Genomic DNA, 60,948 nt, shown 5'->3' with positions numbered 1-60,948 from the left:
CAATAAAACTATTAACTCAATTTGATTCATCTAAGAAAAACTCAATCTAATTCCAAGACCTTGTTTTCAATCAGCCTGTGACACCCCACTTGCAAGACATATCAAACAGCTGATTCTTTGTCGAACCGACGAGAAAGAAGGTCAAATAACAAAAGGAATCATGTGATCCATTAGCTCCATGGAGTAGACTATGAGGACTACGCTGGAAAAAAAAAAGAGTCTGGGATCAATAATCCATATGTTGTCGTCTCTATTGTAAGAGCTCTGCCACTATAGACGCAAAAACCTCATAAAATGTGATACCCGAACTACTCAAGATGGCAATGGATAGTCAAAATGTGGATATCCATGGATATCCAGCCCATGGATTGTGGATATGGATCGGGTTTTCGATCCATGGATATCCACGCATGATACCCGCCAACTCGTGGAGTAGGCACGGATATCATATTTGATCCATGGATATTCATGGATACCCGGTATTTATTAAAATAAATAAATTACTGACATGTGAATCCACTGCTCGATAGATGTACTCTTCCGTTACTGCAATAAAGTACTCCCTCCATCCACGCGTGGATACCCGCCAATTCGTGGAGTGGGCACGGACATCATATTTTTGTTGAACACAAAGTAATATATATTATCTACTAATCCAATGAGCTTTCGCATAGTAATGCATATAATTTTTTGTCGTGTAAAGTCCGCCACACCTTATAATTTATCCTGGGTCCGCCACAAATTTGAGTCACTTAATATTGGACGGAGAGAGGATGTTGCATGGATATGGATAATACATGGATACCCGAATACTCGGTGGATATGGATATGGATATTGTTTTGCATCCACGGATATTTTCGTGGATGGATAGTTGGTCCGGCGATGGATATGGATATGGATTTGGTCAACCCGTCCAGACCCCGACCGTTGCCATCCTGACGAACTACTTATCAAAAGGATGCAGGGTTGGAGCACTATCATGGAACAGCCAAAGGGATGCGAAAAGGAAACGACAAGCAGCGACGTCATGCTCAAGGTTGCCGACTTCGCCTTGACGTCGCCGTTGCCGCCGATGACAAAGCCGTATCGTGGCATTGTCGTGCCGGCCATTGGAGTTGCTGTGGGGCACTACGATGTACAGGTCCACCGGTGGACCTTTGGAGCGTCGAGTCGGCCCGTGCTGCAAGGGCGCATGTAGATGGAGCAGATTCACATAACCTTGAGGCTTTGCGGCACACTGCCCGACAAGATGCTGCGTAACAGACCTCCTCCTTTGTCGTCGCCTTGTTCCAACAACAAGTGCTACACAAGAGCCGGCTGAAGGAGATCTTTGGGCCATCCGTGGTGCTCGACAAGCCGCGTCTGGGCACCTCGATATGCTGCTCTTCGTCGATCCAACACGAATGAGCATTTTCACCGCCGCGTTCGCTTCGACTACTTTTGCGGCGGCCTACGAGCCTTTTGGCCGTGGAGGACCCAACAAAAGGACAGAATGGCCGTCTGGAGCTATGTATGGACAACAGGTTTGCATTCTCCATTAAGCTATTTTCCTAAATAATATCCATACATCATCCGTGTAATTATGATGACCTATTTTCCTTTGTTTCACGTTGCTTAGTACAATTGATACTCCCTTTGTTCTAAATTTTTGTCGCTGTTTTAGCATTTTGAATTAAAACAACGACAATAATTTATTAACAGAGGAGTTGTTGTTTTTTCATACATGATAAGAAACAACAAAAATTCTTACCTAAATTACGCTGGCGGGGTGTCAACTACGGTACGAAGTACACAATAGTAGTTTTGATACAAGAGGCCTCCCAATTCCAAAGCTAAATGGCCTCTTTGGATTGAAGCATTTTCATAGGTTAGGATTCTAACCCAAGGGAATTTTTACTACAGAGACTTCCTATGAGAATTCTAAAGTTGGAAATTCCTATGTGTATATGACAACTATAGCTCACACCAATGTCTATGCAAAATTTCTATATTTTTCATGTGATGCAACTAAACAATTTCTAGTACTGATTCATATGTTTCAAATTCATAAAGAATCAAATATGGTGAACTGAGACTAACTCAGGTGGTCTAATTACTTGTGGTGGAACCATCTCATCCAGGTTCAAGTTTTTTAGACATGGGTGTCATATTTTCCTGAATTACTTTAGAATTTAGCCGGCGCTATTCTTTCAGTGACAGGTGTTGTGCGTTCATAGGGATGGGTGTATATGCGTGTTGTGAGCGTCTGCGTTTGTACCATGTTCTAAAAAAAATCAAATATGCCATGACATCCTATTAATGTATTTTTCCTGTTCCTGTGTGTAACAAATCCTTTGTCCTAAAGAGCCCTAAGTCGGAACTCGAAAAGAGGGTAGGAGGAATTTTGTCACGTTCCTACGAAACGTATGCCATGACATCCTATTAATGTATTTTTCTTGTTTCTGTGTGTAACAAATCCTTTGTCCTAAAGAACCTTAAGTCGGAACTCGAAAAGACGGTAGGAGAAATTTTGTCACGTTCATAGGAAACGAATGCATAAATTTCGTACCGAATTCTCTATCTCCTGGATTTTGTATGAAAATTGTACAAGCCGAATGAACTACGAGACCGTGAGTAAAATCCCAGTGCCTCTTATCTGACGTTGCGCCCTGCGGCCCGCAGTTTTCTCCAGTTTCCCCACCGCCTTCGTTCTCCTGGAATCAAGAAATCCCCACCGGTTCAGATCTCCTTCGATCGCCCATCCACTCGATGCTCCCTCCTCCGCCGCCCATCTCCTAGTCACGCCGCCGCCACCTCCGCCGCCGCCTCCCCAAGGCGGCCGCTGCCTCTCTCCCCTTTGTATGGAAACGCGCAGCCGCAAGCGGGCGGAAGCCTCGTCGTCTTCCACCACCTCCCCTTCGACCCGCTCTAAGCGCTCCCGCACCAATCCTAACCCTAGCCCCACAGCCCCCACCTCCAGCCCTGCTCAGGCCACACGCACCCGGCGCTCTGCGGCCTCCAACCCTCCTCCCCCGCCTGCCCCGCAGCCCTCGATGGACACTCCGGCTGACAACAACCCCAACCCTCCGCCTAGGCGCCGCGGTCGCCCGTCCAACGCGGACAAAGGCAAGGAGCGGCAGCAGCAGCAAGAGCCATCCGAGAGCTCCCGCTTGCGTGAGGCTGAGCAAATGCTCGGCCTTAGTTTCGACGGCATGGAGGATGACGATGACGCGGGGCTTGGCTCTGGGGCCTTGCCCCACAGCCTGACTACCGCAAGCAGCGCGTTACAGGGACTGCTTAGGAAGCTTGGTGCTGGTCTGGACGACTACCTTCCGTCCTCAGCACTATCCGCGGCAGCTGCTGCGTCGTCATCAGTATCTGGGCAGCATGGTGGGCGGCTGAAGAAGATGCTTGTGGGGCTTCGTGCAGACGGGGAGGATGGGAAACAGGTGGAGGCACTGACGCAGCTCTGCGAGATGCTATCCATCTGTACCGAAGACTCACTTGGAGCATTCTCGGTGGACTCCTTTGTGCCTGTCCTGGTCGGGCTGCTCAACCACGAGAGCAATCCCGACATCATGTTGCTAGCAGCACGGGCGCTGACCCATCTCTGTGACGTGCTTCCGTCATCTTGTTCTGCTGTTGTGCATTACGGTGCAGTGCCATGCTTCTGCGCTCGGCTTCTCACCATTGAGTACATGGACCTTGCGGAGCAGGTGGGCACCAATTTGTTGCATTGCTTATTTGCTTCATATACATGCTGCTTCTTTATTCTGTTACCTCATCCAGATCATTGCTTAGTGGACCATTCATGTCTATTGTATGTATGATTATATTTTCACATAGAACCTTAACCTAGTGCATGTTTTTTCTTGAGGGCTGCATGCCATTTAATATATTTTGGACTTGCCAATGAGTACTTAGCCATGTTGCAGTGCGCTTTTCCCTTTTGACTGCTAGACATTCTTGAGAAAAGCCACACAGTTATGCTTCTGAACCACCTTCACTTAAGCAGCAGTGACCTGTGTGACTCAACGGTGGTAGTTGTGGGTAGTCCAATTATTAAGTCCAAGTATAGCACATAATCAATGACCCAGTGTTCTGTAAACTAAGGGCTAGGTTTCTAGTTGGAGCATTAATCGTTCTAGTTGGTCAGCCACCAGTCGTCCGCCACAGTTCTCTTTTAGCATATTACATAGAAAAATAAGGGGATATACGAAATACAAACCATTGCTCCTGTCGTCACCACAAGTTGGTCGCGTAGCTCTGACAATTTGGTGGCTGACGAGGTGAGATCAACAATGGGGAGCTTGTTTTTGTGGCTGGGAGGCGCGATCGACAAAGGTTAGCTCGATTCGGGCACTGCAAGTTGGTTGTGTGACTCCATTGGTTACAACTGGAGTAATTGGTCCTCTAGGGTAGCCATTTGCGAAATGACTATGGCTATGCCCTGGTCAGCGGTTTTCGTCCATTTGATCGCCTAGTTGGCTGATTTCTTGAGGACTGCATACAATGATTGAGGGTTGAACCCATTTGACCGAAGCAAATATGAGAGTCTCAGTTAGGTTTTGGTGAATTTTGCACCCTGTGGTGTTATACTTTCTTTCGCAATGGGGAAAGGTATAGCTGCCTGCTTGACAAATACTTAAAACACTTCTAGTTCAGTACTTTGCCGTCTAATAACATTAGAAGAAATCCCTAGTTCAGTACTTTGCTGGAGGCGGGTGACTGACTAGCACATTGGTGGCTGGCTAGGATCTGGCAGCTGACTACTCTGGGAGGATGAAGCAGATGAAAAGAAAGGCAATGAAGAACGAAAACAAGGGGAGAGGAAGGGAAGGCCTGCCAGTCAACTTAAGGTCCACTAGCCAATTATGCATGATGCATTACAGCCTTAGGGGTTAGGTCAGTTTGTGGTAGCTGAAGCCTGAAGCTTTGCTGTGCTGAACTCACTTCTTAATCTTCTGTGGAAAAATTGGCACATAAACAACAAAAAGTTGGTTAGCCAAACGGTAAAATGAAAAAGCTGGTTGGGCAAATGGGGTTACCATGATCCACTGCAATGCCAAACACAGGCTACCTCGTGCGGTCCTCACACGCTCCGATTCTCTTGATCTCTTCTATATCTGCTTCCCTTTGTAAACCATGTAACATGGACGCCTGCTTCCATTGAAGGTTGACGGTGTGGAGAGGTTGCCTCCCACCTTCCACTGCACGGACGTTAAATTCTCGCCAGAGAACTCATACCCGCCATTGTCTTATAGATCACTGCCATTTAACACCGTTCTGCTATTTTTGTGAGATGAATTTAGCTATTGGTCCATGTTTATCTGAAATATTTCTAGGTCATGGTCTGATTCCTGAGTTGTTTAACATGCATGCTACTATAATGATCCATCTGAAATACTAAAAATGGGTTCAAAATCATGCTAAGATACCTGTATCTAGTTTCTGGATGTGTTACTCTTGTCTTCCCATCTTATGGATATGGTCTGGTCATACTGTAGTTTTCTTTGGTCTAATTGAAAGTGATTCCTTTATTAACATGATTTGATATCATCTGTTTGAAAGTGTTATTCCTTTGTAATGCATGTGCTATTGATCTATTTGGGATCTTGAGCACTTGTGATTATTGAGCAGTATCAGCAGGACACTTGAATTACTTTGTTTGGTTTTGATATTGTAATGCTTATTTGGCACTTTATATTAGTTAGTATGCTTAAAAAAAAGTTATGTACGTTTCCTCGCCTGTCCTATATTATTTAAAATACTGCACAAATAATCTATGGTTGTTTGAAATACTGCATAATGAGGTGCCTTTGCATATTTGTATGAATGACCTCAACGTGGCACTAACATTTACATTATGCCTTCTCTTGGTCCTTTAGTCCTTACAAGCTCTTAAGAAGATATCCCAGGAGCATCCAACTGCCTGTTTGCGGGCTGGCGCGCTAATGGCAGTGCTATCATATCTTGACTTCTTCTCCACGGGTGTTCAAGTAATTTTACAGCCTTGAGAACTTAACAATTTGATATACCACTTGTCCTTTTGTTGTCCATCGTTCACTACTTCTGTACAAACAGAGTGGAGTATTTTATCTATTAGTACTAACTGTTGTTTCTTTGGAATGTATACAGAGAGTTGCGTTATCTACAGCTGCTAATATTTGTAGGAAGCTTCCTTCTGACGCCTCAGATTTTGTAATGGAAGCGGTTCCACTGCTGACAAATCTTCTGAATTACCATGACACAAAAGTACAATTAATGTTTGAATTTGGAACTCTTATTTTGTCATGATACCATTGATGCCTAAGATGCTGATGTTCTGCCTCTGTTTATGCCAGGTGCTGGAACATGCTTCTGTTTGCCTGACTCGTATATCAGAAGCATTTGCTTCATCTCCAGAGAAACTGGATGAGTTGTGCAATCATGGATTGGTTGCACAAGCTGCTGGCTTAGTCTCTGTTAGCAACTCAGCTGGACAAGCATCACTGAGTACAGCAACATATACGGTGTGTTTCAGTTTTACATCTCACTATTGTATTGTTTATCATGAACTTGCTGACTCGGCTCATATGTTCTTGCAGGGGGTAATTCGTCTTCTGTCAATATGTGCAAGTGGATCTCCATTAGCAGCTAAAACACTCCTACTCCTTGGAATTAGTGGCACCATTAAAGATATTCTTTCAGGTTCTGGCTTGGTTGCTGGTATAACTGTATCCCCCACTTTAACAAGACCAGCTGATCAGGTGATTATTGTTTCATGGAAACTATATTGAGCTAGATTACAGCTTCTTATTTTTAATGACACCATCCCATTGTTGTTTTAACTAGGTAAACGGATGAAACTTGTTAGCTGACACTTGTTCTTTCGCATTTTTTAAGTTCCACTCAAATATGTTAAAATTCAGGTTTCTATGGATAATTCTGTCGCATAATTGGAACATTGATACTGTAGGGGTTCAACTGTAACTTCCAAAATTTAGAAGAACATCGCACGCTGTATACTCAATCACTCATAGGCCATAGCATTTATATAGTGCATACAGTACAAGACTGTTAACTGAAAAGCTAGTTACCAATTTTTTCCTGTGTTCCTAATGTTTGCGTAGTACTGCAAGCTATAGCAGTCAGCAAACAATTAGGTAGATCGCATTAAGGGACTATCTTTCTACGGGGCTTTTCCTGGAATTCTGGTCTATAGACGGTAGACCTATATTTTGTACCTGTTTTCTCTCTCCAATCCAATTTATATGCAGCTTGTGATGATGATTTGATTTCGATCAAGCTTCAGCAAAGAGCTAGGTGCTAGGCGAGCAGTGGGTGACTGCCTAGGACCTAGCCCGCTTAAGCGTTGACTAGTTGGCTGCTTGTAGCATGTCTGCCTGCCTCAGGGCACATGAGATATGCAGGGGAGGATGAAAGGAGAACATGAGGTTGAGGTTGGTGGGGAAGCTTGATGGTGATGTCGTGGCAGTGGTGAAGCTAGAGAACGAGTTTGCATCGCAAGGCTGGAACAAAACCTTAGGGATACTCACATGTGTAGCCTTTTAGTTTGGCTGTCCTGCTTGGTCAATTCCCCGTGTAGCCAAAGCATCAGAGGCAGTCGAATCGTATCCTCCATGCCATTTCTTCCTTCTGATTCTTGCATTTGCTTTCATGGCCATGGCCACCTCGTCTTCATGCCGTTGCCTCTTTCAACATCTTGTTGCTGCAATCAACCTCCATGGCGATATTTCTTCCTAGACCTCCGTCCCACTGCTTCACGAGCAGCAACGTCAACCTGGCGGTGGCAGCAGGGATGCTATGGCAGCAACGGACACTGCCTGCTTAGAGGCGAAGTGGCACGTTTAGTGTCTGCCGATCACTTAGCCAGCACCCAGACACTGCCTTTTTGAACCTTGATTTTGGTATTACCCCTATATATTTTTTCTTTTTATTTTCCTGTAGACGCCTTTCTAGAATATTACCAACTTATTCAAAAAATTGTGGAAACCAGGAATAGATGCTCTCCTCTAGCACATAGTGTGGCTTTGTCTGTACTAGTAATGTTGCACATGCAACATATGTCTGTATATTCGGTCTTGTTACAGTATTTACATTGAAAAAAGTACATAGAAAAATGAAAGGTAACCATAAAAGAAATTAGGATTCCTTAGTTACAAGCACCAGCACACTTTTTTTGGGAAGACACATCATACTTTTTTGGAGGGCGCACGATCGTGCAACAGAGGCAAGCAATTAGGAAATAGGGGAGATTGAGAAATTATGGAACTGACTGGATTATGACAGTGTGCAGGGTGTGGGTTTCCTACCACGTCGTGAATCGTGATTAGGAACCGTGAATTTGGAACGTTAGATTTTCGACGCGTGAGTGGCTGAGATTGTCTGGATCACACCCGCTCGTGGATTTTATATTAGTGGTGATGGTTAACTATTCATATGTACTCAGCTGCACTAGCAATGTTACTTGAAGCTACCAAGTGTTTGATAATTGTTACTACCGCTGGTTCTCTGAAAACTGGTTTTTTGAAGTATCAATATACATATTTGTGAAAATGTTTGTTGTCAAAATTTCAAAAGTTTGACTTTGTCCAAAACAACTCCCTTTTAGAAGGGCCAGAGGGAGTTTTAATAATTTGCAGGTGCATCCCATATGCAGATTTGTTAATCTGTTTTGTTTTTTCATGCAGATGTATGAGATTGTGAACCTTGCAGATGAAGTGCTTCCTCCTCTACCTGTTGGAACTGTTACTTTGCCAGCACGTTCCCATGTTTTAATGAAAGGCTCTGCTGTAAAGAAACCTGCTTCAATCAAGCAAGAGGAATCTGGTTCAGTAAATAATGAAGTGTCAGGTCGGGAGAAGTTATTGCGTGATCAGCCTCAACTTCTGCAGCAATTTAGTATGGACATATTACCTATCATGACACAGGTCAGTCTCTTCTCTTGCTGATGTGTCAATTGTTTATGTTTGATGATGATGACAATATGGAAACCCTGTTTTTGAGACATTGTTTGGACTATCATACTCTGTATCCCTTACCAGGTGTATGGCTCCAGTGTAAATGGACCAATACGGCATAGATCCTTGTCTGTCATTGCAAAATTAATGTATTATAGCTCAGCTGAAATGATCAAATTTCTCCTTGGCACAACAAACATATCCAGGTACTAATTTAAAACTTGAGAATTCATTCTTGCTTCTACGTATGCTTATGTATACCTCTGGTTCCCTTTAACATGTGTATTCACCTTTGCAGCTTTTTAGCTGGCATGTTAGCTTCGAAAGATCCACAAGTGCTGGTCCCTGCTCTTCAGATAGCTGAAATTCTGATGGAAAAGCTTCCTGGGACATTTTCAAAGATGTTCGTGAGGGAAGGTGTTGTTCATGCTGTAGAGTCACTTACATGCCTGGAAATCTCAAGTCCAATGCCTTCTCAAGTATCACTGCCGGACAATGATATTGATTCTGGAACATGCACATCTTCACGTTCAAGACGTAGCCGTCGTCGCAGCAGTGCTGTGAATACTGAAAATAATTCCTTGGATGAATCAAAGGGTTCCCATCCTATTATGGCCAATTCCCCACCAAGCACGCTAGAGAATCCAAATACTAGTCTTCGTGCTGCAGTTAGCGATCGTGCAAAGTCATTCAAGGATAAGTACTTCCCTTCTGGCCCTGGCTCAAGTGATACTGCAGTTACTGATGACCTTTTGAAACTAAGGGCACTTTGTGCAACATTAAATACCACTGCTGACACTGTCAAAACAAAAGCTAAAGGGAAATCAAAGTCTCTAGGGGGGGATGATTTTGACATCTTAAGCGATGTCGAGAAGCATTTAGACGACATCGTAGCTGAAATATTGTCTGAGCTTAGCAAGGGGGATGGTGTTTCCACGTTTGAGTTCATTGGGAGTGGAGTTATTGAAACATTGCTTAATTATTTGTCTTGTGGAACATTTGGAAGGGAAAAGGTGTCTGAAGCAAACCTACCAAAGTTACGTCGTCAGGCACTCAGACGTTATAAATCATTTATATATGTTGCCCTTCCAAATGATGCCGTGGGAAATAGAACTCCAATGGCATTCTTAGTTCACAAGCTGCAAAGTGCGCTGTCTTCGTTGGAGCGCTTCCCGGTTGTGATTAGCCATTCTGGAAGGACATCCAGTTTGGGAGGATCTCGTCAGTCCTCTGGATTGAGTGCACTATCGCAGCCCTTCAAGTTGCGTCTTTGTCGAGCACAGGGCGAAAAATCACTTAAGGATTATTCATCTAATATTGTTCTTATTGATCCCTTGGCAAGTCTAGCAGCAGTTGAAGAATTCCTTTGGCCTAGAGTCCAGCGTAATGAGTCAATATCGTCTGCTGCAGTGTCATCTGCGAAGAATTCTGAATCTGTCACACCTGATACACCAGCACCTGTGCCTTCATCAACTCCATCTGTCCGGCGGCCCTCAACTAGGTCGAAGTCATTGGCTGCTGCTAGTTGTGCAGCCAAGAAGGATTCTCAGGATGGGAGCATAAACACATCCAAGGGAAAAGGTAAAGCTGTTGTACAATCGACTACGGATGAACCAAAAGGACTACGATATACTAGGGCTGCTGCTAGCAGAAAAGCTGCTCCAGAGAAAGATGCAGAAGTGAAACTACCACATGGTCAAAGTAGCTCAGAGGTATATATTTCCTCCAATGTAACCAACATTTTGAATTTCGGTTAGTTACTAGAAATTTAACACAGATGCTTGACTTCAAATGCTTTGTTCAGTTATCACTAGAAATTTAAGGAAGTGACATTTTTATCCTTGGTTAGTTACTAGAAATTTAACACAGTTACTTCTGTATCCTTGGTTAGTTACTATGGAGTAGAAATTTAACAGTTACTTATTGTCCTTGGTGTAATTTAATTTGATATGCAAGCAGGGGTTGTAAAGTGGATATTATATTATTCTTGTACCAGACAAATACTTGACAATAGTGTTTTGTGTGTTTAAAACTCTTCCATTGTTTGTAAAAAAACACAATTTATTGATGTTTTCTGTTTCTTTACTTCAATTGAAGTTGCTAACTTTGTCAATCCACAAGGAATGCAAACAAGTGGGAGAAGTTTATATGTAGAATATTTTTCATTCAATTTGTATTTTGGATATCTTAAATTGCATACCTTTTTCACCCTGAGTATTTTAGTTCGGCACTAATATATGACTAAGGAGCACTTTACCCCTCCACATTTCTTTTGTCTCATTTAAACCCCTCTATACGCTGGACCAGTCAGGCCCCCTCCACATCTCATTTTTCTCCACTTCAATTGGTTTTGCACATGTGACGCCAACATTATATACTCCCTCCGGTCCAAAATATAAGGCAAATTTCGTTTCCTTTGACCAATGCTTTGACCAAGAGTTACTCAATTATTGTGTGAATTATGTGATACAAATTATAACCATGAGCAATTACTTTTGAATATAAATACATTGATATCAATTATTTGTCACATAGATTATATTTTACTAGACTAATTGCTGGTCAAAGGAAATGAATATGCCTTATATTTGGAACAGAGACAGTATTTCTTTCTTCCAACTCACCCTATTTGCCACTCTTATCTCTTATTTAGCCACCCCTCCTACATTGGTTCGATGTTGTTCTGCCCATGTGGCCTTAACATCGATTGGTTTGCACATATGGCGTCCACGTCATCTATTTCTTCTAATTCAACTCTCTTCCCTGCTATCTTACTTTGCTGGTGCTACTGACAACGAATGCCAGAAAACCAAGTCACTAGCGTCCCTCTCCTTGAGCTGACCGACGGCACAGCATAGCTCGTGGTCAGATGGCTCCGTGTTGTTACAATTGTGATGGTCCCTGTTGGATGGATACATGACTATCATATACTTGTGTAATCCGGTTTAAATACCTTTTTGACCTCCGCTTGATATGGCATCTAGGGAGTACAGATGTTTCCTTCGTGTTTTACAATGTCTATGTAATAATGTATTTGATGAATGCAGTGTGTAGCTAAGCAAAACAAATAGGGAACTCCATCTCATCCTTTTATTATATCACAGGAAAGCCCATTCTACTTGTGTGGGCAGGTGCTCCCACTATCTCAATCATTGAATGTGCCTTGTGACCTGCGTATGATATTGCCTATATCTTTAGAGAATAGCACAGGTCTCAAGGAGTTTAGGTACATTTCATGGTTGAGATAGTGGTGGACACCATCTCATTTCTCTGTTAGAAGTTTGGCTCATGATTGTCCAAGTGCAAATTCTTCCTTTTCAAGCCTAGGTGCTTGGTATATATCAAGATGTCAATTTAATTATATATATGTATATATAAGTTACCTACGAGTACTCACTTGTATAATAAGATATATCACTCATATATATCAGTGAAACTGGACTATTTTTCTGTTATACCCTTATCCTTCAACAAAGTGCTGTTCAAATTCGTGTACACAATATCTTGTAAATGTTGTACTTAATTATGCTGTTTACGTTCGTTGTGCATGATACTGTCCATCTTCTACATGCAGGATGAAGAGCTTGATGCGTCTCCCTTTGAGGATGAAGATGCTGTGATGATTGATGATGACAATGATGATGTTTCAGATGATGATCATGAGGTATTAATTCTCCTTTTGTTTTTGTTATATTTTACAAGTCAGTACGAGTTTAGGATAGTGGCTATGGTTGGGAACTGAATATATTTCGTTAAAATCCTCAGGTTCTACGCGGGTCTCATCCTCTCCGTGTTCCAGATAGAGTGCACGATGTAAAACTGGGAGATGGTCATGACTCTAGTACCGCTTCAATAGCAAATGATAACCAGATACAACCGTCATCTGGTTCCACCATGAAAGATACTAATAGTAGCAGGGGGTCAGGTGCTGCTGAATTTAGAAACCCAAGCATGCTTGGTTCACGGGGTGCGATGTCGTTTGCTGCAGCTGCCATGGCTGGGCTTGCTTCTGCAGGTAGTCGTGGTATCAGAGGTAGTCGAGATAGGCATGGCCTATCATTTGGAACTAGTGCAAATGATCATAACAAATTGATATTTGCAGCTGGTGGTAAGCAGCTTAGCAAACATTTGACCTTATATCAAGCTATGCAACGCCAAGTAGTTCATGATGAGGATGATGAAGAAAGGTCAGGTGGTTCTGATTTACCCAATGATGGAAGCCGTTTCTGGAGTGATATATTCACTATAACATATCAGAAGGCTGATAACGAAGTGGATATGAAAGGTTCGGCTTCAGTTCTGAAATCTTCGAAATCAGATTTTTCTGGAGCTACATCAGAAGTACAATGTACTTCTCTTCTTGATAGCATTTTGCAAGGAGAACTTCCTTGTGATTTTGAGAAGTCAACCCAGACGTACAAAATTTTAGCACTGTTGCGTGTATTGGAGGGTTTGAATCAGTTATCTCCTCGTCTGAGACTACAGGCAAGCTGTGATGATTTTGCAGAGGGAAAAGTTGCTACCCTGGATGGTTTATCTGGAATTGGAGCTAAGGTGCCCTCAGAGGAGTTTGTCAGCAGTAAGTTGACACCAAAGCTTGCTCGGCAAATTCAGGATGTTCTTGCACTCTGCAGTGGTAGTTTACCTTCTTGGTGTTATCAGATGACCAAAGCTTGTCCATTTCTGTTTCCTTTTGAAACAAGAAGACAACACTTCTATTCCACGGCTTTTGGGCTATCTCGGGCATTGAATCGCCTTCAGCAACAACAGGGTGAGAATAACAACTTAGCTACTGAAAGAGAAGTCCGGGTTGGTAGGTTGCAACGCCAGAAAGTTCGTGTTTCTCGCAACCGTATCTTGGATTCTGCTGCCAAAGTTATGGAAATGTTCTCCAGTCAGAAGGCTGTTCTCGAAGTTGAATACTTTGGTGAAGTTGGAACTGGACTTGGTCCAACTTTGGAGTTTTATACCCTTTTGAGTCATGACCTGCAAAGGGTTGGCTTGGGATTATGGAGATCTGATTCTCCACATGATTCTGATAGTTTAGAAGCTAAAAAGCATGATTCTGCTGAGAGAAGGAACTTGATACAAGCACCTCTTGGCTTATTTCCTCGACCTTGGCCTTCTACTACTGTTTCTTCTGAGGGTAGTAAATTTTTCAAAGTTGTTGAGTATTTTCGCTTAGCTGGTCGAGTCATGGCAAAAGCATTGCAAGATGGAAGGCTTATGGATTTGCCTTTGTCAACAGCATTTTATAAACTTCTACTTGGACAAGTAAGCATGAGAACCCACTTGCACTTTAATTTTTTCTTTCTGCCTTTTTCTGTCCAGTCTAAGTATTTTTTATTTTTTTCTACCTTTTTCTCTATTGATGGCAAACGACTTTGCTTTACTAGGAACTTGATTTGTATGACATACTATCTTTTGATACCGAGTTTGGAAAGATATTACAAGAGTTGCAAGTTCTTGTTGAACGCAAGCGATTTCTGGAGTCCTGTGATCTCAATCAACAAGTACGAGATTTGTGTTTCCACGGGTCTCCTATTGAAGATTTATGCTTAGATTTTACTCTTCCGGGTTATCCTGATTATGTTCTGAAGGAAGGCAAAGAAAATACATTGGTAAGTGATGGAGCAGACTAGCTTCTGGTGTCGTCAGTTGTCCTGCTTTTGCTTCTAATTTTGCTGATTACTCTTTGTTCTTTTGTCTTTCTGTAGGTTTGCATTTACAACTTAGAAGAGTACATTTCTTTGGTAGTGGATGCTACTATTAAGACTGGAATAATGCGTCAAATAGAAGCATTCAAAGCTGGATTTAATCAGGTTAAGATTTTCTGATCTGTTGGTAATTGTTGTTATTAATCTATTGCATTTTTGTAAAAGATCTTCTTTATTTTACCATTTCAGGTATTTGACATGTCATCTCTCCAAATATTTTCTCCTCAAGAGCTTGACTATCTCATTTGTGGTCGTCGGGAGCTTTGGGAGGTAAGCTCTCTGCTTTCTTTCTTCCAGTCGTAACATAACTATGTAAAAAATTGTTCACGAAGTCCAAACAACAGCCTGAACTACTAAACAGGGCAAAATACCCCCTAATGTTTTGAAACCGTCCAGCTGCACCCCCTGGCTGTTCTGTGCCTGGTTTACATGCCCGAGCCCGCCACGCTGGTTGAAACCGTCCAGCTGCACCCCCTGGCTGTTCTGTGCCTGGTTTACATGCCCGAGCCCGCCACGCTGGCAGCGCTGATCGGTGATCGCCATTACCGCGTGCAGCCCGCTTCTTTCGCTCTCCCTCTGTTGTCTGCGTTGTTTGCTGCCTCCATGGCAGCGCCAAAGCTGTAGCCACCGTTTACGTTGGGCCACACTGGGTACACCTGTAAATGCGGCAAGTCCGTTATTTCCTGGCTCCGCGACGATGGCTCGAGCTTGCCCACTCTTCTCTCCAGTGTTAAACTTCAGCCACACCATTACATGTAGTGTTACTCATCGTAATACATGAGCTGTCTTCAGGAAGCACAAACAAGCCTTCGCACATTTCTTTCCCTGGAAACAACCAATGAAGTAGCATTCCTTCGGTGTACTCAGCATAATGGTCTCTTAAGTGACTCAACTATTTTGGCCATTGACATCTTGTCCCTCACAATCAGTGACCCGGCCACACTGCTACCCACATAATGGAGTTCAAGCACGACACTAATGTCACCAAGTGGAATCGAACAACTAGGAACTCATCTTCCATCCTATGATCACAGAGAAAGCAATAAGCTCAGAGAGCAAAGCAATGAAGGAGAAGAAAGGAGAAAACAGCAATGACGAGCTGCAGCACTGACCTAGCTAGGGTAGGGGTCCCTGGGCAATCTTCAGCTCCGCATTTACGTGCCGGCCACTGCCTGGAGTTGAATCGCTGCCGCTGCCATGCCCTATCATGGGTCATGGCCGTGCCGTAGCAGGGTGCAAGGGGATTTGAGAATAATATAGAGAGAGGGCGTGGATGGACGGTTTTGCCCAGTTCTGTAGTTCAGGGTGTTTTTCGGAATTCGAGAACAATTGAGGGTGGTAAAATGGACTCGTAACTATTTTGACTTCTGCTGAACAAATGTGCACCATGCAGCCAGAGACACTGGTGGAACATATAAAATTCGACCATGGTTATACCTCAAAGAGTCCTGCAATTGTCAATGTAAGTACATCCATCGTTCACAGCTTCAGTGTTTCTTTTAAAAGTTTGGAAGGTTAATTTGATGTTTCTGCCATTTGTTTGTAGGTACTTGAGATTATGGCCGAATTTACTCTGGAGCAACAACATGCGTTTTGCCAATTTGTGACGGGTGCTCCTCGGCTTCCACCTGGTGGCCTGGCTGCCTTAAATCCTAAGCTGACTATTGTTAGGAAGGTATGCTGTATGCCTGTTATTGCAATGCAGAACGACATAATATCTGCCTGTGTGCTTGTTATTTGAGCTTTGCATTTTGTTTTTTTGCCAGCACTCCTCTACTTCGCAGAATAACTCAAATACAGCTGGAGCAACAGAGACTGCGGATGATGATTTGCCCAGTGTCATGACTTGTGCTAATTATCTTAAACTTCCCCCATACTCGACCAAGGTTTGGTTCTTTTGCTTGTTGCTTTGTTCTACCTTCTTTATCGTCTTATCCTTCAACTGACATTTGTTTTGCTTGGGACATTATCGCAGGAAGTTATGCACAAGAAATTGCTTTATGCTATCAACGAAGGCCAGGGGTCATTTGATCTTTCATAGGTTCAAAACTAACATATAGATATTGGTGCCCCTATAAATGTGCACCAATTTTTATCCACAGTTAGTTTTTCTGTGTCCTGTATAACATAGCTTGAGCCACCCCTATCGCGGAATGTCTGGAGACCGGATCTTGGGGTGTGTACGCGCGCGCCTATGATGTTCTCGGCGTATTTCGTTTCTTTTTTGCTGGTCTCTTTCAATTGTATATTCTTACTGATCTTATAGTGGTTAAGACATTTGTCTTGGTTTGTTTTACTTTATTTTACCGTATACTCCATTATCGTGATCTTATGCTTGGCAAATAGTTTGTGTTTTTATTTCGAGTGACTTATGTCTCGTAATTACTACTGGATCGATTAGCCAAAACAAGGTTCTCATTTCGAGCATTGCTTTGACAATTATTGTACGTTAACGTACCTTAAAGATCGTGTGCGACCTGGACAATTTACGAATAACTGAATGTTTGGTGTGCGTTAAAAATTATCAAATTACATGTAAATATTACTCCTCACAAAGGATGATGTATTTGGTTTCCTTCAGAAAAGGTTTTGATCACGAGCTACTTTTTTAATATGTATTTGTAAAGGCATGAAAATTATTAGTAGATTCGTTTTTAAAAGCTGTGGCTGATAATTATGGTTTAGTATCTTAAAAATTTACACATTACTAGTTATTATCAATCAAAGTTTTCCCTTGACAAAACCGTACATCAAATTTTACTTTGTTAGATAATGGAAGCTTTATTATCTTCGGTCTAAAGTCGTACATTATTCTCAACAATTGAAAAAACATGATCACATCATGTGTGACAGGCCACACGAAGAACTGATCTACAAACTAAGAAGTCCAGAGCTTATGCCACTCAAACCGGGACGTAAACTTTCTGATGATCCATTCTAGTCGTTTGGCGTCAGACTCCATCGGTTTCTTGTGCCGCATCTTCTGTAGCAACGTTCATAATCGCAGCCAATTTGTACATAAGAGCAAAACCTGCATACATGAGTGCATTTTCTCTTTATCAAAAACAACGTTTCTACGGCATAACCAAATAGAACCGAAAACTGCCGCCGCCCCTACTAAAATGAGAGGAGGCAAAGTTTTGTCAACCCTTGCAACCATGTCCCAAAAATATGGGCCCTATAATTTGGAGGCGAAATAGTAAATGCCAAATGAATCTATTCGTGCTCAGAGCAGAAGGCACAACGTCTATCCTTGCCATTTTCGTTTTGACCAGATTATCCTTAGTAAGAATGGCCCCCTTACATAGAAATCAAAGAAAAACTTTTATTTTGAGTGGCAAATTGAGTCGTCAAAGAAGTTTTGACCTAACGCGAACTCGGGAATCCATAAGAGCTGAATACATTGATTTAATCGAGAAAACCCCACTAGGAAGAAGACTCCAATGAAAAGAGTCTGTTGACAATGTAACAGACGCGACAGAGTCAACAATGGCATTCACGATGATGTCCCAACAAGGTCCGCCGAAAATCAACATTCGGCATAGTTGCTCCAAGAACTGAAGCCACCCAAACATGTTTGTTCCGCACAATGTTAAACAAACAATGGTACTTGTCGCATAAAGGCATGTCCCCAATGCAAGTGTCCTCCCAAAAGATGATCAATATGGAATCGAGTGTGTATGTAAGTTGTAACGTTACTTTTGATGCTATTTCCTACGGTTTCAAAAAGATGTGTGCTTCAACGTACTCCTTAGATATCTATCTGTCTGATGGGAGTGATGGGAGGTTGCTCTTCGTTTTATATTGGGACTTGTGCATGTGTTGCATGTTAATGTACGTACAACTTTCATCTCTTTCTTCTTTAATTTGTGCAATTTTTTTGACAAACTTATCAGCAACTAAAACACAACTATTGAAAATGCTCTTGATATATACTGACTTGTAAGAAAACATAAAAGTTGCGCCCCAGCACGTGCTTTTTATCACGGTCTCCCAATTGGGCTGGCCGTTCTGCGCTGGTGGGTCATCCTAAGGTGTTTTCATTGGACAAAGGAAGACATGGAGTGGAGAGTTGTATGCTATAGGCATGGTTCAAAAAGTAAGCGGGCAAAAGTTCTGATCGGTGAGAAAACGCTTCGCTTAGGCCGTAAGCGGCTACTTAAGCACTGATAAGGCCCATTAGCACAATTCTCTTCTGCAGGGGCGGCTTCTCTCTCTCTCTCTCCGCCTCTCTCCGCACCTGATTCCCTCCAAGGATCACTTCAATTTCTCCAATTCCCCTTGATTTCTCCCGCCAAGTTTCCCTGGGCGAGCAACAGAATCTCGCTAATTTCTCCAATTCTCCTACATTTCTTCCAAGGATCCCGTCAATTTCTCCTCGGCGAGCAACAATCTCTCAAATTCTCTAATTGTCCTTGATTTCTTCCAAGAATCCCGCCAATTTCTCAAAAACAGAACCGTGCATAACGCTTAAGCTTCAATTCCTCCGAGCGGTGACTCACCACTCGTGTAGCACTTTTTTGAACAATGGCTATAGGACCAACTTTTATCACGACCGTTATTGGGCCAAGTTGATTCGTGCTGGTGGGCCATCCGAGAGTGTCGTTTATTGGAAAAGAAAGATACAAATTCGAGTGTTGTATACAATCACACTAGTAAACACGAAGTTCTGATATAGCAAACCATTTGGGTGTGCTTATATGGCGAGACCGGAGTAAATTACAGAAAACAACCACATTATAAGATAGGGTTTCACATAGGTACCAGTTTATGTTTTAGTTGCTAAAAACTACCGGCTTTACTTAATCCCTCGCTCGCTAGCGTGTAAGCCTATTTCTGATTGGTATGGCCCGCTGTCGGGCTAGCGTGTCTTGCCAGCGAGGCGATCCATCGTGGCCTTTGCCTTCTTCAACCTCTCATCCACTCTCTTAGCACGTAGGTCATGAGGTTCTAGGCAGCGGCGCTTGCCCGAAGTAGAGAAGGCGCCTGCCAGTCCTCACCCTCCTCCTCCTCCTCCTCCTCCTCCTCCACTTCCGCATCCTTGTCGAGGCGACAAGAGCATTGGAGCTTGGCCCTCGACGACGGGGGCGGCGGCTGGAACAGGGCACCGAGGTGGGGGCGGCTCGGGGCTCTAGAGAGACCATCAGAAGCACCAAAAGATTCAGAACGTGGACGCAAAGCTGAGGGAGTTGGCGTTCGTGTCCCAGACTCACCGGACAAGGAGATCGAGGGGCGGCGGTGCTCGTCTGTCGTTGGGGAAGATGAATGCGGCGCCAGCGATTTGTTGAAGATGGCGTTGATTCCTCCGAATGGGAGCTTCACCACGACAAGGCGGAGCTCAGGGACATGTTGGTGCGGCTGGGTGAGGTCTCTAGCCATGGTGTCCCGCGGACGTGCTCTGGACGTCAGGCAAGCCGTTCGCGTTCCGGGCAGAACAGGGAACAGGAGGAGGTGCGTCTTGCGGATCTAGGTGCGCCGTGATGTGGTGGTTGCGGCGGCATCTGTAATGGGTCGCAGAGGAAAGCGACGGCGTCGCCGTCGACGAGGGAAGGCGGCCGTCCTGATGGGGATGGGTACCCGATACCCGCATACCCTATGGGTATTTACCCGTTTAAGATGCGGGTTTGGTAAGAAAAAAATACCTGCAGGAATGTAAATGGTAAAATTCTATACTCGACGGGTTTGGCGGGTACGGTATGGTATTGGAGTACCCAAACCTGTGTACCCACGTACCCGCACCTAGTTGTAAGCCCAGTACACAGGCCCATTAAATCTTTGTATATAAAGATGCCACCGAACCACCCATGACCTAACCCTAAATCCCATCCCTCGACCATTCCCCGCGCGGCCAAGCATCCAGCCTCCTCCTATTCGTCGCCCCACCTGATCCACCTCCTCCACTCGACGACTCCGCAGGTCCGACGCCGGAAGCCCACCACCAGCCGTCCGCCCCGCCGCCCACGCCGCGACTGCGGGCCTCTGCCGAGCGCACGGGCCATTGTCGAGCGCGAGTGCCGCAGCCCGCGCCGCGCGTGCGGGCCTCCTCCGAGCGTCGCCGCCGCCCTCGCCGAGCGTACGGGCCGCCGCCCACGCCGCGCCCCCGAGCGCCGCTGCCTCGCGCGCGGGCCTCCTCCGAGCGCAAGCGCCACCGCCGACGCGTTCCCGGGCGCCGCCGCCGCCTCATACACGCGTGCGCGACGCTGCTCCGTTCCAGCTGGTCGAGTAAAAATATCCGCGGGTTACCCATACCCGTGGCGAGTGACGGGTATGATAAAATTTCATATCCGACCATGGGTACGGGTAGCGGTTGAGAGTTGGGTCGTCGGGTACAAGTATGGTTGAGCCATACCCGTACCCGATCCCGTCAGATGCCATCCGTAGGCGGCCGAGGCAAAGGGCATGTTTGGTCGTGGAGGAAAGCGAATCTGCGAGCCGCCCCGGATCTGCGTCGCGATTTCGTAGTTCGATTTGGGTTGGGTTGCTGGCTGTTGGTTGTGCGGGTTGGATTTTTCAGATCAACGATAGAAAATGGAGGTGCAGTGCCCTCTCGCTGCAGCCGCGTGCAGCTGCGGGTCGGCATCAGGCACCGTCCCACACAGGTATCTGTATCTGAGGACGAGAAGAGCTTCTGCTTTCAGCTTGGGCGAGTAGATGGTAAGCAGCAGAAGTGGTGATGCGTCCAGGACATGCACGCATGCCGCCGCCTGCCATCCTCCCTGCTCTGAGTGCGGCGCTCGAGTCTCGGGGACACGTTGGAGCGGCTTAGCGAGGGTTCTAGCCGCGGCGGCACGTGGACGCGCTCTGGACATCGGCATGCCACGTCAAGAAAGGTTAGTTGCCAGGCTGATCGTGAAATCATATACCATGTGTAGCATTGGCAAGTGTTTTAGATGAAACATTGACGTGTATAATTTGAATATGATGGATACTTATGTAATGACATGTATCTTGTGTTGAATCTTACCCTGAATCAAATCGTGGACTTGTGCTCGTACTGGTTATTTGTGTATTCGTTTTCAGGTGTTGCCAGAGTTAGAGTAACGTGGTCGATGACGGGATCGAGGGATGAGTTTGTGAGAAGCTGAGGTCGAGGATCAAGGTCATGCGGGACATTCGTGCGAAGGAACAATGAAACTGAAGGCTACGATGATCTGGGAGGACACCGGGTTTGTCGTACGTTGTTTATACCGGAGATGTATGAGATCTTCGACACGTGATGGTCGAGTTTTGAAGACATCACAAGAAGAGTTAATGGCATGGAGTGGCATCGATGTGAAGACATATAGGTTCAGCCGTGGTTGGATGAAAGCTGTTTAAAGATTCAATATTACTGTCATCAAGATGGTGTTTTATGGAAAAGTGGTCCACATGAGTGTTGTGCGCGTCGTCCAGACGAACAAGTTTGCTTTTGGACTCATCTCAATCCGAGGTTGTATGCGGGTCCCACGGGCAGAATACCGACCGGGACAGAGGAGTTGGTGTTGGATTCGGACTCGGTTTAGGATCGCAAATTTTCCCTTATAAATAGAGTGCGTCTAGGCTAGGGTTTTAGCAAGGACGTGAGGAAACTCAGAGCTTTGGATCTACATCAATGCTTGGAGAGTTCTTGGACGCATGGTTGCATCTTTTGTAATCGATCAACATTGTTGCAATAAAGAGATTCATTGGCGGTGTCATTTCTGTTCTTTTCGGATTTTTGTGGAATCTTCGTGCCAGATCTTTCTAACACTTTGCTGCAGATTTATCACGAGTTCATAATACTTTGCTGCAGGTTTATCATAAGATCAAGGAAAGATCGCGAATACTTCATCTTTCTTGTTATTCCTCGAAATCAATTATAGATTAATTCTCGTAACTTTCTATAAGCTGTTACTGTTTTTGTCATATCTTTTGATTGGTACGTCCGATTGAGCTGATTCTTGTTGAATTGGTTAGATAATTTCAATACCTTTCTTTTTCATACTCGTACGTATTTTTTGAGTCATCCAATCAAAAGTTACGGCTGTTTTACTATCACAGACAGAAAGGTGATTTAGGGTTTAAACTTTCAGGAAAGGTTTAATTTGCTTCCGCGCAATCATTCACCCCCTCTCTGATTGCCTATCTCGATCTCACAATTGATATCAGAGCAAGGTCTCTCTAATTTATCTTAACCGGTTGATTAGACTTGATAGATATGGATAGGTATTCTACCAAACCTTGTGTGTCCGATGGTGTTGATTTCAGTTTTGGAAGGCGAAGATGAAGGTATACATCATGGCACAAAGCTACGCCATATGGGAGAAGGTCGCCAAGCACTATGAGCTTCTCGCGGACGATGCAATCACACCAGCAAACTTGGTCCACGTGGAGAACAACTACAAGGCGAGGAACTACATCATCCAAGGTCTACAACGAAGTGACTTCGATCGTGTCGCTCACCTTGCATCTGCTCATGAGCTAGAGCAATGCCCGAAAGAAGAGTTGGCACTCCTCACCTCTCGTTTTACACGTGCCCTGGAAAATGTTCGTTCAAGGATGAGAGGTGGTAACAATGCTCCAAGGTGTTTTGAATGCGGTGATCCCAATCACTTTCGCCAAAATTGTCCTAAATTCTTATCCAAGATGGCCGAAGAGGAGAATGGGGAGGATAAGAAGAAGAAGCGCCCCTTCAACATTAAGAATAAAAAGAGGGGCGATTTTTCTCGAGCGGTGGCTCATAGTATTTTCTCCGTAATCAATGATATTGTGAACCATGCTTGAGTGATGTGGATATCGAGTCTGATGAAGATGATGCATCCAAAGGCAAGCGCGACATTAATGGGATGTGTTTTATGACTACCTCCTGCGACGACTACGACAGTGACAACAACAATGAGGTAGAACTTTCTTATGATGAATTACTAAAAAGTGCTAGTAAATTGAGTTCCTTGCTTGATCATGATACTAAAAGAATTAAGAAATATGACTTCAAAATTGCATCCTTGAATTCTGAAATTACTAAACTTAAGTCTATGATTCCTGATGATGATTCCTGCAAGTTTTGTGATTCTATACATTCTGAGCTTACCTCTTTGCGTTCTATTCATGATGATACTCTTGATAAGCTTAGAGTTGCATTAGAAAACAATGAGAAACCTATTGTGCATAAACGTAAACTAATTAATGATGCTAGCATGGATACTTCTGATTTGACAGATTTAACTTCTTGTAATAATTGTCATATTCTTGAATTGAAGTTGAAAGATGCAAATGTTAGGGTTTCTCGTGTTGAAAATGCTTTACATATCCATGAGGTTTCTTTGTGCGCTAATTGTAGAAGTGGAAAACAAATCATGGATGATGCTTGTGATAATTATGCGCCGGAGTCGTCATCGAGTCACCCACGGAAGACCAACTGAAGTTCCCCAACCTTTGACAAGCTCAAAGGCCACGGGAAGCACTAGGTCGAGGAACTCCAGCCCGTGCTATGGTCAATCAGGACCACACCTAGCCGGGCAACGGGTGAAACTCCATTCGCCCTTGTCTATGGGGCAGAAGCGGTGCTGTCCCTCGAGCTCAAGCATGGATTCCCTCGGGTACGCACGTACGACAAGCATAGCCAACATGAGCAGAGGGTTGACGATCTTAACTTCATCGAAGAACTTTGATGCCGGGCTGCTGTCAGAGCTGCGCGCTATCAGCAGGGGCTCCGCCGTTATCATGACAGGCGGGTCCGTCCCTGGGAGCTCGAGGTCGGAGACCTTGTCCTGCGCCGGATACAAGGAACGAAGGCCGGGAACAAGCTCGCTCCGAAATGGGAAGGCCCCTTCTGGGTAGTGTAGGTGACCAGGCCGGGGGCTGTCCGGCTGGAAACCGAAGAAGGCTTGCCGGTGCAAAATAGTTGGAACCTTGAGCACTTGCGCAAATTCTACCCGTGAAGCGGCGGAGCCTTACCCACGGGTGATGCTGCTGCAGCATGCCTCTCGAACTAGTGTAGTCGGGCAACCCCAGATTGTAATCCGCGAGTTTCTATGAATAAAGATAAGTGGTTTCCTCTGAATTTCAAGTTGTTTCTATCGTTGCATGTTCTTTCTTCTGTCTCCTGCTCTAGGTGCACAGAAGTCTCTTTCCATCCTTGGCTGTGAGTAGGGGGCTGCCGGAGCCTCCAAAAAATAAAATCCCGTTGCCGGATCACTCCGGCACGGGGTCGTGCCGTTGCCAGGATCCCCGCAACGCGCACCACGCAGTGGCTTGGTCTTGGAAATGGAACAGTGCTCACACCCAAGTTTGGTATCGACCCTTCTGTGCCCGGGGGCTGGGAGGCAGGAGGGCTGTCTGTGCTGTATTGTTTTTCGTGCATTTCGATTTTTTTTGCAGCATCTAGGGATTGGTAAGAATCTCGCATGCAGGATAAAGATGGGGGTCAGACACACTGTGATGCTCGTGGAGTGCTCACAGACCGTGTCATCTAGCGGGTAGTCACTGGGGCATGGCGACCGCTTCAAGAATCTTAATGCAGGAGGATGTCGCCACGGGTGCTGTGGTAGCTCGGCGCGCGCGGCGGCGGCGGCAGCATTCTTCGCCGTGCCTATAAAAGGGCATCGTGGCTGCGGAGCAACTCAGAGCTGAGCTAAGAAGATGGCTACAAAGGCGAGGGAGGCCGCAGAGACACGGTGGGTGTGCATGCCATCCGCGCTAGGCGGTTCCAACGCGAGGGTTGCCACGGAGACGCTGTGGTGGTGCATGCCATCAGTGCTGAGCGCCGATGGGTGCACTGCCATAGCGTCCTTGCCGCATCCCACCAGCAAGCGCCCCAAGTGCAGAATGATACGTTCGACGTGAGAACAGACAGCTAAGTGCATGATCCTAGTCGCCTAGCTTTCTAATACTCAACGTCGGCTTGTTGGGGTCTGGTATTGTGTGTGGCTGGAGTGTTAGAAGGACGCTTGCGGGGGGACTGCGCTCGTCTTGCGGCTTGCGGGTCCGCCCCATAAGCGCATGCTTGGGAGTAGATAACCCGTAGGCGGAGTGGCTCGCCGCTGCTACTTGGCCCCAGGTTGGCACTGCGGGTCCGTCCCGGGTCCCTGGTCTGGTTAAGTGGGTAGCGTGCGAGTCCCCGGCAACATAAAGCACAACACACGGGGACAAGAAGATCCACCCCGCGATTCTGTTTCAGGAACGAGAACCAAGTAGAACCAGAAAACGAAATTTCTAAAAGTAGCAAACGATTACATGGACTAATAAAGCCACAATTGTTCAACGGTGCCAAGCGCGACACTTGCAGGAAACAAAAGGAAAGACAAAAGCTTGTAGGGGACTAAGACTGCTGGTTGCCAAGGGCTTCCGCTGGGGGCTCCGGCTTCCTCTGCATCCGGTCCACCACTTCATCGACGAACCGGCTTACCGCCCTGGTGTGGGAGGGGCCTTCCTCGCTGTCCGACCACGCGTCCAGCAGCATCTCGAAGGGGAAGTCAGGGTGGTGGTAGTGCACCCGGGGGAGGATCGTCTCAGCGATCTCCTTGGCGCATGACGCTATCTCCGCATCGCAGAACTTGGAGATCCACACGTCCAGCGCCCTGAGCTTCCCCACCATGTCGGAGAAGAATGGGATCAGGGTGCTGACGTTCGTGCCGTCCACCTTTCCGGCATGCAGCTCGAACCTCGGCAGCAGCTCGTGCACGGCCTGGGCGATCTCGTGTAGCTTCTCGGTCTCCCCCCGCCGCTGCTCCGCCAACTTGTCATGGTTGCCGCGCACCAGCGCCACCGCGTGGTTGGCCTTGCGGAGGAGTTCCGCAAGCCGTGCGATCTCCTTGGCCTTGGCCACATTGTCCTCGCCCATCTTGACGAGTTTGCCCCGGGCGGTGGACAATTCCAACTCGAGATGGGCGCTCTTCTCCTTGGCGGAGTTGAGCTCCTTCTCCTGCCGCGCCGACGCCGCTGCTGCGTCCTCCGCGGCCTTGGCCTACTCCTCTAGCTTCGTGCGCAACGCCTGGAGCTGGGAGGAGTACCCGCTAACAAGCTCGCTCTTCTCGTTGAGGCGAGCCTGAGCTGTCGTGAGCACCTCCTCATGCTCCTTGTTGGCCTTCTCCCACGCCGCGGCCAGCGACTCCAGTGCTTGCTGGTGCTCAGCGCGTTGGGGCTCCAGTTGCCGATGGAGCTATGCCTCGGGGACGACCGGCGTTGCGGCCTCGTCCCTGGCCTACCGAGCCAGGCGCGTCTCCTCTCGTAGCCGGGAGAGCTCCTGTCGCTCCCTCTCGAAGTCTCGCCGTACCTTGCTGAGTTGGCTCTTCACAAGCTCGTGGTGCTCCCTCACCTTGTTGAATGAGGTGACGAACGCCAGCTGCTGCTCCTTGATGGCGTCGAGGAATTGGTGCCCCTGATCGTAGATGCTCGGGTCCCATGTGATTGGGTCCCAAGTCGCCCCGGAAAGGATGCCGGGGTCTGGGCTGGAGGTAGTGGTGGACGGCGACGAGACCCCCGCCGCGACGGTCTGGCCGGGAGGAGCATCGTCCCCTTGCAGGGGAGCCGCCTGCTACTCCCCCGCCACTTCCTCCTCCACCCCCGCGTCCGAAGGTTGCAGGTCTGGTGGAGGAACCGCGGCCCCGGCAGGAGTCGCCTCTTAATGACTTGATCGTATTGCTATGCCTACTTTGGGTGTGTGTTCATCACATCATTCTCCTAATGACGTGACCCTGTTATTAACAACATCCAATGTTCATGATCAGGAAATCTTGATCATCTGTTAATCAACTAGCTAGTTAAATGAGAGGCATCACTAGGAACTCTTGTTTGTTTATTAGACACACATGCATTAATGTTTCCGGTTAATACAATTTTAGCATGAGAAATAAACATCTATCATAAACAAGGAATAAGATAATAACCATTTTATTATTGCCTCTCGGGCATATTCCTTTCAATATGCTAGGTGTGCTTCATTGAATTCGGAGGATGATTTATGTCTGAATCAGGTTGGTGGCGCCTACAACGAAAGTGGCGCCAAGGACAAGTCAACCTAGCCGAGAGGGAGGACGTGGTGTGACAGGCTGGCGAGGCTTGAAGACGGAGTGTGGCGATGTTGTTGATCTGACGCCACCCGCTGGAGAAGACCTTTCAACGCCTTTCGAAGTAGGGGAGCATGATGAGGGCACGGATCCTCAAGAGCTGATATGCAACATCAACATATGCGCGAGGGAGGAGAGGGAGGCAGGCGCACCACAAGTAAAGATGAAGGATACAAGTTAGAAGAAATGACTTGTGTGCAAGGGGCAGCCAACGACAAGGATGATATGCCTAGGTTGCACCACAAGTTGAGTATGAGTACAAGGCGCACTAGGACAGCTTACGACGAGCTCGACACATCTAAGGGGCGCCCTGATCTGCGAGTACATATTTGAGTCGAATTCAAGTTTGAGTCGGAATCCAGTATGAGTCAAATCTGAGTTGAGTCTGAGTTTGAGTTTGAGTTTGAGTCTGAGTTCGTAATGTGTTTGGGCTGCCCCTCGCCTATATACAAGGGGTACGACTAGGGTTAGTAGACCACGTTTTGGCTATTTTTGAGACTCTGTTGATTGCGAGAAGCATTCGTCTGGAATCCTATACACCATATTCGTTTCGATAGGTGTTTGTTATCTACTGAATTTTCGAACGTAATATGTCGTTCCGCTGGGAATTGGAAGATTGCGAAACCGCTTGTGGTCAGCGGACTACTGCGCAAGTGTGTGGTGTTGTGAATTTCCATTGTGTTGCAAGTTCGTCGTGCGGCGACGGATGAACAGCCGGAAGATTTGTAGAATCATACAAGAATTTCCATTGTGTTGCAAGTTCGTCGTGCGGCGACGGGTGAACAGCCGGAAGATTTGTAGAATCATACAAGTTATCCACGTTGCTGTCTGAGAAGATCGGGCCACCCCTTATCAGTCTTGTTCCCAACCGATGGCTCCTAGACCTTGTCGCCCAAACATAGCTTGTCGTGTGCGTCATCGTTCTCGAGGCGTCGCACCTCCTGAGGCACTCCATGCATATCATCTGCTTCGTGCTCTTGCGTCTGGACTGACCTCTGGGGTGTTCATCCTCATCCCCGCCCTACACATTGTCATCAACAGCGAGGTTGACTCTACATGGAGAGCCTCGCGATTCCGCATCAGCAGGTTAGCGGCCAGCATGCGATCATCTCAACGGCAATTGTCAAGTCTTCCTTTCCGAACGCCGCAACCATGAATAGATGCTCTCGAGCTGCTCTAGGCTTCTCTCACTATTCCAACTTCAACCCGGGTATATTTTGGTACCTTGAGCAGTTAGCATCGGCAGTCATAACAGCGACGCCCCAGAGCGATGTCGGGTATATGAATGATCGAGTCAATGGATTTGTCCGTGGAGGTGACAATGTTGGGGCAAGGAGAGCTAGACTGACTTGCGACAGATGCTGCACCCGACTAGAGGCGTGCGACGACTGCAAGGATAAGGTTCATGTTGAAGCATCTCTCTGACTTCCGACATCCGCGAGTTGGTTCTCATGTCATGGGCGATTCAGATGTTGGTGCCGATGGTGCGGAGATTACTTGTAGCGAATTAAATTGTGTTCCTATCAAGAACATGGAAGAGATAGAAATTCTCACCAGAACTAGCTTCGCATGCTTATTCAACTCGATCCTCGTCACACCAGTGAAACTCAGACCACCAAACACAACTATGAGGATTGTGGATCAAAATTAACCAGAATTAGTAAGGTTAAAGTCTGAATTCACAGATCATGAAGTCAAGGTTTCACCGACTTCGTTTATAAAGTGAGGGTTGAAAACAATTTTTTTAATAAAAAATGGAGCTACTAAAGACACGGCAGCTTGGTATCCAAGACAAATGACTAGTCCCGGTGCCAGGTATTACCGTTGTATCTGTGATGGTCGGTTGCAGGGGCGGAGGCAGAAAAAAAACATAGAGAGGGCCAAAATAGAAGAGATGATTTATTTTGTGTGTGCGTGGGGGGGAGCATAAAAACTGAATCTTATAGGATAAAATTGCAAAGGTTATAAGAAGGTTTAAGTACAAATTCCAAATATTTGGGGGGGCCAAGGCCCGTGCTGGCCTGGGTGCTCCCTCCGCCCCTGGTCGGTTGGTTGATGGCAAAGCATTCTGTTGTCAAGGGAAGATGTACAATATTCCACCTAGGAACCAACTTCCCATGCTTAGGTTGCGTTTGGGTGCATTATGATAATCCAGCTTATCAACCAATTTATGACATTTTTTTTTGGCTAACCAATTTTTTTTCTGTTTTTGCGTTTTTTCTTGACAACAGAATATAAAGTTAAGCACAATACAATTCAGTAATGACAAACTAAGCCTTAGTCAATGTGATTCTAGCCACACCAGCCAAACTCAAACTGCCAAACACAATTCTAAGGATTGTGGAGCAAAATTAACAAGATCAATGTCAAAGATTATGAGTTTAATGTTTGAGAAAGACCATGTCTATGAAATTAGGATCGGAAACAAACTTTTTTCAATAAAAAAATAAGAGTCGTTGGACACACGCGAGCTTGGTATCCAAGGCAAGTGGCCAGTCCCCAGGTGCCAGTTACCACTGCACCTGTGGTGGTCGGCTGGCTGTTTGCTGGTATTAGTACTGGATTGACTGGCATGGCAGCGGCGGTGAGGTCACTCTCGGTAGTTCACCAGCCGGCCATGCTGCTGGCACTGCCGACTGCGTGTGGGGCCCCATCGGCATCGTCCCCACTCCCCCAGCTGCAACCACCGTGCGCTTTCCTAATCCTGTCCGCATTTAGTACCAGCAGGAAGGTCGATGTGCACGTGTCGCGGCACCATTGGGTGCAGCCGCTCCCGAGGAGCCCTATATCATAAGCCCCCCGCTCCCACCATGTTTCCTCACACACAGCCAGACTCTCGAAGGTGCCATTTCTTGGTCTCTGATTCTGAAATCTAGTGAGTTCGAACTCGAGAAATCTGAGATTCGATTAGGATGGGCATCGTGGACGTCCTCTCGGAGCTCTGCTACATGCCGAGGACTCGCCGGCACATCAAGAAGAGGAAGCAGTTCCAGGTAGTCAGTCCTCAGCATCTCTGTATGTGTATGGATTCTCGATTTGAAAACACTTCTTTTGTGGACTTTAATCTGATTTCATTTTGGTTTGTCCAGACGGTGGAGATGAAGGTGAGGATCGACTGCGAAGGATGCGAGAGGAAGGTGAAGAAGGCCCTCGACGACATGAAAGGTGCCAGCTGCTGCTGCTTACCCACGTGCTTAAATCAGTCTCTTTTCTCGGCAGGAATGAATGGATAACCCATCATTTAATCCATACTTTCTCATACACATCTAAAAAAAAGCAAAAAGGGGAAAGAAGTAAAAATTAAAAGGCTGCATATAATTTTCCACTACCTTTTCCGATCGAGATTAGAATCTGCTTCCTTTCTCTCCCACATGCCGCTCCATGGGGGGAAAAAGTAAAACCAACACCTCGAGTTAATCCATAAAGCAAGTCTTTTCTGGATCAGATCTGTGGTGTTTGCTGATGAACTTGGATGTTTAAAACAGGTGTGAGCTCGGTGGAGGTGACGGCGAAGCAGAACAAGGTGACTGTGACGGGGTACGTGGACGCGGCGAAGGTGATGCGGCGTGTGGCTTACAAGACGGGGAAGCGGGTGGAGCCGTGGCCGTACGTGCCGTACGAGATGGTGGCGCACCCCTACGCGCCCGGCGCCTACGACAAGAAGGCCCCCGCCGGGTACGTGCGCAACGTCATCGGCGACCCTTCCGCCGCGCCGCTCGCCAGGGCCTCCTCCACCGAGGCCAGGTACACCGCCGCCTTCAGCGACGAGAACCCCAACGCCTGCTCCGTCATGTAGTTACTAGTTAATCCTCATTAGTTGGTTGCCATGTGTTCGATTCCATCTCTTCTCTAGGTGGAGGAGTAGCTGTTGATGGATTTGTTTTCTAGTTTCGATCTGGTGGTGTAAAATATGTTGGATTCGGTGAGAAAGAATCTTCAATGTTCTCTGCAGTGTTAGTACTAAACTAGAGGTCGTAAAAATAAAAGGAAAATTGGGTAGAGTACACCTAAAATACAAAATACACCGCCGAAACGTGTCTTTGCCAAGTATCATTACAATGTTTGTCAGAACACATTGTATGGTCCAAAATAGAAAGTTTTGATTTTTTTCACATTGAGTTATCATTCTACCTTTAAACAAATATGTCTAGAAGCGTTTCCTCTCATGCAGGGTACAAATCCTCCACCTCAACCAACAGCGAAGCCTAATAGAGGTCAAATATCGATTCATACAAAGAAAAAAGTGTTCAAAATCAGATTTAAGATGGTCGTCGACCAAGTAAAAATGTGAAATTCTCAATTTTAGTCAATGCAATGTGTTCTAGGTTTGTAGCAAATGTTAACAAAATTGTAATGGTACTGGAGAAAAACACATCCCGACGGTTTGTTTTGACAAAAGCCACAAAATAACGGTTTCCTATAGCAAATTTCGCCTAAAAAAACTAAATTAACTAGAGGAGCGTTGCGTGATTGATTGCTGAAAGGAACATGTACTAGTTATTAAACAGGAAGCGCAGAATTTTCACCGATGATTGATTCATACGTTTGTTATAGGGGCATTTCAGCTTGCTCCACAATCAAAGCCTGACATCAATGATTAAGTTGAAGTCTGCCACGTTTTTTTTTATACAACTATACAATTTTTTGCCCGAATAAAAGGCATAGCGAGGGATTACTAGCTGAAAGGCACGACTTTTCCGATTTCTTTCTGCGTCTAGATAAGCGTCCTTGCACAAGAGATGGCATAACGTATATAACAACTTGCGTCTGTAGACTGCAGTTTATCCCAGAAAACGCAATAAACTAGTAGCTCACTACTATCACAAGTTTGTACTTCGCGACTAAACATATTACTGTCTCTTTTCACATATATGAAAAGAACAAAACGAGATAAAAAAAATGGGACAAAAAACATAGCCCCCTAAACATTTGAAACTAGGGAATTGAGACAAAATAAACTGCTGAGTTTCCCATTCCCTTCATCAAATCAATCACTCGGCACAGTATGTCGACTGTGAAGTACTATGTTTTATGTCCAACTGTGCGTGCGTTTACTTTGTATATGTCACAACATTATTGGATACTACTAAAATTTGGCAAAAATTTGAATATTTCTAGTGCTTATGGAAGACATGTATTCCATTCCACCCATCCTAACTGCGGACTTCAGTAATGAAAGAGAATCTATTGCTGGTTGTTTTCTTTTACTCGTCCTGGATCCTTGATGGTTCTCCAACTGCATCTTCCATCCGTTGGTACCATTCACCAATTTGAGTATGTTCAACCATATCTTTTCCAGATCTCAAGTATCGGATAGGTCTCAGAACACCAAAGACTGCAAGATCTGCCAAGTTAGGCTTGGAGCCCCCTGGATAAAGATGAAAAATAAACAAAAGCAAAGTTAACACAACAGACTAAAATTCCATGTATACATAATTTCCTCTTGCGTTGATTTTAACATATGGAGAAATAGGATACCAAGAAAATTTCTTCCGTTCAGGGCTTCCGTCCATGTGTTACAAGCTTCATACAATGAAGCACGCGCATCGGTAATATTGTATTTCTTCATAAGCTTCTTGGACACCATGTACATTGCTGCAGCACCAGCATACTTTGCAGCAAACCGCTCAACAGTACTAAAGTTGCCTGCATCAGAGTTTGGGTGGATCAGAATGAATTGTAATATGTATAAGCATCGTTCAAATCAGTAACACCAGTAAATTTGAGTTTCTGAAAACATGAACCAACGCAATGACCATCTCCTGTAGCTTTTTATTCTGGGTGTCAAACAGATCACCACATCTGTACCATTTTCAGATATACTTTTTATTATGTGATAGCAACTACTCCCTCCGTCCCAAAATAAGTGGCGTGGATTTGCATACTCTTATACAAATCCACGTCACTTATTCCGGGATGGAGGGAGTACTACAAAAAACCTATTGCCCTCTTGGTAAAAAGAAAGGCCCATTAGGTATGTAAATCATTTCATGCAGTGTTTACAAATTTTACCTTCCACAGACATTGCTATATGTAGGTCAATATCACTCGATAGTTTTACAGTTCATAGATGGAGCTGTTAGGTTCATGTCATGTCAGAACAAAACAAAACCAATTTGGATTGTTAGCTTAGCAAACCCTGCGTGAGAGGTCCCATACATTGTATAGTATTAAGCAAGATCGAGCGCAGTGCTGTTCACATTAAGCTGAATACAATTACCAAAGAAACTTCCAGGCAATATACGAGGTGATTAACAACGAAATATGAGATAAAGATGTAACAGATCCACACACCGTGGGGATAAAGGTTGCCAGTTATTAAAGCAATATCATTGACTGGATCTATTAATAACCTTTGTAAGATATCGCAAGCAGAATTGTAAAATCATTTGAAGCAGATAACTGCTTTCAGAACATCATGGAAGCTTGTTTGCAATCAAATATCACCTCGTAATAAACTAGGCTCTCCATGTTGAGAACACATTAACACAGATATTGTCTCCTACAGTTCTGAAGGACAAGGAATTTATTGGAAGTAGAACATCTTCAAAGCATTAAAAAAAGGACATGTAAGGAAGTTGAATTCTATAGGTTTACCATGCTTTGCAATATAATCAAAAGATTCTAGAGCCTCTGAAGTCGTCCTGTATATATTTGGCGATAATATATGCACAAGGTGCTCATCAACCCACCTAGGCCAAAGAAAAATAAAGAAAACTGTCATGCTCTAGTATATATGAGTTTTTAGACGATGTAATCAACTAGCCCCTAATACCAGCAGCAGTACTCATGCAGGTCCTAATTTGCGTCGAAACATTGGTGCGAGCAGACATCATGACAAGTTATTTGCACATATTTCCAAAGAACGTGAAAAACAGTAATGAAACACTCCACAAGAGTTTATTGTTCAACTCAGTAAATAAATCACACCAGCGATTTAAGAAGTACAAGTCTAAGTGCTTTGTGCATGAGGATTAACTACTTGCATACTCAAGTAAAAATCACAAAGATGTTTTGATGTAATTTCAGACCATGATAGAAGTATGATAGAAGCAGTAGGTATTGGTGTTCGGTAATTATAGAAGCATGATGTAATTTCAGACCATTAAGTACTTGCATACTCAACTTTGATGTAATCACAAAGACTTACAAATACTACAAGAAAGTAATCACTAAATCTATGTAATTTCAGACCATGATAGAAGCAGTAGGTATGGGTGTTCGGTTTTGCGACAAACTTAGGTTTCTAATAAATGTCCAACGAGATAACAAAAAAGAAAGAAAGAAAATCAACCTAAAATACCAATTTATAAGAGTATGGTTTATTCCATTTCTCAGTCAAGTACTTTCACAACATCAAAACATCAGCACAGGTCACAAGTGCAAAAGTAATTCAGCTGCTTAAAGCAATCTGCAGAACACCAGCGCAACATCAGTTCAGGCAGCATAGCAGCATAACGAGCTCTGGGATTCGCGATTAGAGGTGGACGGGCATCACCATGCTAGGGTGGAAGTGCAGAGCATAGTTTCCAGATTCGCGATTCGCTCGATTCGCAATTCGAATCTGCTGTTCGGGATTCGCTACCTAATATGAATCGGGTTCGTTCGGGGGTACACACCTGTGATTCGTGAATCGCAGGTCGGGTTTGCGAACCAGATATTTCAGATTCAAAATACAGAAGTACAAGGTCTACAGAAAATAAACCGCAGAAGATCCCAGATCAATAACACAAGAAAAAAATAAAATAAAATAGAAGATATGTTAGCAGGCTGGCTCAGCCCAAACAGGTCCACGGCCACTAGCTTGCTGAGATCAGGAACTCCCCTGTGCGGCTGTGCCCTAAGTCGTCGCTGCCGCCTCCAGTTACGAATCGATCTCCTCCTCCTTTCCTGTTTGGACGCCCCCCGGCCCTCTCTCCGCCTGCTCTTGCTTAAGATGGAGGAGCCGAGGAGAGGATCCGGCTGCCATGAAGCACGCATGAGGATTGACGACTAAGGGCCGACCGCCACCAGCCTGCAGGAGGAGCAACGACGAAGGGCCACCTCCCATGCCTTCGCCATCGTCACTGTCCTCACGTGGATGGTCATAGCTAGTGCCAGGCGAGAGCGATCCGTTCTGGGTTCGCCTAAGATAGCGAATCAGGGCTCGAACGCCGACTGAACCCGAGTGATTTTGAACCCCGATCGGGAACGATCGACCCGGATTCGGGTTCGAAGCTCATTTCAGCGAATCCGGTAACTATGGTGCAGAGGCTAAGGAGGCAGAGGACCACCTCTGCACCAGGGCAGACGGATAGTAGCAGCTAGGTCTGGTAGTGTTAGTATTGATGAGTCAAGGTGGGATTGAGCAAGGTCTTGGTTTCGTCAATTAACTTGCAACAAAAAACTGAACAAAAGAGCCAATAAAACTTGTAAATGAAACAGTGGTAATATTACATGATGCTTTTGTACAAAATATTTCAAATGCTGGAAGCATATTTGCACATATAGTAATCATAGCATTATAACACAAAAAGATAAAGAGAAGGAGCATCAGGAACAAGATCAAACTAATGGCACATCAAAAAAAGAAAGAGAAAGTACTCCCTCCGATCCATATTAACAAGATACCTGCGCCACTTTGCTTCCTCTTCACTCATGACGTCATCATCAGGGCTGATCTTCCGCTGTAATATATTGATTATATCTGACAACAAGAGATCAAACAAAATGAGTTTAAATAGGAGTTTAAGCATATGAACAGAAGAACATGCAACAATGTAAAGAACGTGAACTGCAAAAGAAAGTGAGTACAAGTGTAACCTGATGAATCAACCAGGTGTTCACCATCTACAGTCAATATTGGGACCTTCTTGTATTCAGACCACTTGATTTCCTTTTTACTCAGTGGATTAACTTCCACAACTTTGTAGGGTATATCATGATAGTCTAGAAAAGCTGTAACAAAACCAATAAAGAATAGTTGGATTGGAAGAAATCTTCAGACAGATAAAGAACAACCTACTGATATCTAGCAATCAACTTTGAATCCTCTGAATTCCGAATAACTAACACCCTTTTGAAATGCTAAAAAATAAACCATGACTCTTAGTCTGTTATGAAAATGCAATAACGAAATTAGTCTATCAGGTTTCTCTGTGCAGCTGTCCTTGCACTAAGCTTGCCACTTAGTGATCCAACACAGACAAGAATGCAATTTAATTTCCTTGCTCAAGAGGCAACTTTGATGGTTTTACGGTTAGAACACTCTTAACTACTCAACAATAGACACCTAATGTAAGCATTAATTAGGGTTCACCTGGAATATAGTTTTTAAAGGAACTGCGCACTATCAGAAATCTATAGCCATTGTTCCAGTGGAGTCCACAATAAAATATGACTTCCCTCTCCTCTTGTCTCTATTACAGAAGGTAGTTTCATTCAACATCCTGAATTTTCCCTGTAGACATATCAAACACCTCTTTTGGATAATACCTTCGCTTTCATTTAGCATAAAATTTTACCAGCCATGAAATGTAATTCCTTTGTTACACATGCCTGCAATTTTTATTTCCTGCAATTCATCTAGCCTACTGAACTTGTGATCCACAGAAACTACGTCAGGCAATAGCTGCGATAAGCTACGCGTAGCCTCAAGCAATGCAGTTTTTACCACCAAGTTGGATAACAAAATTAATCAGATGAGTGAGGATTTACAATTAAGATATTTCTTATAGTTACACAAATAGAAGTATCAACCAGATGGAAATATCATGTATTAATGTTGATGAAGCAGCCTATCAATTTGTAGCAGGTATTTTATACCATATAAGTTTGCCTGGCTAGATGAATCTAATACGATTTGTAATAAATAAGTACACAGCTCAAACAAGAATAACACATAGCCAGACAACTGATGGAATCACCAAGTCATGCAGTAGAGAAGTACATGTACAGAGGTGTTCAATGATACGATTAAAGATTTTTCCAAAAGAGCTGGACAAAGGATTATCTGCACTTCTGCAGCAGCAACTACATTTCACACTCGCTACAATGGTAACAGTTGCGCTTTGAGAGCATTTCGAATAAGGAGAACTGATCAGATACCGGTCCAAAATGTTCGACTGACACAATCATGACAGGGGCAACAAGGAGCACAAATATCCCGCTTAAGCTCAGAAACATTTTCGATCCAGTGAGAACAATTCTTCCAACATAAAAAAAACAAATCTAACATAATACTGCAGAACCGTATTTGTAAGGACATGTTGTAACAAGATCAGAAGGAAACCAAGAGGTGAACTGCGAATCGAAAATGCTTGATGTCAGCATGAACGGAGCACAGGTATCTCACCTCGGACCTTGTTGCAGAAGGGGCATGCTTGATACTGATACAGCACCACGTTCTGCGGGAGCAGATCCACGGGCAATCGCTCCTTCGCCTGCACCTCAGCCGCCGCCACCGTCGCGAATGTCAGGGAGAAGGACACCGCGCCGGCGATCCCGGCGGGCACCACCCGCGAGGATGGCGCCGGAGGCGGGGCGCCCCAGCGGCCGCCCGCGGCCGCGGCCGCGCCGGGGCAGGCCGTGCCGTGGAGCGCGCGCGCGGAGAGGAGGAGCGAGCGGGACGCAAGGGTGTGCGCCGCGCGAAGCGACCTCATCGTGACGAGAGGGTTCTAGGGTTTCGGAGTAGCCGCCTCGTCGGCGTCGAGAAAAGGGGTGGCTTCGCTTTAGGAGGAGGGGTCTCTCGACCTGAGGAACCAAATCACTTTAAATCAAAAAATGAAGTGTAGCGAAACTATTTCATAATCTAAATTTTTTGCTTAGCGCCCGTCACAAGCGCACTATCCTCAATTTTTTTTATATAATACGAATTTTTTAATTATTTTCAAAAATAATACGCGTTTTTCAAAATTTACAAAAATAATGCGCTCTCGGCCTAGGCGAGGCCGAATGAGCCCAGTCGGAGGCCGACTGCAAGCCGGCTGCCGAGCGCGCGGGGCCCCCACCCGCCAGTCGGCCTGGCTCAGGCCGACTGAAGCCCAGTCGGCGTTGCCCAGGCCGACTGGCCAGTCGGCCTCGCCGTGGCCGACTGCGGCTTGGTGGGTTCCGGGCCGGAATCTTTCCCTTTTTCTTTTTCACTTTCCCTTCCCATCCCTCCCGTGCGTGCCCGAGTCGAGCAGCCCATCTTCTTCCTCCTCTGCTCGCCCATCTTCTTCCTCCTCTACTGGTTCTCACAGCAGCCAGCTCCTTCTCTTCTTCTCTTCTGTGTTCTTCATTTCCTCCTCAAATGTCCCCATTTTCTAGCTCAAATTAGTGCATTTTGATCCCATTTTACCCACAAAATCGCATCCCCTACCCAGTTGGCACCCAAAGACACCTCGATCTACTGTTTTTATTGGCCATGTGGAGCTAATTTTGTGGTGCAAAGTTGGAGCAATGGTGGTGGTTTGGAGGAGTTTGGAGGTGGTGGTGCTCATCCGGTGACCGTGAGGCTGCTCGAGGTTGGGTTCACACGCTTCAAGGGTAAATCCTACTCTCTCACGTATTTATCTTATAATGTATATGTTTATGAGGATACGTGTGTACTGGTTAGACACATGATATTTATGAGGATACGTGTGTACTTCTTCAATATATTTGTTTTGATTGGAGCAATGGTGGTGATACCAGAAGTATGTTTTAGCGTTTGGTAGTGCTCATTATTTTGGACAACGGTTAATATCGTACTGCTTAGTATTAGACGCGTCATAATATATTTAATATGCCGTACTGCTTAGTATTTGACGCGTATTAATATTTTTAATATGCCGTACTGCTTAGTATTTGACGCGTATTAATATTTTTAATATGCCGTATTGCTTAGTAATTGACGCGTCTAAACATTTTTAATATGCCGTACTGGTGAGTATTTGACGCGTACTAATATTTTTAATATGCCGTACTGCTTAGTATTTGACGTGTCTAAAATTTTTTAATATGCCGTACTGCTAAGTATTTGACGCGTCATAATATCTTTTATATGCCGTACTGGTTAGTATTTGATGTGTATTAATATTTTTAATATGTCATACTGCTTAGTATTTGACGCGTATTAATATTTTTAATATGCCGTACTGCTTAGTATTTGACGCATCTAAACATTTTTAATATGCCGTACTGGTTAGTATTTGACGCGTACTAATATTTTTAATATGCCGTACTGGTTAGTATTTGACGCGTATTAATATTTTTAATATGCCGTACTGCTCAGTATTTGACGCGTCATAATATTTTTTATAAACATTTTTTAGGCATCAGAGATGTCCGGTGTAGTGAAGTTTGTTTTTTACTACGGTTCCGGTACTGTCTTAACAACCGAGCACGGAGCTGATCTGAGTCAGTTTAAGTATGTGGAGTTGGATCTAACGGCCCCTCAAACATGGACGTTTAGTCAGCTGCAGGAATGGTTGGTAAGATGTTTAGCGGTCAATCCTGAAACATACACCGTCCGTGTGCAAGCATTGTGGACCAAGCCAAGTTCAAATATTTTATGGGTTTTGAGGCCGATAGACCGGACATCAAAGTGGGTGCGCTGGTTAGAAAGTTGCGAGAAAAGGGGAACTACACCTGTCGCCTTAATCCAGGTTGTCGCTCATGAGACCAATCCAGCTGAAGGCGAGGGTGAATCAAGTTATGACTTGTCCAATGCAAACTCTGTGTCGAATGCTGGAGGTGGTGGTTATGAATCAGGCTAGAGCTCCGGGGCAGTAGGAGAGGATGAGTACACTGGCGAGGCAGATGCGGACGAAGAAGATGGTCACTTGCAAAACGAAATGGAGGATGAAGATACAGATGGTCGTAGTTCTTATGACGATGAGTCTCATGAGTCGGACGAAGAGGAGGTGCCGATTCCTGCATCATGGAATCCGCACTTCTCTTCAGCTATGACCGTGAACGATGGGCACGACTCTGCATGGCAATATCATCAGAACAACATTGCGAAGGGTGCTAGATTTCCTGACAAGAAACATCTGCAGGATGCCATAGTTGCTTGGGCAATGTCCACGCAAAGGGTTTTCAAAACAACAGTCTCTTCACAAAAATATCTGACAATGGAGCGCGAACAAATAGAATGTACCGGGAGGGTGCATGGCTATGTTCCTAAGTATGACACAGATTGGGTTGTGAGTGACTTGGTGTTGCAAACATGTGTCATTCCCAGTATCCCTCAAGACCATCGTAACCTCTCGTCGACGCTTCTTGCTCGGTTGCTTTACACGGAGATAGTGGAGAGCAAAGCAATGGAAGTGAAGACCATCATGCATAAGGTCAGGGTAAGGTTTAAGTACAACATTTCGTATGGCAAGACTTGGAGGGCTAAGCAGAGGGCTCTTGAGGAAAGATTTGGTTCGCTTTTCGACTCGTACGACTCTGTTGTCCGCCTCCTCCATACACTGCAAGCCCGTAATCCAGCCACCTATGTCGACATCCAACACTTCCTGCACCCAGAGTATCCAACTGTGAGGGTGCTGCAACGACTGTTCTTCACTTTCAGTGTATGCGTCCAAGCTTTCCATCATTGTCGACCGGTATTATGCGTAGATGACACTTTTCTCACTGGCAAATACGGGGGCAGATCTTGACCGCCATTGATCAAGACGGCAACAATCAAATCGTTCCGCTCGCAATTGCTTTTGTGGAGGGTGAGAACACTGAAAATTGGTTATGATTTTTCAGGCAGCTCAAGAGAGCAGTTGTGCATGATAAGCCGAATGTGTGCATCCTTCATGACAGACATGTAGGCATGCGCAGTGCGATAAGGACACTGACAAACCCTGGGCCTGATGAACAGACTCCATGGCAGGACATGCAGAGTCGTTGGTGCATGCGGCATTTGGGGGCCAACTTCTTCTCGCAGTTCAGGAACAAGTCACTTATGAATCTATTCAAGAAACTCTGCAAACATAACCAACAATGGAAGTACACTAGGGTACGTGGTTATCTTGATGAGTTCACGAAGAAACATGTTAGGGAGAGGACAGCGGCACGAAACGCGGCGGTAGCAGCACATGTAGCAGAAGTGGCTGCACAGACATCAGTTGGAACAGGACCATCTGAGGAAGAACCTGTTGGGCTTTGTGACTTGCCAGGGTTTGACCCACCCGGCACTAGGAGAAGGGTTGGGAGGCAGATTAAAAACTTTCAGCAGTGGATAGAGCACGAGCCTCTGGAGCGGTGGTCTTTGCTGCACGACACACATGGCGCTAGGTACGACATCATGACTACTAACCTGGCAGAGACATACAACTGTGTCCTGAGGGGAAATAGGGCTTTACCACTTACAGCCATCGTCGAGGGTATTTTCCATGGCACGGTGAAGTATTTCAGAGAAACATGACAGAGAGCTGAAATGCATATCATGAACAACCCAAATACACCGTACTGTGAAAAGATTATGAAGTACATGGATGAGAAGATGGAAAAAGCTAGGTCTCATACTGTCGTCGCCATCGGTAATCAAGAACACAGGTTTGAGGTGCACTTGCCAACTGACAAGTTCGGCGTTGGAAATGAATTGAGGACACAGGAGGTGAAGATTGGAAATGAAGCGTGGCCAACGTGTGAGTGCACCTGCAACAAACCAAAGTTGCTTCACCTTCCTAGCTCACATGTACTTGCTGCTTGCGGGCAGCTAGGGATGGACGCAATCTCATTTGTGTCTCCCTATTACCTGAAAGAGTCTGTGCTTAGCACATGGACGGGTGAGATGCTAGTGTTTCGTGCAATGGGCAATTTCAACAAGGTAATCCCTGGTGAAAGGCGATACATCCCTGACCCCGGGCTACTGCGGACAGGCACAGGCAGACGCCCGTCCAGGCGCATCCGAAATGATATGGATGAATCTGAAGCTAGAGGACCGTCACGACAATGTTTTCTATGCAACCATTTTGGCCACATGGACACTTATTGTCCAACTTTCGGTACTAGTGGAGCTACTGCCTTTGGAAGAGGGAGACGTGGACGACGAGGGAGAGGAAGAAACTAGGCTTATCATGCATATGTGAAACTATGTGTTAATTTGTACCCTATGTTTTAATTTGTACTATATGTGAAACTATGTGTTAATTTGTACTCCGTGAAACTATGTGTTAATTTGTACTCTATGTGGAATTAAGTTTTATTTTGTACTCTGTGAAACTAAGTGTTAATTTGTGCCCTATGTTTTAATTTGTACTCTGTGTGGAACTGTGTGTTAATTTTTACGCTTTGCTCAACTATGTTTTAATATGTACTCTCAGTTTAACTATGCTTAACTTTAATTTGTATGTCTAACTATGTTTATAAATGTTGCAGGCACAAAATGGAGAGAGTATCATTGCTATTTCCAGAGATTGAGAGTAAGCATCGGGCTGCTCGATTGGTGGCGCATCCTAGGAGTGTCGAGCCCCTTGTCACGCGCACTCCTAAGGAAAATTGGATGATACACCCTGCCTGGATTCAGCGGTATTTATTCAATCATCCCTCCCTTGCATGTACATTTCATTCAATAATCCCTTGCATTTACATTTTATTTATTCATCCCTTGCATTTCCATTTTATTTATGCAGTTTGAAGTGGGCTGGCCTTTTACCTTTCACATGACTTGTTGAGGCAACTCGTGCGGAAATGGTAGAGGGCGAGCAACGAGGCTTCAACTCTACACGGCTACAAATTGACCACTCGCTGCTGAGCTGCTTAGTGGACAGATGGAGGCCCGAAACACACATGTTTCACTTTCGCTGGGGAGAGATGGCTCCTACTCTCTAGAATGTGTCGATGCTGCTGGGACTACCATTGGTGGGTGATCCCATAGGACCGTTGGAGGCACCAGCTGATTGGCAGGAGGGTATGGCATTACGCTTTCAAGGTATGTGTTAATTCGTGCCCTGTGTTTTAATTTGTACTCTCTGTGGAACTATGTGTTAATTTGTGCCCTGCGTTTTCAAGGTATTCTTGCAGGAGCTGGGCCACTCACCTCGGAGGCTCACAGATCTAAGCTAGATTGGTTGCTCAATTACCAGGTTAGATTGATGTGTTTTAAGTTAATATATCTAAGAGCATAGCTCATATACTTGCATGGGTTTACTAACAATTGGTTTTTGTTGCATGCAGATTCAGAAGTTTGGGTATCCAGAGACCCAAATGACTGAGCTTCAGATCACTCGGAGCCTTGAGGCATATATAATGTGGCTTCTCAGGAAGGTGATGTTCACCGAGAACCACGTCACCACCATTAGCGCACGCTACATCCCTATTGCAGTGGAGATCGCGAATGCAACTTGTGGTGACGACATCACACATAGGAGTTGGGGTTCGGTCGTCTTAGCGGCTACGTACCGAGGTATGTGCAACGCTTGCCAGCTTGCGTCGCCCAAGTCAGCCCTGCTTGGATGTCATTTATTGTTGCAGCTCTGGTCGTGGGAGAGGTTTTCTATCGGCCGACCAGACGTTACGGGTGATCACCCTAACCCTAAGCAGGAGTCGTTTGACTTGGAACACATCGACTTGCCTACTTTCGCGACAATTTGGACACGTAGCAAGGTATGTCGAATGTGAAATTCATACATTAGTTTACATAAACCATGAATGAAGCTAACTTCCTTTTTTTACAGAGACGCTTTGCACACGATCAGGTCAGGAATTGCTACCCATCATTCAACGAGCAGTTCGACGTGTTGCACTCTGAGGCGGTTGTCTGGGAGCCGTACACACAGGACGCCATCGAGGATAGATACCCTGGCGGGATGTCCACGGTCTGCACGAGAGATTACGCTTACTGGATGACAAAATCAAAGATCATCTTCGACGTCTGTGTGGAGGAGATGGCCCAGCAGAGGGTCATGAGGCAGTTTGGGGCACGCCAGTTGGTCGTTCCTCCACCGACGGAGGATCCACTTTCACAGGTCGTCCACAGGTATGTGCAGTTCTCCAATTTATGATTGTCGTCCAGAATTGTCCATATTTTAATTGTTCAACTTTCTATTGCGATCTCAGGTTTACCAGGAAGGGAAGTACCAGGAACCAGACTCAGTGGCTACAGAGGGTTCAGTCGTACGTCACAGCGTGGGAGACTGCGACGACACGGGTTTGGCCATTGGCGGCCTTTGATCTCGATCTATTCAACGGATATTTGCAAAGGTACATGACAGCTACCCGATTGACCATCATTCAGTACTCTCACCCCCAGGAGATAGCTGAGCCGAGTTTGCAAGATATGTACCCTAGCAAGTCTACTTCAGGTTCTAGACAGCAGGCGGTAAGTATCTTCTCTTAACATAATGCATGTGTTTGTTACGTACTTTGCCATATATATGTAATACTCTTCGTGCCAATTGCAAGGTCAGTTGACACAGGATTTACAGGCCGAGTTCGCTACGTATGGACGTTTGCTTTCGACCGGTCCACTTCTACTACCACGGGAGCCGCACCAGTCCTGGCTTAGACGAATGGAGGAGAAGCTACGCTCTGTTTACGCGGCTATCATGTGCATCCGCACTTCGGACGTCGTTCACCACCAGGCGTCCGTACGGCCCCCTCGTCACTCCACGCACCAGCAGCGGCCACGTCAGCAGGAAGCACCATGCCCCCGACACCACCCGCGTCCACGTCTACCAGAGCAGTCGACATGCAGGCCACTTCCTCCCGAGCAGGCCGGAGGTTCGTCGTGGCACCAGCCGCAGTCTTCTTTCGACTATTGGCACCAGCAGCAGCCCTCTTTTGAGGCTGGAGGTTCGGCGTGGCACCAACAACAGCCCTCTTTTGAGGCTGGAAGTTCGTCGTGGCAGCACCAGCAGAGTCCCAGGATGAACTTCGAGTTTCGTCCACAGACCCAGTCAAAGGGTATGTATATTTCTATCTATTGTGTTCATTACCATGACTGCTACGCAATCGTAATGCTAAGTACTTTCCCACATGCAGGAGCCTACGGGCATCAGTCGTCGTTGTCCGAACCCTCGTGGGGTAGTGAGCAGGATCACGCTCAAGGAGAGGACTATTCTGTCCAACACAGCTGGATGTTCAGTACTCCGCCACCAGACCCCACACAGGAGGATACACAGTATCGTGAGGATGGGTCCGTGATTCCTCCGCGCAACGTAGTGCCACCTCATAGGTATGGCTGGACGACGCCACAGGCACCCCCGGAACGCCGTCCCAGACGCCGTGCCTGATATTTGGATGTAGGTCATATGTATGAGACGCATACCTCTCCATCAGGTGCGACCTCAAGGACGTGGCCTGGTGCGTTGGCGAAGTCATCCGTCCGTTGCCGCAGCTGACGCCAGTGACGAAGACGCTGCCGGAGGCGACAGGTTGTCGAGCGATGCCCCGGTAACGAAGAAGGCCCGCGCTACCCCGCAAGAGCTTGCCGGGGGAGGCGCAGGCTCGAGCTCGCGCCCCGGCAAGGGGCAGAAGCTCCGGGAGGAGGCTGCGAAGGTGAAGAAGCTGCCCCTCCAAGCCGGCGACAAGGAACGCACCGTTACCGTCAGTGCGAACCTTACCGCCGAATAGGAAAGCGCCCTCATCACCTTCCTCCGGGATAATGCCGACGTGTTTGCTTGGGAACCGTCGGATCTTCCCGAAGTCTCCAGGGAGGTGATTGAGCATCGGCTCGCGGTGCGCCCGGACGCGCGCCCCGTCAAGCAGAAGGTTCGCCGGCAAGCATAAGAGCGTAAGGATTTCATCAAACAAGAGGTGGACAAGCTCAAGGCTGCCGGGGCGATCAGGGAAGTTCTGTACCGTTGGCTGGCTAACCCTGTAGTAGTGCCTAAAGCAGGGAATAAGCTTCGTATGTGTGTACATTTTACAGATCTTAATCGCGCATGCCCCAAGGATCCCTTCCCTGTATCTCATATCGATCAAATAGTTGACTCAACCGCTGGATGTGACTTGCTGAGTTTTCTGGATGCTTTCTCCGGCTACCATCAAATTAAGATGGCGGTCGAGGATGAGGAGAAGACAGCGTTCATCACCCCGGTTGGCTGTTATTGTTATACATGCATGCCTTTCGGGTTAAAGAACGCGGGCTCCACATTTCAGCGCGCCCTGCACGAATGTTTGGGGCCCCAGCTAGGCCGCAACGCGGAGGCCTACATGGACGACATCGTCATCAAATCGAAGCGTGGGGACTCGCTGATTGATGACCTGCGGCAGACATTTGACAACCTCCGCAGGATCAAGCTCAAGCTGAACCCCGAAAAGTGCACCTTCGGTGTCAACTCCGGGCAGCTTCTGGGTTTCTTGGTTTCACACTGGGGGATACAGGCCAACCCGAGCAAGATAGAAGCCATCGAGAAGATGGAGGCCCCCCGCAAGGTGAAGGATGTCCAGCGCCTCAACGGCTGTGTTGCCGCGCTGGGACGTTTCATCTCCAGGCTGGGCGAGCGTGCCCTGCCTTTCTTCAAGGTGATGAAAAAGAAGGGTCCAGTCGACTGGACTCCCGAGGCCGAGGCTGCGTTTCGGGAACTCAAACAGTACCTGAGGTCGCCGGCTGTCCTCGTCACCCCCAAGCCGGGTGAGCCGCTGCTACTCTACCTAGCGGCAACTGACTAGGTGGTCAGCTCGGTGCTGGTTGCCGAGAGGGAGGAAGATGTCCCGGGGACTGAGGCTGCAGGCAGGGGGCTGAGCGGCCCCCGGCAACCGCCTCGGACCCAGGGACCACCCCCGAGTCGGCAATCTCGGCATCGTGGAAGCGGTTGGCGCAGCACCCGGTGTACTTCGTTAGTACGGTGTTGTGCGACGCGCGGATGAGGTACCCGCAAGTACAGAAGCTCCTTCTGGGGATTCTCCTTGCGTCCCGCAAGCTGCGCCACTACTTTCAGGTGCACCGCGTCACGGTGGTGTCCGGGTTCTGCCTTAAGCGGGCCCTCACCAACTGTGAAGCCACCGGGAGGGTGGCCGAATGGAGGATGGAGTTGTCGGAGTTCAACCTCCATTTCGCCAACTCCAAAAGCATTAAGAGCACAGCCTTGGCGGACTTCGTCACGGAATGGACGTCTACGGGCATGGAAGAGAATGAACCGGAGACCAGCCTGCCCGGCAAGCTGGACGAGGACCACTGGGTCCTCTACTTCGACGGTGCGTTCAGTCTTCAAGGAGCAGGCGCTGGAGTCGTCATCGAGTCACCGACAGGGGACCAGTTGAGGTTCGCTGTCCAACTCGACTTCCCGAACTCCACCAACAACACGGCGGAGTACGAGGGTTTGCTCGCCGGGTTGCGGGCGCGGTTGCCCTCGACATCAAGCGCCTGGTTGTTCGTGGGGATTCTCAGCTCGTGATAAACCAGGTGAACAAGGACTACGACTGACCACAAATGGTGCCGTACGTGGAGAAGGTCCGCAAGCTAGAACGTAAGTTCAAAGGTTTGCGTTTCGAGCACGTCAAGCGGAAGGATAACTTCGCTGCTGACGAGCTGGCCAAGATGGCAGCAGAGCGCCGGAAACGTCCGGCGGGGGTGTTCTGTCAGAAGAAAGCGGCTCCTTCAGTCGCCCCCCAGCCGGCTGCCGGGGACGCTCCTCCGGCAACCGAAAGAACCCCTGCAGCAGCAGGGGTCCATGCCGCTGACATAGCGGCATGCGTTGGCAGGGAGATCCGTCTCTGGGCGGAAGAGATCGCCCACTACTTGAAAGGAGGGGCTTTCCCGGGAGATGACGTCGCCGCGAACGAGTAGCGCGACAAGCCAAGATGTACACTGTGGTGGATGGGAACCTCTACCGCAGGCGTGCGAACGGTGTCAAGCTCATATGCGTGCCGCAGGATGAAGGGCGCGCACTGTTGGAGGAAATACATCGAGGCACATATGTTCACACCATGTGGCCTCCCCCATTCGAAGAAGAGCAACCAGCCGGCGCAGGCCCTACATGTCATCCCTTCCTCGTGGCCGTTCGCGGTCTGGGGGCTCGACATCGTCGGTAAGCTACCGAGGGCGGTTGGCGGTTACGAATATTTGTTCGTAGCCATCGACAAGTTGTCCAAGTGGGTGGAGGTGGAACCAGTGCGGAAGGTGACCGCCCAAGCGGCAATCAAGTTCTTCAGAGGTATTGTGTGCCGGTTTGGTGTGCGTAACAGCATCATTCCTGACAACGGCACACAGTTCACGAGTGCGGCGTTTCAAGCCTATTGCGAAGACATGAGCACTAAGCTGCGTTTCGCGTCCGTTGCTCACCCGAGGAGGAACGGACAGGCGGAGCGAGCCAACACAGAGGTGCTGCGGGGGCTCAAGACAAGAACTTTTGACAAGCTCAAAGGCCACGAGAAACACTGGGTCGAAGAACTCCAGCCCGTGCTGTGGTCAATCAAGACCACACCTAGTCGGGCAACGGGCGAAACTCCTTTCGCCCTTGTCTACGGGGCAGAAGCGGTGCTGCCCCTCGAGCTCAAGCACGGATCTCCTCGGGTGCGCGCGTACGGTGACACCAGCCAACACGAGCAAAGGGTTGACGATCTAAACTTCATCGAAGAGCTTCGATGCTGGGCTGCTGTGCGAGCCGCGCGCTACCAGCAGGGACTCCGTCGTTATCACGACAGGCGAGTCCGCCCCCGGGGGCTCGAGAACGGAGACCTTGTCCTGCGCCGGATACAAGGAACGAAGGCCGGGAACAAGTCGACTCCGAAATGGGAGGGCCCCTTCCGGGTAGTGCAGGTGACCAGGCCGGGGGCTGTCCGGCTGGAAACCGAAGACGGCTTGCTGGTGCCCAATAGTTGGAATATTGAGCACTTGCGCAAGTTCTACCCGTGAAGCGGCGGAGCCCAACCCTCAGGTGATGCCGCCGATGCATACCTCTCGAACTAGTGTAGCCGGGCAGCCCCCATGTGTAAACCACTAGTTATTGTGAATAAAGATAAGTGTTTTGCTTTTGAGCTTTGAATTCGCCTTGTTTATTCGCATGTTCCTCCTTCTTCTGTCTCCTGCTTTAAGTGCACAAAAGTGTATTTCCATACTTGGTTGTGAGCAGGGGGCTGTTGGAGCCTCAAAAACATAAACCCGTTGCCGGATCGTTCCGGCACGGGATATGCAGTTGCCGGGCTTCCCGCAACGTGCATCACTGGACATGCAGTTGCTGGGCTTCCCACAACGTGCATCATGGGACGTGCAGTTGCCGAGCTCCCCCCCAACGTGCACCGTGCAACCGCTGTGCCTGGGAAATGAAATGCTCACATCCAAGTTTGGCACCGACCCCTTTGTGCCCGGGGTCTGGGAGGCAGGAGGAGTTTGTCCGTGTTGCTTTGTGTATTTTCGTGAATTTCGAAAAAATTTGCAGACCTCGGGCCTGGTAAGAATCTAACCTGCAGGAAAGGGTGGAATCTTGTGCATTGTGATGCCCGTGGGCTGCCCACGGGTCGCGGCATGCACCGGTGCCTTCTGGTGCACCGGTGCCTTCTGCCGCGTCCCTCCTTGAGACAACTCCACAAGGAGCAGGGGCTGCCGCGAAGACACTATGGTAGTGCATGCCATCCATGCCTTGCGTCGTCGGGTGCACTATCATAGTGGCTCGGCCGCATTCCCCTTGAGAGAGCCTTATTTCGGGCGCGGGTCGTTGCGAGGACGTTGTGATGGCGCCGGTGCCGGCGCCCGCCGCCCGCTTCGGCCCATCACTGCGTCCCTGCCACGGCCCTCGAGCAGTTTTGCTCCCGGGCAACGAGGGCTGTTACACCCCTTGGGACGAGCTCCCCAGAAAAACCAGGTCTCCCCAGTTGCGGGGGCTGTCGCCGGGAGGCTATAACTTCCTCGCCACCCGTGCCCGCCGCCAGGGTGGGGTGCAGCTGGCGGCGAGGACGTTATAGCCGTCTTGCGGCCGCTCCCAGGGCGGAGTCCTCCTAGGCTAGGGTTCCTCCCTGAAGGCGAGGGTTGCTGCATGAGCGTGGTGGTAGCATTGTCCACCGCTGCCGCTGTTTCTGCCGCGGCGGGGCTTCACGTGAGAGCCGGTTCCGGCTCCACCTCCGCCCCCGCGACTTCGACGACCGGGTCAAGATGGACCACGGTCGCGCCTGTTCCTGGTGTGGGCGCACTTGTGCCTGCGACGTTGAGAAGCATGAGGATCGGCGAGTAATGGGGCTGTCAAAAACGGACAAGGGTGACCAGGACGGTTACCATGCTCGGCTGTCAGGCTTGCGTGGGGAGCCTCTCCTGCCTCGCCTGCGCCGGCGGGAGCGTCCAAGAGGCTTGCCGCGGGCGAGCTGCCGCTCACTGCGGAAAGAGGTACGTTCATGAGTTTGGCTAACAAAAAATTGCAGCTGCGGAGAAGTAACGAAGACATACCGGTTGCCGGCCCTGCCTCCATGGGGGTTGGGCCGTCAGGGGGCGCGATCGCGTCGCTGCCGACCCCTGCGGCGGTGGGGTCGGTGGCGCCGCTGGCATCGGCGCGCGCCCTCTTGCTTGGTGTGCCGGGCGGGGAATCGCTCCTCGCCCTCTTGCTGGCACCCGCCGGCGAGTTGGACTTCGGGGGGTTACGCCAGAGCGCGAAGCCTCGGAAGACCCCCCGAGCGGGCGGCGCCGTAGGCGCCTGCGAGGTCGTCGCGGCCCGGAGTGTCCCGGGCGTTGACGGTGATGCTGCCGCAGTGCTGGGAACCAACCTTGGGGAGGCTCCTGCTACTGGGGCGAAGACTGTTGTCGAGACTCCGGAGGCCCCTGCGGATGTGGGCGCTGCCGGAGTGCCGGCGGGCGCCCCAGGAGCGGCTGCCGCTGAGGCGGAGGCTGTCGCCGAGGCAGATGCGGCCCCTGTGGCCACGGATGCTGCCGAGGTGCCGACGGGCGCCCCTGAAGCAATATACAAAGTTTAAATTAAACAGTACCTAACTACTGTAAAAAAAGCTATCCTAGGCATAGATCTAAGAGGTAGGAACAAGGTTTGGGTTCTATCGGAGTTGAAATGGTAGATGAACTTAAAAAGGTGCACAAAGTAGTCCAGAATCAAGAGTTGGGTTTATACTTGTCAACACAAAAAGAAGGAACTGGTTTAGAACTAGGGATCAACAGATACGCCTCTTCGAAGGTAGCTAACCAGTAATCAGACTGCCGCAGATACAATTTTCAACTGAAAATACACTACTGATTATGAACTGGAACAAGGTGAACAAATTGGACTCGTGTGAGGAGGGTGATATATTCTTTGTATTCCGAAAGGAATTGGCTTAATAGGACAGACCGATAAAAAGATATGACCTTGCAAAGACGGCTCGTCAGAAACTGGCAAACTACAGGTACTCATTCCAATTGAAATTTTACCGGTGCTAAGTGCTTCAAAAGACAGAGGGCCAATGGGATGAATTAAACTAGATATAACAAACTTTCAAAAGCCACTGGTTTGACTTAAATAGGAGTTGTGAGTCAAAAGATACATGCTTACAAAAAAGGCTAATCTATAACAAAGTTTCTGTAACAAAGTGTGGGAAACTGCTGAAGGTACCGTTTTGCAACGACGATGCACTAGTGTGGATGAACTTGGAAAGGTGTTAAAAAAGGTCTAGGATGTAGGTTTCGATTTATCTTGACATTACAGAAAGAATCATCTACTTTGGAGTAATGACTCAAAGGGTATAGGTTCCAGAAGACAGCTAACTGATGTGACAGTGTTAACAGATACGACTTTTGATTGAATATGCACCTCTGTAGATGAATTCTAAGTGGTGCAAGAAGTACACTAATGTGTAGAACATGATCTAATTGATTATCTATAGAAGGTTTGGAACCAAACGGATCAATGGAACAACCTACATGAATTTCGAAAGGTGGCTAATCCAGAAGCAGCATACTGTGAATAGCAATTTCCAGCAAAGATGCCGTAGTGAAGATGATGGATACTGGGTATACAAACTGATCTGACCTATAGTGGAAGATGCGCTCTAACTACAACAGAAAGATTTGGCCGAAAATGATACACAGATCAAAAGATATGGGCTTCTAAACATGGCTAATCAAAACTGCTGCGGCTGAAAAGTTGCTCACCGGAAAAGACACGTAGTTCGCCGGAGTTGAAGGCGGACGGCGATGATGTCGACGTAGGGTTTGATGGGGCCGTGGAAGACGTCGAGGCAGACATCGTGACGCAGCTTGCGCGGTCGTAGCATCTCCGGATGGCGACGGGCGAAGCTCCGGGCGCGGCATCGGCATGGGGTCGGGGACGGCACGGCCAACGATGGAGATGGATCGCATAACCTTGTCACGGAGGTAGGAGATGGTCACGTGAGTGCACCGGTGAAAGGAATTTAAAAACGGACCTTTGGAGAGAGCTCACCGGCAACAATGGCGGAGGCGACGGGCGGAGAAAGACGTCGACGTACCCGGCTGTACAGAGGTTTTGATGCCAAATTTTTTACATGGAAATGGGAGAGGAGAGGCAAAGGCTCAAAGTGACGCGCGTGGAATCCTTTTATACTGGCGGAGGAGGGAGATCGGGCGCGGGATGTCGACGAGCGGCATTCGGGGCGCCTCTTTTGGAAACTGCGATTATGAGAGGAACTTTCAAATTGATTGCCTGAATCGGTTCTTGGGATGGTGATGATTGATGGGGTGGTTTCCTTTCAAAGAGAGACGCGCGGGAAGGAAAGAAATCGAAGAAAGAAAATATGGAAGGAGGGGTTTCTTTTACATGCAGAGTACGTGCAGAGGAGGAAGAACACGAGCTGGTGGCTGGGCTGCTAGGTGGAGATGGGCCGGCCCAGTTTGGGTCGGTCCATTCTCTTTTTTCCCCCCTTTTTTTCTCCATTTCTGTTTTTATTAATAACTTTTGATTTCTAACTCCAAATAAGTCCAAATAAGCTCCAGTAAATTTGTAAATTCAAATCCTCCAAAGTGTGAACTTTTGGGACTTAATCCTTTCAAAATAAAATAAGTGAAAATAATTTGGTTATATAAATGTCATTAGGGCTTTATAAGTAATAAATAAAATAAATTTTCAAATCTATTATGAAACCTTTGTTTCATAAATTAGTTTAAACTCCAATAAACATATTGGGTTGGCATACTTTGCACTAAAACCCTTCCTTAGCTAAATACCCCATTGGGTTGAATTCCAAATAAAATCTCATAATAATTATATGGTTCAATAAATTCCCAAATAACTTTATAACACCGAATCACAAACCATGTAAACCATCGTAGATGTTTCCTACTATATATATATATTTGAGAAGTCACGTTATCTCACTCTCAATGACGGAATAAATGTTGGAATAACCTTTGCACATGAGGATGTCACGTTATTCTCTTCTCGAATATTTGATAGTTTTCTCTCGAAAACAAAATGAACACGGCAAAGCAAATATCGAGAGAAACATAGGTGAATCATTAAATATGTTTTCCAACCATATACTTGGGAAAGTCATATTATTTCTTTCTAATCGATTTAAATATTCCAACGATGCTCTCAGATGGTCATGGCATCCAAATTGGAATCTTAGTGTGTTAGTAAATCCTTCAAAAAGAACATAGGATTTATTTAGACGCAAAGAATAATCCGGTGGAAATCATAAGATGCATATAGGTCCAAAATAGAATAACTTTGAACTTACATAAATGTCCCAACCATGTTGTATAATTTGGATAGTCATATTAATCCACTCTTTTGTTGAATATTCAAACATGGCGTGGAAAAATTTAAATAAGTCCTAAAAATTTCAATTCCTTCAGAAATTCACAACCAAAATATTTCCAAATCCAATATTTATTTAAAATAATTATTTTATTTAACAATCCAAAATGGAAAAATTCTGGGATGTTACAGTTTCAGACAAAGAAATAAAGAGATATCAAAGAAAAAGGAAAAAGGAAAAAAAAGAATAAAACCGGACCGGACCGGACAAATTGGGCCGAACCGGCCCCGTCCCGACAAGGCCGGCCGTGCCCGAGCGCACGAGCCATTGACACGCGGGCTCCGCCTGTCGGAAGCTTCGTCCCCGGCAAGGAAAGTGCCCGGACTCCCCGCGCGTGACGGCCGCGTGCCATCATTATGATTCGCCGTCTCCCGTGCCCCCCCGAAGCCTCCCGAGCACGTCACTATAAAGGGCAAGCGTCCTTCTCTCTTTCCCCCATCCTTCCCCGCTGAATCGTGCGCCCATGCTGCCCAATTTGCTCGCCGGAAAACCCTAACCGCCGCCGTCTTCTTTTGCTTCGGGTCGTCACCCCGGTGAGCCTCGGTGCCTGAAACATGAAATTTCATGACCTCCTCGACTTTACGCACTTTTTGACGTGAGTGGTTTTGCTTTTGGTGCCTCGTAGCCGCCGGACGTCGCTCGCCGAAGCCCCGAACCGCGCCGCCGCCGCTTGCCGACGACCTAGGCGTCGTTCCCGGCCCCGACCCGACGCGCCGTCCGCGTCATCGGATCCGCCTCATCGCGCCGCCCCCGCCGGAGTCTTCCCCGCCACCCGAGGACTGCCCGCGACGCCCGTCCGCCGCCCGCCCGTGACGCCGCCGCCGCGCAGCCTCGCTGGAACCATAGGCCGCCGCCGGAGCTGAGGTAGCCCGCCTCCCGTTCGTCCGATCTTCCTTAAGACAGATCCTACGGCCCCCGTTTAATCATACCCCGAACCGGTACCGTCCAACCAGAGGCTGCCACGTGTCATGGTTTTAAATAAAAACTTAATCCCAATTTAAATTAAATGGCAGTTTTGCAGACAAGCTTCTAGAACTTCAAATGGTTATAAGTTTTAAACCCTTTGGCCAAATTTGACAAATTTTACCTTTATGGAAAGCTCTTGACCTGTAGAATCTTTTGGCACTGTTTAAATTTAAATTTGAATATTTGGATCTCAGTAAATTTACAAAAAGGCCTGTTATACCATTTAATTCATAACTAATTATTTAGAAATCTTTTTTAATTGAAACCAGTGCGCAAAAATTTGTTTTATTGTCCTCTGTCCATTGGGACAGAGAAATATAATTTTTGAATTAAATTAATTTGCTGATGCCAATAAAACCTTGTATTAGGATTTTAATCCCTTGTTTTTAACCCAATGCACTATTTTTAATTGCTAATACTCTGCATTTGATTTATGATCTGGTTGATCACCCAGATAAAATAAACCAAATCATGTCAAATGCTTGCATTGCATCATAGCATACCTTCTTTTGTTGTGATGTTGATTGTGTGTTTATATGTGTGTGTGTTTGCTTCGTTTAGATTATCCGGAGAGCAACGTGTGTGTTGTGAAGAGTGTGACTCAAACTACTGTGACAAAGGCAAGTTCACTCATTCACCTATTATTTTACTATGCACTAGATGTTTTTATTAGTTGCATGGATAGGACTATTATTGTATTTATGCTAGCTATGAATTACTAGTAGTGTAGATTTTCCCTGCAGTTTCATTTCCACCAATTGCCATCGCAAGTAGTTGACATGCTATGCTATGTTAGGATACATGGGAGGGAATCTCAATTACCATGAATCAGATGATGTGGAGCATTTTGGAAACTTGGCAAAACAACCCTCACGAATCATCCTGGGTGGACGGCTTTGAGGATTTAAGATGTTATGCGACGTCAGGTCCATTTCTATGGGTCCCCCTGAGTCGAGTCTCCGTGGATTCGAAGACGGATCGTCCATGGACGTCTCTCTAGTGGATTCGGGGAGCGCTTGTGTCGCAAATGTGGAATGCCACCTGGGGTATCAGAGACTGGACTAGTTTTTCTGTTTAGTAGCTTCCAGTACAACTACATGCTAATATGGGCTCTGGCTGGATGGAGTAAGACATATGATCTTGGATCCGAGGGATTGTGCAGATGTAGCCGTGTAGGTGGGAACGTAGGTCCCTCAGGTGGTCTGGGTGACTATGGTCTGAAAATTCTTGAAGTCGATGCCGTTGCTACTCTACCGTGAGGACAGTAAGGGATTAACACGTCGAATTCTTGTGGGGAATGTGTAGAACTCTCGAGAGTGTCAAACTAAGTACTTAGCCGTGTCTCCGGTTACGGACAATTATGAGCAACTAGATTTGGGGCTGTAAGGAAGGTCTCACTCATTCCAATTTCTTAATAAAATGAATGGATTGAACTGGGTAGGAGCATTGATGTATCTACTCAATGTGCCTAGGTTAATAGGAGCATGGGTGTTTCTACCCCGTGTCCAATAATCATAAAACTAATTGTTTAAAAATGATAGGTTGAAACATTGATGCTTTTATGCAAATAGCCAAACCCCACCTAGCCAATACTGCATGTACTTGATAGAATCTGTTATAACCCTTTGGTGAACTTGCCAATACATTCAATGTATTTACCCCCTTGTGGCTGCAACGTTTAAATGTTGCAGGTGAACCAGGTGAAGAGTGAGGTACGAATTGTTAGGGTTGCGAGTTTACATTCCAACATGTTTCGACTGTGGAGTTGTTATGGGACTCCTGTATCTTCTGCCTTCCGCTGCAAGATTTTATTTTTCTCTTGAGCTAACCCATGAGGTTACGCAATATGTAAGGTTCTATTTAATTCTGGATCAATACGATGTAATATACTTTTGACCTTTGTATCTTGATATTACATCTTGAAACTGTGTGTGCTAGCGAGTCGATTCAGGGACTAGCACTGTAAGCACAGAGATCGAACCCTGTACGGGGTCGGTCGTTTCAATGGAACCGGTATAGCGCCATGTTGGCATCCAATGCGTCCCAGTTGTCGGAAGCTTGTTGGACGACTAGATCGGAATCACCAAAACATTGAATCCGGCGGATTCCAATTTCTTTCGCTATTTTCAATCCGTGCATAAGTGCCTCATACTCGGCAACATTGTTGGATGCTGCAAAGTGAATCTGTAATACATACTTAAGTTGGTCCCGCTTTGGCGAGGTCAGAACTATGCCGGCACTAAGCCCACTTTTCATCTTAGAGCCGTCAAAATGTAACTTCCAGTAGTTAGTTTCCGGGGGCGGTGGTTCATACTCCATCTCGGCCCAATCCACCAAGAAATCCGCCAAAGCTTGAGATTTCACGGCATCTCGTCTATCGTACTGCAGCGCATAGGGTGCTAACTCGACAGCCCATTTTGCGACTCGGCCGCTCGCGTCTTTGTTACTCATGATTTCCGAGACGGGTGCCTCGCATATAACTCGGATTTGATGTGCCTCAAAGTAATGCTTTAGCTTCTTTGCCACCATATAAACCCCGTACGCCATTTTCTGAGAATGGGGATAGTTCTGCTTGGACGATGACAACACCTCGCTTAAGTAGTACACTAGCCTTTGCACCGATTTACCATCCTCAATTCTTTCCACAATGATGACGGCACTGACAACTCAGTTGGTTGCCGCGATGTATAACAACATCGGCTCCTTCTCCATCGAAGAGGCCAATATTGGTGCCGTAGCAATCATTTTCTTCAGCTCCTGGAAAGCTAGGTCTGCCTGTGGTGTCCACACAAATTTGTCGGTTTTCTTCATCAACTGGTATAAGGGCATAGCCTTTTCACCAAGCCGACTCACGAAACGACTTAGTGACGCTAGGCATCCTGTAAATTTTTGCACTTTGAGGCACTTTGGTAGTTTCATTCTTTCTATAGCAACGATTTTCAGATGGTTTGTTTCTATTCCTCGACTTGATACTAGGAAACCGAGCAATTTTCCTGCCGGCACACCGAATGTGCACTTGGCCGGGTTCAGTTTCATTCGGAATCTCCGCAGATTTGCGAATGTCTCCCGGATGTCATCCAGGAGCGTGGCGCTCTGTTTGGTTTGACGACATCGTCAACATATACCTGTACGTTTTTGCCGAGTTGATCATATAAACACTTCTGCATGCACCTTTGATAAGTTGCTCCTGCATTTCTCAATCCAAACGGCATATTGCGATAGCAATAAGCCCCGAACGGGGTGATAAATGATGTCTTTATTTGATCATTAGAATTCAGTGGTATTTGATGAAAACCAGAATACGCATCCACAAAAGACAACAACTCACACCCGGCAGTGGAATCAATCACTTGATCGATCCGAGGTAACAGAAATGGGTCTTTGGGACATGCCTTGTTTAGGCTGGTGTAGTCGATACACATGCGCCATACCCCTTGGGAGCGGTTGGGTCATCTTTCTTCTTCTCGACCATGACTGGGTTTGCCAGCCAGTCTGGATGCAACACCTCCATGATAAAGCCGGCAGTTAGAAGCCGAGATACCTCTTCCGACATGACTTTCCTTCTATTGTCCGTGAAGCGTCGAAGGGGCTGCTTCACCGATCCTGGTCTGACATGTAATGAGTGCTCAGCTAACTCCCTCGGCACACCCGGCAGGTCTTGAGTTGACCATGCAAAGATATCCCGATTCTCACGAAGGAAGCTGCTGAGCTCGCCTTCCTATTTCTCCCCTGAGCCGGCAACAATGATGACGGTGCGGTCCGGGAACTCACTGTCGACCTGTACCTTCTTTGTCTCTCTGGCTGCCTAAAAAGCTACGCTTCCATGAGGATTGGTCATTGCCGGCAGACCGACTTGTGCCGCCGTTACGTGATACGGGTGGGGGTGGCCCGATCTTTAGATGAGATGGATAACTCTCGATTTGGGTAGGAGGTGACGTTGACCATCCGACTACGGCCTAGAAGGCAGCCCCTTAGCAATCGATACACCAACTCCAGAGGGTTATTGATCACGCGGGGGCACGATCAACCTGACCACGAAGGTCTTTGTTCCTGCAAGCAATCAAAGAACAAGCAAGAACAAGATAAATAGCGGATGCAATCTGAAATTGCGAATATACTATATCAAACAAATGTCTCAACGAGACGATAAGTTGGAGTCTTGACGACGGTAAAACAGGTGGTCTAACCGACACACGCGATTACACGAAAGTAGCAAAGATGGCTAAAGTTTATCTAATCAAAACCCAAGGCTCTTTTGGGGGGGCTCATGGGGTATATAAAGGAGGAGGGAGAGATATTTTCGTCCACCTTGAGTAAGGAGGCCGAAATCCAACTCTATCTCTAACTTTCCTAACAAACTACAACTCTTTAGGAAACAGAAAAACAGATCCGTCAGCTTATTTTGTCCGTCACGGTCAGCACGAGTTGAATATATTGATGGGGCCAGATCCGTTGGAAAGGTATTGTAATTACCTTTCCAACAAGTACTTGTTTGCTTGATTTGGACTCCGGATGCGACCTGGGTGATTAAAACAAATTCAGGTCTCCTGGCAGCTCGGACCCGAATCGGATTCAACTTTAATTCGTGATATCTTTCTCTAGCAAGCTTCGAATCATGTGCCGTTTGATTTGTTGGAAAGTACACTTGAAATCCTTCCCTCTCAGCTGTATGAATGCTTGATTCTTGTTGGCCCTCCCGTTCGCCTCCATTGTATCTCATCTTGACCTTGGACTTGAAAAGCTCGACAAGATGCCTACGTAATAAAACGAGACAAGATAGTAGTAGCTCCGCCTCTTCATAAATATGACAATGAAAACAATTACTACTTGAATTCACCTGATTATAAATCTTGTCAAATATTATAGAATTGAGAGTACCAAAGGTCGTATCCATGGTTAGCATGTTCATATCATTACCACAGCTTCCTGCAATTTCTTTTTTCACCAGCGATGACCAGCGACTCGGCCAAAGCAGACCCGGCCGCCGCGCATTCCATTGAGCGTTTGTAGTTTCCCGTGACAGTTATGGTACCATTTGGTCCCGGCATCTTCATCTTTAGATAACCAATATGAGTAGTAGCCATGAACTTGGCGAGTGCCGGCCTACCCGACAGTGCATGGTACGGGCTGCTAAGGTCCACAACCTCGAACACTAGGTTCTCGGTCCGAACAAGACATCCACGTGGATCTTGCCTACCGGGGCACAAGACACTCCTGGCACGATACCATGAAAGGTAGTCTGGCTGGGCTTGAGCATGTTACTGTAATGCCGAGCTTAAGCATCGTGTCCCGATATAGGATATTGATGTTGCTCCCATTGTCGATGAGAACTCGAGTGAACTTGACGTTAATGTTGGGCCCAATGAGCGTCGGACCGACCACCAGGGCATATCCACTAGGGTTGGGCATCACCTTGGGATGGTCTGCCTGGTTCCAGTTGACCTCCTGCTCCGACCAATACATGAATTTCGGAACCGCTAGCATAACAGCATTGACTTCCATTTCTCGCCTGCGCTGACTTTGCCTTTCAGTTGGCTCAGTGATGAAAATCATGTAGCTCTGGTGAGGCTCCTTGTACTCGTTTCTCCCGGCATACCCTGGGATTTCCTATCCCTCCACCTGGTTGACCGTATTGTTGGCCTGAGGGGGTCCTTGGACCTGTGCGTTTGCGCCTGTGTGGGGTGGAGGTGGGGGTAAACGACTTGCCT

General features: G+C 46.8%; 3 protein-coding genes across 3 annotated transcripts; 2 read left to right on the top strand and 1 right to left on the bottom strand.

Moving 5' to 3' along the window:
* The first annotated feature begins 2,663 nt into the window (after window positions 1–2,663).
* LOC100826319 (E3 ubiquitin-protein ligase UPL3) lies at window positions 2,664–16,987 on the top strand. The gene is made up of 17 exons (XM_003581528.4): window positions 2,664–3,696; window positions 5,869–5,979; window positions 6,119–6,235; window positions 6,325–6,492; window positions 6,568–6,729; window positions 8,674–8,913; window positions 9,028–9,149; window positions 9,242–10,655; window positions 12,518–12,607; window positions 12,709–14,217; window positions 14,340–14,564; window positions 14,661–14,765; window positions 14,850–14,930; window positions 16,054–16,122; window positions 16,207–16,335; window positions 16,427–16,546; window positions 16,636–16,987. The coding sequence occupies exons 1-17, from the start codon at window positions 2,842–2,844 to the stop codon at window positions 16,699–16,701; spliced, it is 5,583 nt and encodes a 1,860-aa protein (XP_003581576.1). The 5' UTR covers window positions 2,664–2,841; the 3' UTR covers window positions 16,702–16,987.
* Window positions 16,988–30,476: 13,489 nt separating this feature from the next.
* LOC100838873 (heavy metal-associated isoprenylated plant protein 27) lies at window positions 30,477–31,698 on the top strand. The gene is made up of 3 exons (XM_003581556.4): window positions 30,477–30,678; window positions 30,775–30,850; window positions 31,171–31,698. The coding sequence occupies exons 1-3, from the start codon at window positions 30,598–30,600 to the stop codon at window positions 31,479–31,481; spliced, it is 468 nt and encodes a 155-aa protein (XP_003581604.1). The 5' UTR covers window positions 30,477–30,597; the 3' UTR covers window positions 31,482–31,698.
* Window positions 31,699–32,628: 930 nt separating this feature from the next.
* Window positions 32,629–38,405, bottom strand: LOC100832419 (prostaglandin E synthase 2). Its single transcript, XM_003581543.3, has 6 exons — window positions 38,019–38,405; window positions 36,488–36,622; window positions 36,296–36,371; window positions 34,283–34,377; window positions 33,164–33,331; window positions 32,629–33,053 (listed from the first exon to the last, which is right to left on the bottom strand). Exons 1-6 carry the CDS (start codon window positions 38,323–38,325, stop codon window positions 32,890–32,892), a joined length of 945 nt encoding a protein of 314 aa, XP_003581591.1. The 5' UTR covers window positions 38,326–38,405; the 3' UTR covers window positions 32,629–32,889.
* Between the last annotated feature and the right edge of the window lie 22,543 nt (window positions 38,406–60,948).

The sequence above is a fragment of the Brachypodium distachyon genome, chromosome 5, assembly GCF_000005505.3.
Source record: "Brachypodium distachyon strain Bd21 chromosome 5, Brachypodium_distachyon_v3.0, whole genome shotgun sequence".
Classification (NCBI taxonomy): Eukaryota; Viridiplantae; Streptophyta; class Magnoliopsida; order Poales; family Poaceae; genus Brachypodium; species Brachypodium distachyon.
This window is presented reverse-complemented; position numbering and strand designations above follow the sequence as displayed.

What these genes read in the sequence shown, in the direction of transcription:
- LOC100826319 (XM_003581528.4), top strand. Translation starts at nt 2,842, where the DNA reads ATGGAAACGCGCAGCCGCAAGCGGGCGGAAGCCTCGTCGTCTTCCACC. An exon ending in TAACAAGACCAGCTGATCAG is followed by an intron (nt 6,730 to 8,673) that starts GTGATTATTGTT and finishes TTTTTCATGCAG; the next exon opens with ATGTATGAGATTGTGAACCT. An exon ending in GGCACAACAAACATATCCAG is followed by an intron (nt 9,150 to 9,241) that starts GTACTAATTTAA and finishes TCACCTTTGCAG; the next exon opens with CTTTTTAGCTGGCATGTTAG.
- LOC100838873 (XM_003581556.4), top strand. Translation starts at nt 30,598, where the DNA reads ATGGGCATCGTGGACGTCCTCTCGGAGCTCTGCTACATGCCGAGGACT. An exon ending in AGAAGAGGAAGCAGTTCCAG is followed by an intron (nt 30,679 to 30,774) that starts GTAGTCAGTCCT and finishes TGGTTTGTCCAG; the next exon opens with ACGGTGGAGATGAAGGTGAG. An exon ending in GGCCCTCGACGACATGAAAG is followed by an intron (nt 30,851 to 31,170) that starts GTGCCAGCTGCT and finishes TGTTTAAAACAG; the next exon opens with GTGTGAGCTCGGTGGAGGTG.
- LOC100832419 (XM_003581543.3), bottom strand. Translation starts at nt 38,325, where the DNA reads ATGAGGTCGCTTCGCGCGGCGCACACCCTTGCGTCCCGCTCGCTCCTC. An exon ending in ACACCTGGTTGATTCATCAG is followed by an intron (nt 36,372 to 36,487) that starts GTTACACTTGTA and finishes TCTTGTTGTCAG; the next exon opens with ATATAATCAATATATTACAG. An exon ending in TGATTATATTGCAAAGCATG is followed by an intron (nt 33,332 to 34,282) that starts GTAAACCTATAG and finishes ACTCTGATGCAG; the next exon opens with GCAACTTTAGTACTGTTGAG.